At 37.1% G+C, this 70,256-nt stretch overlaps 7 protein-coding genes and 1 non-coding gene across 26 annotated transcripts; 5 read left to right on the forward strand and 3 right to left on the reverse strand.

Annotated features, from left to right (window-relative positions):
* Positions 1-11,858: 11,858 nt before the first annotated feature.
* LOC107795592 (frataxin, mitochondrial) lies at positions 11,859-17,194 on the forward strand. The gene is made up of 5 exons (XM_075223374.1): positions 11,859-12,161; positions 13,794-13,866; positions 15,111-15,158; positions 15,238-15,332; positions 16,889-17,194. The coding sequence occupies exons 1-5, from the start codon at positions 11,899-11,901 to the stop codon at positions 17,016-17,018; spliced, it is 609 nt and encodes a 202-aa protein (XP_075079475.1). The 5' UTR covers positions 11,859-11,898; the 3' UTR covers positions 17,019-17,194.
* A 6,651-nt stretch (positions 17,195-23,845) lies between these two features.
* LOC142165426 (uncharacterized) lies at positions 23,846-24,289 on the reverse strand. The gene has a single exon (XM_075223984.1). The coding sequence runs from the start codon at positions 24,287-24,289 to the stop codon at positions 23,846-23,848; it is 444 nt and encodes a 147-aa protein (XP_075080085.1).
* Positions 24,290-28,536: 4,247 nt separating this feature from the next.
* On the reverse strand, positions 28,537-29,879 carry LOC107795590 (uncharacterized). The gene is made up of 2 exons (XM_016618260.2): positions 29,188-29,879; positions 28,537-29,085 (listed from the first exon to the last, which is right to left on the reverse strand). Exons 1-2 carry the CDS (start codon positions 29,692-29,694, stop codon positions 28,786-28,788), a joined length of 807 nt encoding a protein of 268 aa, XP_016473746.1. The 5' UTR covers positions 29,695-29,879; the 3' UTR covers positions 28,537-28,785.
* Positions 29,880-32,970: 3,091 nt separating this feature from the next.
* On the reverse strand, positions 32,971-33,052 carry TRNAS-UGA (transfer RNA serine (anticodon UGA)). The gene has a single exon. It is a non-coding gene; the product is annotated as a tRNA-Ser (tRNA).
* Positions 33,053-37,225: 4,173 nt separating this feature from the next.
* Positions 37,226-39,077, forward strand: LOC107795589 (5'-3' exoribonuclease 3). Of its 2 annotated transcripts, none has more exons than XM_016618259.2 (5): positions 37,226-37,488; positions 37,974-38,140; positions 38,236-38,355; positions 38,503-38,563; positions 38,681-39,077. In XM_016618259.2, exons 2-5 carry the CDS (start codon positions 38,063-38,065, stop codon positions 38,695-38,697), a joined length of 276 nt encoding a protein of 91 aa, XP_016473745.1. In that variant the 5' UTR covers positions 37,226-37,488; positions 37,974-38,062; the 3' UTR covers positions 38,698-39,077. The 2 variants fall into 2 exon arrangements, with proteins under 2 accessions (XP_016473745.1, XP_016473744.1); XM_016618258.2 differs by having other exon boundaries at positions 37,227-37,488; positions 37,961-38,140.
* Positions 39,078-40,362: 1,285 nt separating this feature from the next.
* On the forward strand, positions 40,363-44,787 carry LOC107795587 (uncharacterized). Of its 14 annotated transcripts, none has more exons than XR_012695797.1 (4): positions 40,483-41,327; positions 42,299-42,449; positions 42,918-43,221; positions 44,544-44,787. XR_012695797.1 is itself a non-coding variant. In XM_016618257.2 (3 exons), the coding sequence occupies exons 1-3, from the start codon at positions 41,295-41,297 to the stop codon at positions 44,550-44,552; spliced, it is 243 nt and encodes an 80-aa protein (XP_016473743.1). In that variant the 5' UTR covers positions 40,492-41,294; the 3' UTR covers positions 44,553-44,787. The 14 variants fall into 14 exon arrangements, 2 of the variants coding, with proteins under 2 accessions (XP_016473743.1, XP_016473742.1); XR_001650154.2 differs by lacking the exon at positions 42,299-42,449 and adding an exon at positions 41,369-41,487 and having other exon boundaries at positions 40,504-41,285; XR_012695796.1 differs by lacking the exon at positions 42,299-42,449 and adding an exon at positions 41,372-41,487 and having other exon boundaries at positions 40,446-41,285; positions 42,918-44,787.
* A 4,165-nt stretch (positions 44,788-48,952) lies between these two features.
* Positions 48,953-53,049, forward strand: LOC107795585 (G-type lectin S-receptor-like serine/threonine-protein kinase At4g03230). Its single transcript, XM_016618249.2, is given in 9 exon segments — positions 48,953-49,726; positions 49,728-50,352; positions 50,447-50,968; positions 51,075-51,230; positions 51,323-51,519; positions 51,623-51,833; positions 51,938-52,175; positions 52,345-52,486; positions 52,564-53,049. Coding segments are annotated over 9 exon segments (3,039 nt in total). The 5' UTR covers positions 48,953-49,090; the 3' UTR covers positions 52,876-53,049.
* An 11,157-nt stretch (positions 53,050-64,206) lies between these two features.
* Positions 64,207-67,679, forward strand: LOC107795586 (G-type lectin S-receptor-like serine/threonine-protein kinase At4g03230). Of its 5 annotated transcripts, none has more exons than XM_075223375.1 (7): positions 64,207-65,578; positions 65,670-65,795; positions 65,931-66,121; positions 66,204-66,414; positions 66,513-66,753; positions 66,887-67,037; positions 67,132-67,679. In XM_075223375.1, the coding sequence occupies exons 1-7, from the start codon at positions 64,306-64,308 to the stop codon at positions 67,441-67,443; spliced, it is 2,505 nt and encodes an 834-aa protein (XP_075079476.1). In that variant the 5' UTR covers positions 64,207-64,305; the 3' UTR covers positions 67,444-67,679. The 5 variants fall into 5 exon arrangements, with proteins under 5 accessions (XP_075079476.1, XP_016473738.1, XP_016473739.1 ...); XM_016618252.2 differs by having other exon boundaries at positions 66,516-66,753; XM_016618253.2 differs by having other exon boundaries at positions 66,570-66,753.
* The last annotated feature ends 2,577 nt before the right edge of the window (positions 67,680-70,256 follow it).

Consider the following 70,256-nt stretch of genomic DNA (forward strand, 5'->3'; position numbering starts at 1 on the left):
AATGAAGAGGCTGCTGAAACGAGGAAAGGCTCTCACCCCCATCGGGGTATCTTATGTCAGTCTGTTTGAAAGGCTAAGGCATGCTGGCTCGATTGAGCCACTCCCCGCATGTACTCCAAATCCACTTGCAAGGAGCTTTGATCCGGCAGCGCGATGCGCCTACCACTCCAATGTCATAGGGCACAACATTGAGAGCTGTCATAGTTGGAGAAGGGAAGTAGAGAAAATGATCCAAGAAGGGCGGGTTGTGATTAATAACAGTGACATGGTGCACTCGAGCCCCCTCGAACTTGCCGACGGATGTTGATGATATTAAAGCTGGTAATGGTCTTGGCAGTATCGATGCAAAGCTCAGTGGCTAAGATGCCAGTCATGATAAAGTGGAAGGACGCTCTGTTCCTTGGTTAACAAGAAAGAAGCTTGTGGTGGCTTATTTTGTTGACATTTATGTTGTTCGGATTATTAGGTCGCCCACCAGTAAAATGCGGGAATACATTTCAGTTCTAGGTCGCCCACCAGTAAAATGCGGGAATACATTTCAGTTCTAGGTCGCCCACCAGTAAAATGCAGGAATACATTTCAGTTCTAGGTCGCCCACCAGTAAAATGCAGGAATACATTTCAGTTCTAGGTCGCCCACCAGTAGAATGCGGGAATACATTTCAGTTTTCGGTCGCCCACCAGTAAAATGCGGGAATACATTTCAGTTCTAGGTCGCCCACCAGTAGAATGCGGGAATACATTTCAGTTCTAGGTCGCCCACCAGTAAAATGCGGGAATACATTTCAGTTCTAGGTCGCCCACCAGTAAAATGCGGGAATACATTTCAGTTCTAGGTCGCCCACCAGTAAAATGCGGGAATACATTTCAGTTCTAGGTCGCCCACCAGTAGAATGCGGGAATACATTTCAGTTCTAGGTCGCCCACCAGTAAAATGCGGGAATACTTTCTGTTCTAGGTCGCCCACCAGTAAAATGCGGGAATACATTTCAGTTCTAGGTCGCCCACCAGTAAAATGCGGGAATACTTTCTGTTCTAGGTCGCCCACCAGTAAAATGCGGGAATACATTTCAGTTCTAGGTCGCCCACCAGTAGAATGCGGGAATACTTTTTAAGTTCTAGGTCGCCCACCAGTAAAATGTGGGAATACATTTCAGTTCTAGGTCGCCCACCAGTAAAATGCGGGAATACATTCATGTTCTAGGTCGCCCACCAGTAAAATGCGGGAATACTTTCAGCTCTAGGTCGCCCACCAGTATAATGCGGGCATACATTTCATAATTTTGCATTGAAGCAACTTTTTAGTCTTGTATTACAGAGTTTGGAATCAGTAACCCCACCAGAAGGCGGAAGGTTACAACAGGAATCCCCAGCAGTAAACAATAAAATCCCCAGCACCGGGAAGCAGAAGGTTGCAACAAGAGGTCCCAGCATAAACTCAAGTCCATGTGTCAAAAGGAAGAAAAGCATCGGAAGAAAAGCACCGGAGGAAACACAAGCCGACAAGAAAGCAAGGCAACAAGAACAAATTTTAGTCTAGCCTAGCTTCTTGTTTTCTTTTAAGCACGGTGTAACAAGGAGATCGGTAAGCAGTGATAACAACATGCAACAACAGTAACATCGCAGTCCCACGGTAGTCCCAGCTACCAAAAACTTCCCGAACTACATTGACCTGATTCCTGTTTAGCCCAGGATATGTAGGAAACCTTTGAAGCAAAGGTTCGGTCAAATCTTTTTCAAAAAATGCTTCACACGGAGTACTCGGATGGGCAAAAATCGCTCGCTTTATCTTTGCACGAAAACCCTTCGTGTATCCGGGCAAAGAGGGGCAGCTGTAAGCACGTGATTTTTGCCCTATATGAGAATTACTCCCAAAAAATCCAAAAATAAAATGATTTTTCTTTGGTGTGCAATTTTGTGATATTTTGTGATATTTTGAATAATTATTTGTATTTGTCTGTGCGTGTTTATTTGATAAATTAATAAAAAATACAAAAATATGTCGTATTTTGCATGTAGGATTTAATTCTATAGTTGTTAGTAATTAAATTTGTTTTACAAAAATTAAAAAATTACAAAAATAAGCATCGTTTGCATTTTTAGCATTTAATGTCCAAATATACAATTTTATGCTTAATTAATACTTAATTGTGCGTTAATTGTTATTGGGAGTTAATTTGCGCTTTTATAACTTAATTTAATTCTTAATAATAGTTTAAGTATTTTTATAATTTAGTTTTAGAGAAATAAAAGAAGAAAAGAAAGCAAAAATATAAAGAAAGTCGGAATTAGGTCTTTTCTTCAATTTCAAGCCACAGGCCCAAATATTGGCCCAATCTTCCCTACGACCCAGTCCATTTCGAACTGGGTCGACCCAGTCCATAACCCAAAAGACTCAAACCCCATTTGTCTTTCATTTTTACAAAACAAAAACAAAACAAAAAAAAATAAGAGAAGAAAACCCTAAAAATCTAAACCATCCCCCCCCTCTCCTATCTTCTTCTTCTTCCTCAAGCTCACATCCCTTCCTCCCATGGCAGACCTTCCCCCCTCACACCCCTGCCCCCCTCACATCAACACACACACAACACAACCACTCTCACCCCCACGACATCCCCTCGCTGCCATGGCTGCGTTTTTCAAGTTCGTCGAGCAACTTCTACGCCACCATTGTTGCCCGTAGTTGCTTCTCCTCCTGCTGTTGCGTTTTCTTCTTCTCCAACACTGCTGCTGCTGCGTTTTTCATCCTTCATGTTGCTGCTGTGTCGTCCAAACAAACCACCACAACTGCTGCCCGCCGCGTCCAGCCATGGACGAGCTTCATCGAGCTCGAACTCGAGCTCCCATGGCTGCCGTTGCATCTTCTCCGACACCGCTGCTGCTACTGTTTCGTGCTGCTGCTCCAGCAGTGTTGCTGCTGCTGCCTTCTGCTTGTGGCGGGCTGCCATTCTTCGTTTTAAACAATGCCAAACGACCACCTTCTTTGGTCGTCCGTTCGTAGTCGTCAACCACTCTCACCCCCACGACATCCCCTCGCTGCCATGGCTGCGTTTTTCAAGTTCGTCGAGCAACTTCTACGCCACCATTGTTGCCCGTAGTTGCTTCTCCTCCTGCTGTTGCGTTTTCTTCTTCTCCAACACTGCTGCTGCTGCGTTTTTCATCCTTCATGTTGCTGCTGTGTCGTCCAAACAAACCACCACAACTGCTGCCCGCCGCGTCCAGCCATGGACGAGCTTCATCGAGCTCGAACTCGAGCTCCCATGGCTGCCGTTGCATCTTCTCCGACACCGCTGCTGCTACTGTTTCGTGCTGCTGCTCCAGCAGTGTTGCTGCTGCTGCCTTCTGCTTGTGGCGGGCTGCCATTCTTCGTTTTAAACGATGCCAAACGACCACCTTCTTTGGTCGTCCGTTCGTAGTCGTCTTCGACGTCAAGTTATCTTGGTGCGAGATTCGTTCTCGGACATATTTGTTTACAATCAAAGTTCGTCGTTGATTCATCTCCGGTTAGTTGTTTTTGAGTTTTATTTTTGTCCATATTTTTGTTTGATATTTTCCGGATCCAAAATCGTTAAAGAATTCAATTCTTGTTTTGTTCGTTGTTCATCGTTGAAATTATTTTTCTAGTTTGTTCATGTTCATGTGCTTTGTTAAAATTAATTTTCAGATTTCAAAATAGAAGTTTAATTAGTTGTTTTCATGTTTATTTCATGTTTGTATTATTGTTTAAGTAAGTATTTGTTAGTTTGATGTTTGTTAGATTCAAATTGAAATTTAATCAACTATTTCTTCAATTTGTTTCATGTGTTTATGTATTGTTAGAAATTGTTAATATTGTTAAGTTCAAGTTTAAGTTCATAATTGTTTCTTCGTCGATCTTATTATTTGTTTAAAGAATTTAGTTGTATTAAAGGAATATATTGTTTTAATCGTTTAATCCGTCATGTTTGTTGTCTTAAAATAGATTCATTCATGTTCATACTTTGTTTGGATGATCTTGAATCCGAATTTTGTATAGTTTGATTTCTTGTTTACCATTTATGATTATTGCTTGAATTGTTATCATAATCTTGTTTAAAGTTTAATATAAGAATTGTTTGTTGTAATGTTGTTAGAGTTGATTTTAAGTTCAATATGATTGAATTTAGAAATCTTCATACTTTGTTTGTTGTTGTTGTTGAATCCGAAAATAGGATTGTTTGTTGCTAAAATATTGTTCAATCAAATTTTAGTTGTTCTTGGTTGTTCAATTTGTGTTCATGTGATTTGTTGTTGAAATGTTGTTAAAATCATGTTCATGTGATATTGTTGTTATGATGTTCATCCGTGTTCATATTGTTGTTTGAACATTGTTAGAAATTGATCATATTGTCTATATTTTGGTTAAGTTTGATTAATTGATGTGTTATAGTTGATGGGTAGTTTGGTAAATTTGTAATACATTCAGGGGTAGTTTGGTAATTTCAGTAAGGTCGGAAGGGGTAGTTTAAGAATTGTACATTTTGTAATTGTTTATTTGAAGCATGGGGGACAAAATGAAATGGGGTGGGTTGTGATATGATTATTTAATATAAAGGGGGGACAAGATTTAATTTAAAGGGGAATCTTGCATTATTTTAAATAAAGCATGGGGGACAAAATGAAATGGGGTGGTGTGATATGTTATTTAATGTAATGGGAATGAGTGGGAAGATAATGGGTTTGGTAGAGAAAATGGGTTGATTTTAATTAATGGAAAGATTTTATGAGAGGGGTTATAAGAAGTCTTGAAATCAGAATAAAAAGGGAGGACAAGAGAAATACACAGACAGGAAAGATACGAGAGAGAGAAACAAATCTGAAAATAAGAGAGAGAAAAGGGCTGAACATTTAAGAGATAGAAAATTCCGAAAAATATTTAAGCTTTCAAATAAAAAAAAAACTAAAAAAATATTCTGCTTTCTTTTGTTGTTTGAAATCAGAATTAATTGTTGTTTCATCAAAGCTGGAAGCTTTTGTTTTTTTTGATTACTACTCCACCGGTCCGTTACTGGGTTGTTACTGTTGCTGGGCTATTGTTGCTGTGTTGTACTGATTTTACTGCTGCTGCTGATTCTCATATTCATTTTCTTTTGCTTCCAATATCAGGTACACAACTGAAAAGCTGGTTATTGTAATCCGAAATATGAAGCGTGAATACATATGAAGAATGAAAATTTGAAGTTTTAATTTCGTTTTTTTTCTTTGTTCCTTTTGTTGATTGTATTTAAGCTATTTCATGAATTACTAAATAATAATTGGAATAAGAAAATAATATCATAAGTTAGTCTGTAATAAATCGGTTCGGCAAAATAGGTTAATTCACTAGTTATGAAGGCTTCAAGATTATAGGTTGATCATGAACAAGTAGCTAAATTTAGCTAAGACACGAATTTAAATTAAACATCGTAAATTAGGCATTAAGGCATGACTTGAGCTTAAGCAAGATTAGAAGAACGTTTAAGTCTAATAAACTTTCTAATAAGCTTTAGTAATTATGGTTAAATTTAGTTTCAAATGATTGTGAATAATTAATCTCAATAATATTTTTTAAAAAAATAACAATGCTAAGTTTTAATCTAGCTATATTTGTTTATTTTGAATATTAGTTGTTGAATTTTTATTTAATTTATAATTTTCGAAATTAAGAATAAAATCCCTTTTTCATCAATATTTGTATGAATCAAGCAATTAGCGTGTCATGTTTTCTTAAATAATAATAATAAAAAAAACGTAATTAATTAGGATTTTCTTTATTCATTTTAGAGACTAATTTTAAATAGCAAAATGTAGTCGCTTTAAGATTTATCCATTTAGGAAAATAAATGAGATGAGCCTCGCTTAATAAAATGTATAGATTGCGGGGCCCTCAATAAATGTACATTTAATTGCTTAGAATTAAGGAGGAGTCGTTTTAGCAAATTTCACGGTCCTACCCCAAAGTAATAAATCGCTAATTGCTTTAGGCGCGATATAATAATAATACATTCTTAAACACGGGTATGTATTTATGTGACCCAAATCCAAATCCCAAAACATTGAATAAAAATACGTTCCGGATCGTGGATGCATTTTATGTGACCCAATCCAAAGACATATTTTTTTTAACAATGTTCACATTCTTTAAAAAATATAATAATGAAAGCGGTAAAAAGATAAAACTTTCACATGAGTCCATATTTGTATAAAATCAGATAATCAAGCCAAATATAACAGTTGAGTGACCATGCTAGAACCACGGAACTCGGGAATGCCTAACACCTTCTCCCGGGTTAACAGAATTCCTTATCCGGATTTCTGGTTCGCGGACTGTAATACAGAGTCATTTTTCCTCGGTTCGGGATTAAAATAGGTGACTTGGGACACCCTAAATCTCCCAAGTGGCGACTCTGAAATAAAGAAATAAATCCCGTTTCGACTGTCCTTTAATTGGAAAAAACTCCCTACGCCCTTCGCGGGGTCGGAAAAAGGAGGTGTGACATGACCCTTACAAGAAATCCTAATATTCAAGCCTTGGCTTTAGATGTTGAATAGGAGTGTCGTCTAAATTTTTGAACTTAGGTCTTCGGTTCTTGACTCAGGTGTGAAAATCCCCTAGTATTCGAGACTGAATTTTGAGGGCTCGAATACTATTGATCTATTACGGACGAACCGCAGTCCCCTTCAAAACTAGGGTAGCACACTTACTGTTTCCTCATTAAAAACCTTGCCGTAAAACCCACTTCAGAAAAAAATCGGTCAAAGCAAAAAAAGAGTGCAACATATGCTTTTAGACATAATCCTTAGATTTGACTTCGATTGAGTACCTGCATGCATTAGTTCAAAGCGTAATAAATATAAAAAGATTTATGTGTTTATACCTTAGCAATAGTACCGCCTTAAGTGTGCCACATTCTAGTTATTTGGTAGTTGTACACCATTTCCAGACTAGAGCAAGTACGAGCCTTTCCCGAATATACAAGCGACTTTGGACGGTCCCTCCCAATTCGGGCCCAGTTTTTCGTTATTTGGGTTCTTGGTATGTAGTGTGACTTTCCTCAATACCAAGTCCTCGACTTGGAAGTGTCGAAGGTTTGCCCTTCAGTTATAGTATCTTCCCATTCGCTGCTTTTGAGTTGCTAACTGGACTAGGGCGGCTTCTCACCTTTCGTTTGCTGAATTTAGACTTGTGGCCATAGCCTCGTCATTCAATGTCTCTATAACATATTGGAACCTTAATCTTGATTCTCCCACCTCTACCGAAATCAAAGCCTCTGCACCATAGACTATAGAGAACGGTGTTTCACCAATACTCGACCTCAAAGTTGTTCGATATGCCCATAGGACCCCGGGCAAAATTTCTTTCCACTTCCATTTTGAGTTGGTCAATCTCTTCTTCAGGTTCTGTAGTATAGTTTTGTTTGTTGACTCCGCTTGACCGTTCACACTCGAGTTATAAGGGGTAGATAGAATCTTTTTAATTTTGTGGTCTTCGAAGAACTTATTTACCTTGTTGCCAATGAACTGTCTTCCATTATCACACGTGATCTCGGTCGGTATCCCAAACTACCATGTAACATGATCCTAGATGAAGTCGATGACCTCATTTTCTCTAACTTTCTCAAATGCCTTTGCTTCAACCTACTTAGAGAAGTAATCGGTCATAAGCAAGATGTACTACGCCTTACCAGGTGCCCATGGTAAATGACCTAAAATGTCCATTCCCCATTTCATGAACGACCAAGGGAAAAGGATCGGGTGAAGCAACTCTCTCGGTTGGTAGATAATCAGGTCATGCCTTTGACATTCGTTACACTTTTGAACAAAGTCTTTCGTATCCTTTTCCATTTTGTTCCAGTAATATTCGACCTTGATCAACTTCTAAACCAACGATTCCGCTCACGAATGGTTTCTACAAGTACCCCATGGACTTTCCTCATCACGTAATCGGTCTCCCCAGGCCCCAAGCACCTTGCTAACGGTCCAAAAAACAATCTTGTGTACAGCTTTCCTTCAACTAAGCTAAACCTGACAGCCTTAGTTCGAAGGGCCCTTGATTCTTTGGGATCCTATGGAAATTTCCCCTTCTGAAGGTAGTCCATGTACTTGTTTCTCCAATCTCATGTCAAACTCGTTGAGTTTACCTTGTAATCATCTATCACTAAACTCTTTAATTGCACCACTGTTCCGAGTTAAATTCATTGGAGTCGACTGACGATCCCAAGTTAGCCAAAGCATCGACCTCGCTATTCTGATCTCGAGGCACATGTTTTAATGTCCATTCTCTGAACCGATCCGCATCTGGTCTTCTTTGACTTCGAACATCCCGTTAACTTGGTTAACGATAAAGAGGGAGTCTCACTTGGTTTCAATTACCTTATCCCCCAAGTTTTAGCCAACTCTAGACTTGCAATCATCACCTCATATTTGACTTCATTGTTAGTCAATTTTATAGTTCTTATAGATTGTCTTATTATATTACCCGTGGGTAGTTTTGATATGATTCCTAATCCAGACCATTTTGCGTTGGAAGTGCTATTCGTGAATAGGGTCCAGATCCCCAAGCTAGTCCTCGAGGCAAGAAATAAATCTTTATCGACCTCGAGGATCAAGTCCAGTATGAAATCGGCCACGAAGTTTGCCAAAATCCAAGACTTTATAGTTGTTCGGGGTTTGTACTCAATATCACACTCGCTAACCTCTACGACCCATTTTTCTAGCCGTCCTAAGAGCTCGAGTTTATGCATAACATTCCTTAGCAGATACGAGGTCACGACATATATATGGTGACATTGGAAAGTATGGTTTTAGTTTCCTAGATGCACTTAACAAGAAAAGCGCTAATTTCTCTAGGGTTATACTAACATAATAGATAGGAAACTGCATACCTTCTTCTTCCTGAACCAGGACACCACTTACCGCTACTTCAGAGACTGCCAAGTAAAGGTATAACTGCTCGTTCGCTTTCAAGGTATGCAACAAAGGAGGACTTGATATGTATCGTTTGAGTTCTTCTAAAGCCTTTTGGCATTTCGGGGTCTAAGAAAGTCGTTCTTTTTCTTTAGTAACGAGAAAAATCGGTGGCTCTTATCTGATGACATAGAAATAAATCAGCCCAATGCGACCGATGGCTAACACTATACTTGTTGCATCCACGTTGAAGTTGTATTCTGATATCTCGGGGAATCTCCGACCCCCAGTGATCTGTCGAAACCATTTTTATTCACCAAACCTGGGTTGCTTGGATCCTAGTCACCTCACCTATCATTTTTGGCCGGGTAGCGATTGGACCTGTTTCCCCTTGTATCCGAGTTGTATGGCTGGTATCAGTCTCGGGGTGGCCTCGACTCCTGATCCATAATTCTTTTAGACTTGTCGTTTACTATATTTGGATAAACTGACCTCGACGAAGCTCCTAATTGGTCGTCCTTGACTTTGATCTTTGACTGGTACCTGTTGTGGATATCAGCCAGGTAGCCGCAGGGTACTCTACCAAGTTTTACTTTAATTGTTGAGAATCAACCGAACTTCAGGGGTTGATTCTTTGAGTAAATGCCTGAATGATCCAATCGTCTGCAATCGGGTGCAGGTCCATCCATTCCATCTGGAACCTCAACACGAATTCCCTAGCCATCTTGTTGTCCCTTTGCTTGACTTTGAACAAGTCCTATTTCCTCGTTTCAACTTTAATAGTTCCAGCATGGGCTTTAACAAAGGCATCTGCTAGCATAGCAAATGAATCAATAGAATTTGGAGGTAAGTTATGGTCCCATATCATTGATCCTTTGGACAAGGGTTTCCCGAATTCCTTTAGCAATACCGACTTGATCTCATCATCCTCGAGGTCGTTGCCTTTTATCGCACACCTATAGGAGGTCACATGCTCGTTTGGTTCTGTGGTTCCGTTGTACTTAGGAATATCGGGCATTTGAAACCTTTTTGGAACTGGATTTGATTTCGCACTTGGGGGGAAAGGTTTCTGAATTAACTTTTTAGAATCTGGTCCCTTCAATATCGGAAGCGCTCTCAGAATCTGATCGCCCCTTGAATTGTAGGTTTCCACCTTCTTGTCATTTGCCTCTATCTTCTTTTCACCGGATTCCTCGTGTTGTCAATGCTTCAAGCATTTCCATCACCTCGGAAGTTTCCCCGGGCCTGGACCTATTAGGTTCTGTGACCATCCGTTCTTCTCTCCGATTATCTTCTCCAACCCGTTCAGTTCGGCCGCGTTGTGTGCATGATTTTAACTCTGCAATTGAGCAATAGCAACTTGCTGAGCTTGCAACATCTCAAAAATCAAATGTAATCTAACTTCATCACCTCACCCTTCAGGTGCCTCTCGAATTGATAGTCGGGGTGCTCCGTAAATGCTGTTATTGGGATCAGTCGGTAGGTTGATGTTGATAGAAACTAGTGAATTGGTATCGACTGGATCAACAACTGAAACATCATTAGAGTCGACATGGGGTATGCCATTGCTTGGCACCACGTTGTTATTTTCACTGGTGGTGGCTTGACTCGGTATCAACACTCAAGTGAGTAGATTGGGAATTTGGCATATTGAACAATCCTGAAACCAAACTTCAAAGAACAAGCGTAAAATAGATTGTGTTACAAAGATTTGTAGTAAATCACCATTATTATCCTTTTCCCCACGGTGGGCGCCAAACTGTTTTCCCTTAAAATGAGTAACAATTAAATTTATACACGGTTTAAAGGATTCATAATTTAATTTAACATGATTAATCAATGAACAACAAGTAATCCAATTAAAGGAAAATAAAACGATTAAACCAAGTGTGACGAAGCAATTAAGCCTGCCAACAATGACCCAAAAAATAAAAGGTTCTCCCTTTTATATAGTAGGGGAATTTCAACCCTAGTACAAGTTTAGATAAGGTAAAAATTATCTCTTTCCTTTTCCCCCAAGAAAACGTGATTGTAGTTAATATCGAGCATGATCCGTACAGCAAAATTCGGCTGATGGAGGATATTTCGGCTCCTCATTCGTCTTCTTTAACCGTATTTCCTTAACCTCAATTCTTCGTTCCACTCGAGCTTGATCCAATGTTTGGCCATGCTCGATTCCCGACATATCATTCATCCGCCCCCGGGCTCTGATCAGTGGGCACCCTCGGCCTTACCTGAGCTAGTGTCGAATCACGTTATCCATCATTTTTTCATCCGGAAATTGGGGGTAACTTTATCCCCGATTTACCCGTACATATTAATGCAATATATTCTCACATTAATTTCTAACTTAATCATGATAAAATTATAATTATTTGGTGTAAATATTAGAAGCGAGTATAATACTGATACTATAACTAAGAGATTTTGAATTCAAGTTTTATTGTAGAATGAGTTCATGTCCAACAAGAAATAACGTTGGATGGACTTTTTTTAAATTACTGTTATATTTTGGCCCCGTTAAGAAATTTTTTGTAAGAACAGCCCCATTTCAAAATTTTAAATCATGCTGGTTAGAATTTCAAAGCACCTATGATCACAAGCATTTCAACCATAATATAAAATTCTGGTGATCGATCAAAATTTTGTAGCCAATTATAAAAATATATGGCAATCGTCAAAATTGTATGACGATCACCATAACTTGCAAAATTATGGCAACCGCCAGGATTATGACGAATTACCATAAGACTTGCTCAAAGATCTCTAACTAACATGCTTCAAAATTCTGACCTTATTCTCACAAGACTTGTTTTACTGGGGCCAAAATTTAAATAGTGGCACCAAATGATCATATTCGTGTCATTCTACCCATGTCCAATTCGAACATGGAAGGGTTTTTATTATGATGGGCTTAATGTATGAGTTTGGCCCAGTTGGCAGCCTCTCTAAAATAACTCGAACGGCGAAGTCGAAACTGTCCTAAGGTGCAAAAATGGCTTCTTCTTCTTCTTCCAAAAAGCTGCTTCTACTTCGAAAACCGCTTTGCAGAGCTCTCAAGCCTAATTCCTCACCATCTCCCTCTTCTTCAATAATACGAAGATCGTTTCTTTCTTCTTCTTCTACTCATAATAAATATCTTCTAGAACCTTCGGTTACTATTTCCAAATCGTTTCTCTCAGAACTTTCTAGAAGCTATTGCTCGCGCTCGTCTCCTCTCCCAGATGCAACTCAAGGTCCTGCCGCTATCGATTACCGGTATGTTTGCTATATTTGTAACAATTTTAGTTCCAGTTACTTGCTTCCAACTTCCATGTTTGGGATTTTTTGTTCATTTTGCTGAGTGATTATAGAAATTGCTTGAATAAATGCAGAGCGGAGATTGAGTATTGATAAGTAGAGTTTTTTTTTTTTAATTTCCAATTAGTTTGAAACTAGTTTGATCTTAATGCCTTTTGTTGCAAAAATTGGGAATACCTTAAGATGTTACTTCCTCTGTTTCGGTTTATGTAAACCTTTTCGGAGTATGAGGGTTAAAATGTACTAATTTTCGGTGTGAACTCGGACATTGTATTTTCAATTTTTGAAATAAATTTACATATTTAGTAACTACATAAATAGTACTATATAAGTCACAGTAGTTAGCAATTCAATTTTTTTTTAAAAGTATTTGCAAAAAACATGGTCAAAGAAAACCTTGTTTGATTCCTCAAATAGTAATAGGTTCACATAAACTGAAACCAGGGGAGTACTATACTTGAAAATTTTGAAATGATCAATGTCTAAACATTGTTTGGAATAAGCGCAACTGAATGAAAGTTTGGATTTTTGTAAACAAAATGACTTAAGTGGCATAAGTTGCGTAAATCACTTTTTTCCATATTCATTGAGAACAACTTCATTGAGGAAAACATTTCCAGTCATACCAAACACACAAGGTCTTTTTGATTTCCTTCCCTCTGCCTCCGTCGTGTAATTGGTAATCATCACTATAATGGGTTAATTGCTCAAAGATGGAATTTTTTCTTATTTTGATTAAGCAGCTTAGTGTCCTCATTTTATACCTTATCTCAAAGAATCTTTGACTTTAGGGAAAATGTGATTGACTGGCTATGTAATTGAGGAGAGAATTGATCTGCAGGTTAATATACTGATTTGTGGAAGCTGTAGTTCAGTGCTAGAAGTGTCTGTGGTAATAGATGAGTCTTAATGTTGGTTTACACTTGCATCTGATAAAGGAGTGGCTATTTTGGGTCTTGTTTCTACTGATGATGCGTTGCATGGTTGATGTTCAATTGTTGATGTGAGGTAAAATTAAGGTGGATGTAAAATCAAAAGTCTTATACAAAAAGTAGAGAAAGAAGTCACAAGAAACTTCTAATAATTGCACATAAGTATGAAACTGTTTTACCTGGCTCTTATAGATCTTATATGGAGGAATACTAAATTGTCCGGAAAGCTAATACTGAATTACTGGAAAGTAAGAAAAGCATGACAGAAAAGAAGTAAATTGGGAAAGATTGAAATTTGATGGTACTCCTTTTTTCTAAGTGTTAGGGTAGAGTATTTTAAAACATTTGCACTATGGATTGTCCTCCAATGGATTCATAACTTATTGCTAAAGCTCCCATCTTGCTGCATATCAATTAGTCCCACATAATCAGTGCTTGGCACTTAGATTTGTGTCTTATGTACAGTACTGTTGATTCCCCCCCCCGGGGGGGGGGGGGGGAGCCTCTGTGTGTGCGCCTGTGTCCCCGTCTCTATTGAATCTACAGAGGAGGTTGTCTCCTCTATACCATTCTTAGAATGTCCTTCCATAGTTGGAACTTTGTTGATGTAGAGGAAAATGTGTTTGTATCTAGCATCTAAATTTATAAAAATCTACAGTTCTCTGCTGCAGGAAGATGAGTATCACAGACTGGCTAATGCTACTATCCATGACTTGCTAGAGAAGTTGGAGGTATCCTGATGTATTTTGATATACTTAGTTCAAGTATTTCCTTTATTTGTATTTATATTTTAGTTAGGCTTCCCCGTATATGTACCTTTATCTTAATGGCTGCACTTTGATATTGAATGTGATTGCTGATGCTTATTTTGTCAGTCTAATTGTTGAGTTTGTTTGTCATTATGGATTCTTAACTTATAGGACAAGATTGATATTTGTGGATTGTAGGCAGTAGGCACTACATTTGAAAGCTTTAATGGCCATCAGCTGGCATTCTGAAACTTCCACGTGCAAATTTATGTTTAAGAGGGTCTTAGGGAACATTTCTGATTTGGGGCATGGGCCAGTATCTTAAACCTACATTTGTGTTTCCTGGTTATCTGTAGTTTTTGTCTCAAATTTGGTTTTTGATACATTTTAGATCGTTATGTACTGTAATTTGACGTCAAATCTTCTTTTTCTGTTTTTAAAAGTTTAGATAGTATCAGGAACATCTCTTAAATCTAATGCATTTTAAGTACGGGGCTTCACAAAACTTAAAAGTATAATGGACTTTTAACTGTCATGGGTGGGGCTAGAAGTTTCATCTTGGGGGGCTGCAAAAAAAGGTAACAATTTTTTTTTTTTTTTTTGAGAATGGTAACAGTAAATACAAAAAGGTTACAATTGGTTTACTATAAACTGGCACCAACTTCAAATATAATATCAGTAATTTGTGCTGAATTCACAACCGGTAATTAAAAACTTTAGATTGGATTCCTCTTTACCTTCAGTATAAAAAAGATACCACAGAGAGCTTATCTCTTGTGCATGGGCTATTTATCAATACCAATGCCTAAGTTGACTTTTGGAGGCCTAAACAAAGAAAAGATGCGGTTAAATTTTGAAAGGTGTTTCTAACATTGAAATCCATCTTTGTTAAGTTGACCAAGTGAACTCAGCTTTCGAGTGTAAATCAGATTGAACTCCACTAATAACAGAACTCTCTATGCATGTCATTTGGATTGAATTTCCCAAGTGGCTGGTTGAAGATGCTTATTTTTTCTTTGGGGTGTTGAGGAGCACGTTGCTCCAAACATGGGTTATGCATCTGTGGAGAGGCTATGGCTCCATCCAGCTCCGCTTCCTTCCTTCTCTTGTTAAAATTGTTCATCAATCTCCTAATGTCAAAATTGAGTTGGGTCATATTGTACGTATGATAGCATTCTGCATTATTTGGTTGTTTGTTAACAGTTATCTCTTGTTCTACTTGACAGGAATATGGAGACTCAGTTGATATTGATGGTTTCGATGTGGATTATGGGGTGAGAAGGATAAAATTCATTAAAATGTATTTCTTTCGATTTCCTGTATTTGTCTTGATGGTTTGCATTTTGTTCTCAGAATGAGGTATTAACGCTGAAGCTTGGGGGCTTGGGAACCTATGTGATAAACAAACAAACGCCCAATAGGCAGATTTGGATGTCTTCGCCAGTGAGGTAGCAATGTCCCCCCCCCCCCCCCCCGTCCCCCCGTGATTGCTTTCCGTGTATTGTTGGTGGACTATACAAAAAATCAACCTGCTCCACAATGTAGACAAATATCCATCCCCTGTGCCACCTACATCAATCGTTTCTTTGTGCTCTCCTTTTGTCAATTTGGAAACACGTCTTGTACATCATGTACAGTATTCTATAACACTTTAGCATGCTCAGGGAAAAAGAATCTGTGATGCAAAGTCAACGTTAATGGAACTCTGTGATGCAAAGTCAACGTTAATGGAACAACCATGAGTAGTCCAATATTTACACACACATTATTTTGGAGCAGCAAGCGATCATTGTAGTACCAGTGTATGGGTCTTAGGAGCATGTATAGGCTCATCTCGAAAGAGCGTGCGGATCATGGAGGGGCTTTCCCTGTACTCTCCCTGGATATGGTCGAAATGAAATCGGATTCCCAGTGTTCCACATTCTTCATTAAAGACTGCATATGGCCGTAGGATGTTGCAGTTGTGAAACTAATGGTTGGTCGCGAAGAACGTTAGAATTACCTAAATATGAATTCTTACCAAAATTTGAAGATTGTCTTTAACTTTTCGTGAAAACTACCACTAGGTTGTGATTGTCAAACAGCATGTTGATTGCATCTAAATATTATACTCTTAGAAATAGTTCTAGAACTGGATTCTTGAGGAGAAATTCAAAACCTTTATTTTGTTTGAGACACTGCACTAACATCTTGACTGGATTTGCTGGTTTAACCAATGCGGCTGGTTGTCCATTGTGAGTTCCTCCACAGGTACTTTAAACTTGTGATATAGCTAACTAAACCCAGTGTCCTCATTTCAATCTGATTTCACGATTTAGCATTTCCATCAGCATCTAGGCTTCATAACATTCCCTTATTGATTGATCTTAGTATTATTCTTCATGTAATTTTCCAGTTCTCTACTTGTGCTAAAAGCATCAACTGAGTACAAGCAGTTGTCTCTTTCATGTAGAGCTTGACCTCTTCTGAATTCTTTAACTGATTGATATTCGAAGTAAGATCGAAGTGCTTTTCTTTTGATGAAGCGTTTGTTCATTACCACATTTCCCTAGTTTATTAACCAAAAGAAGTACGAGTCACCCTGGCAGTGGGTTCTAGCTGATGGAAGAAAAGTGAAGGAACTGTTTGATACTTGTTTTCGTAAAGGGTCGACTGTTTTGCTATTTCTGTATTTTTCATTTTCTTTTAATAATTCTGATTCAGGTGTAGAAAGTGAAGCTAAAGGGACTCCAAAACAAAAAAGGTTTTACGTACTGTCTAAATTTTCCTAGTTTTATTAACCAAAAATAGTACGAGTCTACCTGGCAGTGGGCGCTGCATATTTGTAGCAGTATCACTTCTATGCATTGTGATTTTTTAATTGTCTTTGAGCTTTTACTGATGAAGTCGGCATACCATACTATAATCATTTGCTCTTTCTGATTTGTGTTAAAAGTTTGGGTGTTCAGATATGCACCCATCCATTCTCCGGTGTGTTCTTCATGAAACATTTTTTTTTTTGCAGCGGCCCGTCAAGGTTTGACTGGGACCAGAACTCTCAAGGTTGGATCTATAGGCGAACCAAGGCTAGCCTGCGAACTGTTTTGGAAGACGAATTAGAAAAACTATGCGGAAGCGCCATTAATCTTTCTTGAATCATTGCAGATTCTTTTATGTTTAATGTACTCTTTCTAGTAGGATTTACATGTCTTGAATAATAAGCTCTTTTCCCCATACCTATAGCTCCTACAATCATTCTCTTGTAAGTTGTAAATCTTTGCTTTTTAACTATTAATATGGTATGATTTTTGGAGAATGGCAAAAACGATTTTATGGTTGCTTGGGACATTATGGAGCTAGATTGTAAAATAGCTACACTCGTGAAAAGCTACGGATCTTATAAAATAAGCTCGCAAAATGATATTTGGATCAATTCACCTATTGCCTTACGATTTTGGGTTAGATGCTAAGATTTTTTCATATGATATTAGATAAATTTTGGTGAGCCTACTTTCCCGATTGATCTACAGCAACAATAATTCAGTAAAATCTTACCAGTGGGGTCTGGGGAGGATAGACTGTATGCAGACCTTATCCCTACTCAGAGGGGTAGGGAAGCTATTTTCGGGAGACCCTCGGCTCAGAAACAATAGATTTGTGACAACAAAACTCAAAAAATAATATCAGCAATATGAGAGACAGCAAATAAATGGAAAAGCAGCAATACAATTATTGTGCAAAAGTGTGAAACACAACATAAATCGCTAGCACTGCTAGACAAAACACTATCATACTCATCGGAATTGCTAGACAAAACAATATCATACTCATCGGTACAAAGAGGGAAATCGGGGCAAAGAGGAAAACCGCTCGACTACCCTTTAACCAACAACCCTAATGCTTGACCTCCACACCTTCCTATCAAGAGTCATCTTCTCAGAAATCTGGAGCCGCGCCATGTCCTGTCTGATCACCTCGCCCCAATACTTCTTGGGCCGCCCTCTACCTCTTCTCGTACCTGTCAGAGCCAACACCTCCTAACCATAGCATCTAGGCTTCTCCTCTGCACATGTCCGAACCATCTAAGTCGCACCTCCCGCATCTTGTCGTCACCGGAGCCACGCTCCCCCCTCCCCCTCGAATATCTTCATTCCTAATCTTATTTAGCCTAGAGTGCCCACACTTCCATCTCAACATCCTTATTTCTGCTACTTTCATCTTCTGGATATGTGAATTCTTGACTGGCCAACACTCAGCCCATACAATATGGCTGGTCTAACCCCGCTATATAGAACTTATTGATCTATCTTTTCAAAATCTGTTACTCTCGGGTTTTTTTATCGGCCGTGTGTAGTTTTTCCACAGAAGTTTGAAATGTTTTGAATCAATTTACTCATTGTCTTAAGGTATTCAATGATATTTCACAGAAAATTGCATTTTTAATAAGGAGTTCTTATTTGGCATAACATGTGTCAACTTTATTCACCATATATATGCAGAGATAAATATATTTGAAACAAATTAAATATTCACATCAATCGCTATACAATGTGTCAACTTCACCAAAAAGAAAACCGTTTCAGTGTTGACTCTCTGACAGAAGCGGATCCAAACTTTTAAGCTTATAGGTTTCTATAATAATCTCGAGTTAATCTACGTGATAATTGGACCAACGAACTGGGTTCCAAACCAAATATTCTTATATTTTTAATGAATTTTTTAGCATAAATACATGATCTATGCAAAAGTTACTAGGTTCACGGGAACTCGTACCGTTTGCTTTATATCCGCCCCAGCTCTGTAAGAGAAGTATCTTGTGGTTATGTCCTTCTCCCAGGGCTATAGCATAAATGCTTTAAGCTTTAGAATCAATTCCTATGTACAGGTTATTGGCATTGCATAGAGAGAACTCTTTTGCTTTCCCACCTTTTCCACATTTTTCTTGGATAAAAATGGTAAAGTAGGTTCAAAATTAAGTTGCAATGAAATGAATTATAATTTCAGTTGTCTCTTGACTATTGCCGTCAATTGAACGTTCAATATTCTCGGGTATCTCACATCGATTGAGGGAATAAGTTATTGTATCCATATATGATATTGAGCAATTTTTACATTATGAGCTAGCTTTTAGGGTTGTTTTAAACTTATATTTCAGAGTTATTGTTGTTTGACCCAAAAGATATTGAAACCTTTTTGATTAAATCAATTAATGAAGATGAAGAGGTAAATCTCAACTAAGTATAATAAAATCTAGATTAAATTGTGTAAGAGACAGACAAGGTGAACGATACTTCCCACTATGTCGGAACCAAATGATTATTCATAAATGCGAGAATTTCAAATGTAAGAGAATATAACAATGAATGCAATTAGTCGAGACCAAGGATGATGTAAGGATTTTTGATCTGTAATAAGCAAAGTTGTTCCTGATTTTTCTCCCCCTTTTACATAATGCTCTCCCTCTCTTTTTATAGGGGACAATCCCCCTTTTTACCCTAGAAAAGGTACAATACAAGGAATATTCGAAAGGCATATTCTCATTGTTCCCTATCATGCTAACACTACTACAGACGTCGTGTATTCTCTAGCCATTGTTAGTTGTCGCCCTTCATAACGATCGCAGGGCGCTGCATCGTAAGGACCTCGTTCTTTGCTACACTCGTTAACGGTCGTGGTCATCCAAATTTCGACCAATACAGTTAGTCCCTCCGTTTGTTGAGGTCACGGCCTGGGGCGTCCTTGATAAGCGGACGTCACCCGTACTTAGATCTGCAAACCATAACGATTTTGGCCGATGACGGAAGACCGGTGCACTTCGCTATACCCTGGGCGGTGTGTTCTATTTGGGAAATGACATCACTTCCACATGCGTCATCATTGTGCATCTTCCCGAGGTAGAGATTGATGGCATGTCGCTTTGGTTTCGCTCCCATGGGAAGTCTTTCGCTTCGATTCTGGTGCCACCCAATCCTATAAATAAGGGAAGGGTTTGTTTTTTCAAAAACTATTGGCCATTTCTCTTCTGATCATGCCCTTTCGTGTTTTTAGCTTTGCTTCTGCGATTTCTTCATTTCCTCTTTCCTGTTCATTGTTCTTGGTCTTTTTCGTTCATTAACACATCTTCCTCCATAGACATGCCTAGAACACACCTATCACGTGAGGGGATTTCTGACGCCACTTAGTTATCCGTGGCACTTCCTACTGGTGGTGAGGACGCGACGGCTGGGGAAAAGGATAGTTTTCCCACTGTAGACGAGTTGTTACCGAGACACCCCATGTCTCGAAGTGACTTTCTTAAGGACCCTGCTCCTACTCCCACCCCGGTAATATCTGAAACCGAGCAGGCCCATATAAATGCCTTACGTACCAAGTATAGCATTTCCCCTCACATCGAGATGGTTCCGGCAGGGAGGGACCTCGTGGAGGTCCATAGGTTTGGGTACTGTACTTTTTATAAATACCCTTTTGTAATTGGTCATTCCTTCTCCCTTCTTCCGTTAGCGGAAAAATTATGTCCGTTTTATCGAGTTTGCCCAGTACAGCTCTCTCCGTACACGTATAAAATAATTTTTGTGTTGACAAAATATGCAAAGTTGGCAGGATGCGAAGTCAATATTTACCATCTCTTGCACTTGTTTTCCCCTAATTTTCACAGAGGTACTATGGTATACGAGGCACCGTGGAACCAAAGGGCTGGTGGTCGGAACTTACGACCGGGCGAGCCGTAAGTTTTGGCATAAGTATTTCTTTGTCATAACTGAATATATTATGTCGGACCCCGCTGGATTCCCGGAGCGGTGGAATAATAATCGTAGGTGTCGTAACTTTTTTACTCTTTTTTTTTTGTTTTCTGTTCGACTTAGTACTTATCTGCGACTTTCTTTTGCAGTTGTGGGGCGTACACCCCATCCTATTGCCGGTATAAAGGACTAGGTATCCCGTTTACTGGTTTACACAGTGGAGACTCGGGACTTTCCCGCTTTCATGAAATGTTTTGGGTCGAAGGTCTCGTCTGGTAAGTGTTTTCCTCTACACCGCTTTTCAAATGTTTGCCATTATCTATTGATACGACTTTTTATGAGGACAGGTCATGGAGCTTCTAGGCGGAGGGACCCTGTTCCTGTATTTCCCCAAGCCGTTGCCTCGGCGGGGATGCAATTCGCTTTAGAGGAGTCTGTCCGAGAGGGTCGTGCTCCACCAGTACAGGTGAGAGATTCCTCTCTGGATATGTTAGTGAGGGAGGAGATTTCTTCTTTACCGGCCTATCACCTCTTGGACGAGTCTTCTAATAGGGACGAACCTTTGCTGAGAAAAAAGAGGAGGGTAGAGCTCAGGAAAGACATGGACGTTGAGACTGATAAGAGTAGGACGGGTGAGTCGGGGACGACACCTGTACCTATATTTATGGTGGACGTTATCTTGGCGGGGAGGTCTCCTCGGACGGAAGGAGTTTACCAAGGAGGGGGGCATGTGCACTCCGCTGAGGGTGGCGCGTCATCTACTATTGGAGGGGGCTTACGTGTTAAGGATGACGGCTTAGGTTCGGACGTCGACCCAGGGGATGTTCGGGAGTTTAGAGAGCCATACTCGCGTAGAGTTAGAACGGAGGGTTCTGATCGACACATAGTCTTCCCCGGGGACTATGACTTGCTGTCAAACTGTGATCAGGTTCCATCCGTTTTTGCCCCTTTGTGTGCTGCTCCTAAGTGTGAGGCACTTAGAGAGATGAGTGATACAGAGTTGTCACAGAGCGTTTCTAGCATGGCTCTGCGGGTAAATGTCTTTCTTTTATTTTCCTCGTTGGATCTGTTTTACTATTTTTGGCCTATCATTTTGTTTTAACTTTACTTTTTGTGTTAGACCCTCATCATGGAGATCGAGTGTGAGTGTAGGGAAAGGAGGAGGACGACCGCCTATGGAAAGATGTCTTCCAAGTATCAAGAATATTGCACCAAGAATCGTGCGATGCCCGACATCTACAATCAGGATCGTGACTTCCAACTGTTCCGCGAAGGGCTTAAGCAGAAGGAGGATCAATTGGTACGTAAGGTCGAGGAGTTGAAGGAACGAGACGAGGACCTCATGAAGGTTGTTGCCCATAGTAGTGAGCTCGAGGCAGCCCTTAAGGTCAGGGAAGATGAGCTTGAGCTAAGTAGGGGAGTAGTGGCTGAAAATGCCGACCTCCAAGCAAAGGTGGCCAGTTTAACTGTCGAACTGGATATGAAGATGGCGGAGGTCGATGAGCTTAAGGGTGAATTGAGCGTCAATGCTGATAGATTGGCCCACGCCGAGAGGGAGAGGGCGACTGCCATCTCTGAGGCAACAGTTTTAGAATATGCCCTCCGTGTTTGTATGTTGGAACGGGCCAAGGAGATGGAGGCGTCTGCGCTTAAGATAGCGAGACTTGAGGGGCGTATTCAAGGGTTGGAAGTGGAACTGTCCGCGTTAAATGATCAAGTGGCTTCTTTGAAAATGGAGGACGTACGACGACGGTCGCAGCCTTCTACATCTCATGCTTCAGTTGATCCTGTCGTACCTCGACATTTGTATGAGTTGTGGGTTCACGTTAAAGCCCAGCTCAATGTGTATAAGGCTCTTTATGTTGACGGGAGGGTGTCCGAAGTAGAGCTTCGAAATGTGCATGCCAAGGCCCGTGCAGCTCGTGAGGCATGCAGATACGATCCTCTCATGCCTGACGGGGATGATATTAATTATGATGATGCGAACAGACTTGCCTCCGACTCTTGGTACGAAGACGTGTATGCCACCGGAAATGATGTGTAATATTTGGTTTGTATTTACTTTTACTTCGCAATTTTTGTAAGGGCGTCTTTGAGCCCTTTGTAAATACAGGTACTTGTAATATATTTGCTATAATAAAAAATCATTTTGTCGATTCGGTGGTAACCTTTGCTGAAATATTAAACCCGTTGTGTTTAGAGTGAATTCGAACTAATATTTTTTTACGATGGCCTTAGCCATCAGGATGTTACTTTCGAGCTGGTGCCGAAGTAGTATCACGTCATCGTTCGAATGATGTCAAACTCATTTTTTTTCTTTGACGATGGCCTTATCCATTGGGATGTTACTTTTGAGCTGGTGCCGAAGTAGTATCTCGTCGTGGTCCGAACTATGTCGAACTCATCCTTTAATGATGGCCTTAGCCATTGGGATGTTACTTTCGAGCTGGTGCTGAAGTAGTATCCCGTCGTGGTTCGAATGATGTCGAACTCATTTTTTTTATGATGGTCTTAGCCATTGGGATGTTACTTTCGAGCTGGTGCCGAAGTAATATCCTGTCGTGATTCGAATGATGTCTAACTCATTTTTTGACGATGGCCTTAGCCATTGGGATGTTACTTTCGAGCTGGTGCCGAAGTAGTATCTCGTCGTGGTCCGAACTATGTCGAACTCATCTTTTGACGATGACCTTAGCCATTGGGAGGTTACTTTTGAGCTGGTGCCGAAGTAGTATCTCGTTATGGTCCGAACTATGTCGAACTCATCTTTTGACGATGGCCTTAGCCATTGGGATGTTACTTTTGAGCTGGTGCCGAAGTAGTATCCCGTTGTGAGGATGGCGTTCTATTGTATTCGCTGGAGTGTCGCATATGCCGATTTTATTTATACGTTGGAAATGCGTGTTGATTTCGTATACATAATGGAGTGACTATATTCATGTCGGAAATATATGTTGACTTCGTGCGTACAATGGCGAGATATGTCGATTTCGTGCATACAATGGAGATTCTTTATATCTACAATGGAGATACATATGGACTTCGTACATACAATGGAGATACTTTATACCTAGTCCCTTCATTGCCCGGCCTGGAGATGACGTCAACAGGTGGGGCAATGAACAATACTTCAAACCTCGAGACGTCTCCCTCGTCGCCTCATTAAAAACCTCCTCGAGAAAACCCGATTGAGACAAAACCCGGGTGAGAGAAAAAGAGTACGACTTAGGCGATGTCTCTTTTTAGAAGTGGAAGTATTTGAGGTGGGTGACATTCCAATTATTTTGTAGTAGTTTTCCTTCCATTGTCTCTAATTGGAATGCTCCTTTGTTTGCTGTTGCTGTGATTTTATATGGCCCGTCCCAGTTTGTTCCCAATTTTCCTTCATTCGGGTTTTTCGCTGCTTGTGTTTTGGCTTTGAGAACATAGTCACCGACTCTGAGTGGTCGTACTTTGGCCTTCTTGTTATAGTACCTTTCTACCTTTTGTTTTTGGGCTACCATTCTTATGTGACCCATATCCCTTCGCTCTTCGACTCCATCCAGGTCTTGTAATCTGCTTTCGTCGTTGCTTGGTCCACTCTCATTGGAGTATCTTAGGCTAGGTTCTCCGACTTCGATGGGTATAACTGCGTCAGTCCCGTAGTCTAACGAATACGGCGTCTCGCCTGTGCTAGTTTTCGACATGGTACGTTATGCCCATAATACCTCTGATAGCACTTCTGGCCATAGCCCATTGACGTCCTCGAGCTTCTTCTTCAATATATTTAATATTGTTTTGTTGGAGGATTCAGCTTGACCATTACTGGCGGGATGGTATGGCGTGGAGAGTATCCGTTTAATGCGCCATTTTTTAAAAAACTCGGTCGTTTTCTTCCCGACGAACTGAGGCCCGTTATCGCAGCTGATTTCTTTGGGAATGTCGAAGCAGCATATTATATTTTTCCATATGAATGCGATGAATTTTTGCTCGCGTATTTGGGTGTACGCACCTGCTTCCATCCATTTGGAAATATAATTAGTTAAAACCAAAAGGAAGCGTACCTTAACTCGGCCTGCTGGGAGGGGTTCGACGATATCCATTCCCCACTTTATAAATGACCATGGCGAAGTGATAGAATGCAGGAGTTCTCTTGCTTGGTGTATCATAGGGATATATTTTTGGCATTGCTCACATTTCTTGACGTAATTTATGGCTTCGTTTTTCGTGGTAGGTCAGTAGTCTCCTGCCCGGATGAGGCATCTGACTAGGGCTCGGTTCTCGGTATGGGCACCGCAGTGACCCTCGTGTACTTCCCCTACCATCCGCCTTGTTTGATCTGGCCCAAGGCATTTGGCCAGTGGGCCGCCGAATGTCTTTTTGTAAAGGTCATGGTTTACGAGGCTGTACCTGGCCGCCTGTATTCGAAGTTTTTTGGCTTCTTTCTTATCTTGTGGTAGCGTCCCTTCCTGAAAATATGTTATGATGCGGTTGCGCCAGTTCCAAGTTAAATTTATAGAATGTACCTTGACCTGGTCTATTGAGGAATGGAGGAGGGTGACCACATTTTTTTTGCTGATATTTTTGGTAGCTGCCGCTAGTTTGGCGAAACCATCTGCTTCGATGTTCTGCGCCCGGGGTATCTGGTCGAGGCGGCATTCGTCGAATTCTGGTAGTAGTTTGTGAATTTCTGTCTGGTACTTCTGCAGTCTCTGTTCCTTGATTTGAAAAGTCCTAGTGACTTGATTTACCATGAGTTGGGAGTCACAGTTAAGGACGAGTCGTCGAGCGTCATACTTGAGGGCTAATTTCAATCGTGCAATTACGGCCCCATACTTGGCCTCGTTATTAGTCATTTGAGGACACTGTATGGATTAACGAATCACTTCACCCGTAGGGACCATTCTTTGGATGAGTCTTATAGCCCGTTTGGCTAAGCTGCAAAAATCAGCTTATCTTGAGAAGTATTTTTTTTACAAAAGTACTTCTGGTGAGAAGCGGTTTGTGTTTGGCTAATTAGTTTGAAAAGCACTTCTGAGCAGCAATTAGTGTTTGACCAAGCTTTAAAAAACTGCTTCTAAGTGTATTTTTCTCAAAAGTGTTTCTCAAAAAAGTGCTTTTGAAGAGAAGCTACTTTTTTCTGCTTCTCCAAAACTGCTTCTGCTTCTCCTCAAAATCACTTTTTTCCTTCCAGAAGCTTGGCCAAGCACCTCAAATTGAGGCCAAAAGTGCTTTTGACCATAAAAAACACTTTTGACCAAAAATAAGCTTGGCCAAATAGGCTATTAATCACATATCATAAAATATGGAGTATAAATGATGGTCACAATTTAAAGATGGATTTACATGGTAAGGCGACCTCTCATAATATCTTGCACAGTAATTTAAATCATAGCCACATATTGATAAAAGCCATTTCAAATAAACTGTTTTTATGTGTCAGATGAATTCTATACCACAAGATATATAGAAGAAGTCTACCTTATTCTCCTTTTTCTTTTCTTCTGAATTAATCAAATTATTTTACTATATCCCACAAGTGGTCTTTATTTATTCTTCTTGTTGGAATGGCTTTATTTTCATATTTCACAATTGCGTCTAGTAAAACGACAACCAACGCTTGTAGGACACAAGAAACCCCTACTTTCACGGTTTCACCTACAAGTTTCGTGGCGTTTGATTTAAAAACTCAAAACTGTGTATATTTATTCTTGGTTTAGTCGTAAATTAATCACAATTAAATAATTTACAACCTCAAACGATGTTCACCCAATATAATTGACAAATTCCGTACTCTCTTCGTTCCATTGTACGTGAATATGTTTGGCGTGAACACTAAATTTAAAAAATAAATAATTTTTTTTGAAACTTATAGTCTTAAATACGTCATAACTTTATTAAGGATAAAACAAAAAGTTTAAAATTAACTTATTTTTACTAATGAATACGTAACATTATATTGTCGTGCGATCAATAATCTATTTTAGCATGCAAAGTAGGGTTTTTTCGGTTATTGTCAAATTTGTCTAGTAAGTTATTCATATTCAATCGGCTTGTCAAGCGTCTGGAAAAGGAAATGTTTATGCAAAAAGAAAAAGAAACAGAGAATTTTATATCTGCAGGAAACAATTAAGCTAGTTCTTATTTCTAACACGTACGACATGGTTGAAAGGTGAGGTAGATGCAATATAATGTCTTTTTGTTGATAGCTTTTTTGTAGTTTTAATAACAAGTGAGCGATAATTCATGAGAAAGCTATACAACAAAATTGATTTTTAACTTATATATATATATATATTGTTGGTATAAAATATAGTTTAAATCTTAGCGGAGGCAAAAAACACTAGGTGATTTCTTCCCATCTATCCAAGTCTTGGTGGATAGAGTTACCTGATACTTGTTGGCTGTTGCTGGTGGGAAGTGGCAGGTATCTCGTGAAATTAGTCGAGGTGCGCGCAAGCTGACCCAAACACTATGGTTATAAAAAAAAATATAATTTTCATTATCAATATATCTTAACTTGTCGTAAAAGATAACGTGCTTTATTTTTAAGTTATTAATTTTACTTTTAAAAAATATCTATTCGTAAATGATCTGATAATATAAATGTATTAACATTTTTACATCATGAGTACACAGAAGCTAAGCTCAAAAGAAAAATGGTTTACAGACATAGACGTGAGGAAGTGGCAAGATAGAAATATGAAAGCATTTGTAGTATAAATTAGGAAAAAAGAGCATAGATTGGACGATATAAGAAAACCATGGGCTTTGTTCTATAATATTTCTTAGCAGTTTTCTCCAAATTTGAGAGGGTGATGCCTACATGAAAAGCTTTGTCCAAGCTGATGTGATTGCCGGCCACAAATATAGTTTGCTTAATAATTCAAAAGGATGAGAGGTGGGACACTAATCCTCAAATTATGGCCACTATCAAAGTCTTATCAACCTCCAGATATTTACAAACTATAATAAAATAACTTGAAAATATCTTGTGAACAAATCCCGAATAAAATAATGGACAAAATAAAAGGAGAATAAATTAGGTTCACTAATCTCATGAAAACGAGTCATCATTGTGATTTATAATAAAAGTAAAAGAAAAGAAATGAATGAGTGGTGTTTGGCAAACGCAGACAATTTTGAATATATATATATTCTGTTTAATTACCAAAGTTTTCAGCCATTCGTCTATCTTGTTGAATTTGAACCACTCCATACTTTTTTTTGGAAGAGAAAAACTACTCCATACAATTTCCCACACTTAAAATAACCTCAAATTGCTGTAGTCTGCAGTGTTCTGTACCATTTCTAAATTAGAGGTGCTAAAAACGAGTGGTGCAACCAACATCTCTAACAAACCACTCACCATGGGTTTCTACTTTCTCGTGAGAGGCTTAAGGTTCCTTAGAAATCATTACATTCGGCTGGTTTTCACGATAATAACAACAAATTAACTATAATCTCACACAACAAATTAAGTATGATCTCACGGGAGTCTAAGGAGGACAACAAATCAAATATAATCTCACCAGTAGAGTATGAAAAAAGTAGTATATATGCGGATCTTATCCGTACCTTAAGAAGGTAAAAATGAATATTTTCGATAGACTATCAACTCAAGAAAAGACGAAAAAAAGCCACTAGCAATAAACAATAATAACAACAAAATAACAAAAATCTAAAAAAAGGACATAATTTGTTCAAACGAGTTATATTAATCTGATATTGTAAAAATTACTTATTAGAATATAAATGAAACCCTCATATAAATTGCAAACGAGTAATGATGTTCGCTAACTTCTACTAAACTTAATTAAAATCTTGAATTCGTTGTAGTATGAGAGAACGCTGGGACCAAATGGCAGTATACGTGCACGGTTATTTCGTTAGTGAACTAAACAATAACTCAAAGAGAAAGGAAAAAGAAGTAATGCGTTGTGGCAAGATATTGTTAGAAATGTGTTTAAAACATTCCTCTTCTTAATATTAGTAGTAATTATCCTAAATAAATTACATACAGTACATAAAAATAACATATACTAGCAAATGGTCCTAACTCTAAAAAGATTAGTACTTAGAACAAATCCACTCTTATCCTATAACTATCATCTCAAATCCACCGACTACAAGTTTGGGTAAAGGGTAAGTAACCAAAGTAGAAATGACGTAATGTAAGTGAAACGAATGGTCAAGCCGACGGTTACGACGTCTCCGAGCTTTCCAGATCAACGGTCGTTGAGTCAGCACCGAGTCTACAGAGCTCGGCGATCGCCGTCCTGGAGCTTATCCTCTGCCGATTATTTCTCCTGATATACTCCATTATCCCCGTGCATCCAGGCGCCGTCAGCCGATCCGCTCGGCTCGCTTCCGTTCTTTGTATCTTAGCCGGCGTTCTCATTTTCGTTGAAACAACAACAGCCGCTACCTCGTCACCGCCGTGTACTGCCGCCGACGGCGTTGTGTGGATTCTCCGGTGACATAATGAACGTCCGCTATCATCCTATAACCATAAACACTAAGTCTTTCAGTATTCAACCTCACGAAAAATGAAAGAGAAATATATATAAAAAACTAAAATATCAAAATCTAGAAAATCTCATACATCTGAATGAAGATCCGCATCATTTTCACGCCTTCGCTTCAACGTAACATTCCGACGGCCTTCAGATGAATCTTCGCTGCTGGATGAACTAGCCGGCGGTGGAGGCGGCGTAGATGACCCCGGTACAACTTGATCAATATCCTCCGAATCAATTTCGTCTTCATCGTCAATTTCCTCGTCATCTTCATCCTCATCATCTTCATCCTCATCATCTTCATCCTCCGTGGCACTTCCTTCATCGTTCACGCTTTCACTCTCCTCTACCTCCTCCCTGTGGTAGTATCCATCCACGCACCTCTCACATACGGAGACCGTCGGTCCAAGCTTTGGTCCGTCCGCCGACCAAGCCGTCGGCGATTGACACACATGGCAGAGCAAAGACCTAGAATGCCTCGCCGCCAGAAAATTAGCCGAGTGAACCTTCGCATCACAGTCCCAACACAAACTCGCGTTGTCCGATTCACAGTACATCCTAGCCAATCCCTTACAAAGCTCACAGTTTTTCATCCTTTTCTATATTCTCTTAGACAAAGAATTTAGGGGAGAGAAAAGAGGAAGCTAGTTGCAGCTGGAAATGAGTGAAACCACTTTTAGTTTAAACAAAAATCACAGAAACACCAATTCTTCCTTAGGAACTACGGCGAGGGGTATAAATGTAATGTGATAAAAAAAGAGAATTTGTGAAACGAGGAAGACCTAGGGATGCGGGCGGGGGTATGTATATAAAACGACAGCGTAAGGGGGAGAAGTGAATGGTGAGAAGGAGTGACAGGTGGTAGGTACGTAAGGGAACAAAAGCTTTTTTCTTGTGGCTCGGGAAGAGATGTTTCCTTTGGTTTGTCCAGGATATTTTTTGTTGACGTGGAGATTTAGAGTTGGAGGAAGATTCTGATTTGTTGACGTGGAGTCATGGGGCCACGTGAAATGCGCCTGGAGAGGAATTTGAATTGGTTGGGTGCTCTTTGGGCCCCACCTCAAATCACATCTTGAATTAATTATGTGCTAAGGAAATGAAATCGTACAAGTTAAAATTTTGCCACGTGTCGATTTGTTGTCGACTTTTCATACGCCCAGATACTCAGAATTTTAAATTTGTATGAAAGAAATTACTATTTGTAAGGGTCATATGGTATTTTTGGTTCATTGATGAAGGTTCAAATAAATTTTTTGAAAGAAATTAAATTTGTTGAATGCTTTTTTTAACATTAATAGTATATTTTTCTCGTATTTGCTTATTTTTTGGTGTATATTATTACCTTTTATTTCTTTTGCTTTAATTTTCTTATTATCTTGATATTGATATTGTTTTTTTCTTGAGCCGAGGTTTTATCAGAAAAAAACTTCTGTATTTAGAGGTAAAATCTACATACACACTATGCTTCTCATATCCAGCGGCGAAGCCACTCATTAGCAAGGGGAGTTAATTGACAACCCTTCTTCAAAAATTTACATGCGGAGATAGATTAAATATTTATTTTATGTATATATACTATATGTTGACTCTCCTTAATTTCTTTGCATGCTTACTTATTTATATTTTGAGTCCTCTAGTAAAAATTTTGGCTCTTCCACTGCTCATATTCCACGGGGTTTGTTGTTGTTAGTTATTGATAAGTGAAATTATCATTTGGATACGTTGGAACTAAGCTAATCCAATCCAATTGTTACATTAATTTATGGTTTCGCGTATAGCCCTGGTTTGACTTGAAATGTAAACGATAGACAACATCGTTTTCCCATATTACACTATTTTTCATATTATAGTTTTAATAAATCAAACAAAAGAATCAAAAAATAGACTCTCTATCCTCACAAAGTAGGGGTAAGGTTTGCGTACACACTACTCTCCCCAAATCTCACGATGTGGGATAATACTAAGTATGTTGTTGTAAACAAAAGAATCAAAATAAAGATAGTGTTAAGAGTATGCTAAAAATAATAATGATAAATGTACTTTCGCGTGGAGTAGGGGTGTATATAGGTCGGATTGGTTCGGATTTTATAATTACCAAATCAAACTAATTGTGTCGGGTTATTAAATCTAAACACCAAACCAAATCAATAAAACTCGGGTTTTTCACTCTCGGATATTCTCGGGCTTTCGGGTTATTCGGGTTTTTTCGGGGGGGGTTTTTTTCCGGTAAAATCTTCGTAGAACAAAACATATAAATTGTGCTCAAAATATTTCTTTAATTCTAGTAAGATACAACTATATAAAGTATTTTCCAAGAAAATAATAGAAAATATGAGATATGTCTTGGTATTATCCTTAATATTCAACAATAAAGATAATAGAATTATGTAATATAAATATTGCTAATTAAATAGTCATAATAAATATAATCTAAAAGTACTAAGTCATGCTAAAATAAGTAGACTAATAAGAGAGTATTAATTACATGAGTAAACGCTAAAGAAAAAAATAAAAATAGGCTATGCATTTTTATCTAAATTGTCGCAAAACAAAAATAGATATTCAATACATTCTCGTTCGTAGTATTGAATTGAATGTCTTGTATTAGCATTAGTATTGATTTGATTTTGATTTGGGCTTTGTTAGCACTATTTAATTTACTAGTGTTAATGACTATAAAACTTATTGGAACATTCAAAAGTTCTAAGTCTAACCTTGAAATAATACCTAAAAAGATGAAATTATGAAAAAGTTTAAGAAATGTTTATAAATTACATCACAATAAGTATATTTATATATTAAATATATCTAAAATTTCTATATATGTAATTGTCGGGTTGGTTTGGTTTCGGTTTGACTTCTTTAGTTAAAACGAAACCAAATCAATTATGGTCGGATTTTTTTTCCAACACCAAACCATAATTGGATTTTTTTCCGATTTGATTTGAATTATCGAATTGGTGCGATTTGTCGGTTTTCTTGGTACACCCCTAATGTGAAGTAACAGTGTGAAGTGGGAGGAATAATAATGTATTGGGGGTATTTTGAGCGTAGTCTTATATGAGCATCCGATATTTTACATGGAAAAACATCGCAAAGTCTACCTTTACCAACTATGATACGACTCGTACATAAATAAAAGTTAAACTTTCTATTGATTTTTTTTGTTGATGATATTGTATCTTAAAGATGATATTTAATTTTATCATCGAACAAAAGAGTTTGACTATAGAACCCTGCTTAACTCAAGTTTAATAGTCTCAAATTTATTATTGACTAGCTACACAATTGCATAAACTAAAAGAATTTATCAAAAATCATCTTTACTTGCTAAATCTTTTATTAACAGTTTCTCCCCACTAACTCATGAATAAATTTCCAAACAATAATGTCTCACAGGTCACAATTAGGATTGATCTTTCTTCCATGATCTTTTCAAGGGTTGATTCTTTTTCTATTTATAAGTTTCACGACTATATAAATTGTCCTGTTACTAGAGAATTCTTTTTTAATGTGTTGACATTTTAAGATCAAAAGAAAATAACTGAGGCACCTCGAATATTTCATCTGATTGTGAACCATATTACCAGAAAGTCAGATTAAGTTGAGTATCAACATGAAAAGACCAAAAGAAATAACAATAAAGTTTTGACAAAAACGCAGAATATTTTATAGAATGCAAATTGTTTCGGTTTGTGTTCAAAACTCTCTGAATATATAATCAAATTCTGTCATAATAGTCCAACTGTTTTAGAGTACAATTGCAATGGGCAAATTTCAGAAATAGTAATTTAGTGTCTGCGTATACTTTACCTTCCCCAAACTCAACTTGTGGGATTTTAAAAAAATTACTTAATAACACGTATTAACGTCGACAGCAGGGTTCGAACCTGCGCGGGCGAAGCCCAACAGATTTCAAGTCTGTCTCCTTAACCACTCGGACATATCGACTTTACCTTTGATCCGTGTACATTATACGGTGTTTTGCCCGAAACCGCAGGCTTGCTTCTCTCATGGAAAACTAAACAAAGGGCAGAGAAGAAACTACTGAATGTTCCTTTCCTTTTTTAATCACCATTCTGTTGTTTGGTCTAAGAAAAGAAGTGGATTGAATGTTTAAAGAGAAATAAATTTTCCTCTAAGTTTTCCTTCCAATTACTTATTCAAGCAGTAGTATTCACTGCAACGAAGGTGGAGCAAATTTACCATAGGCACCTTCATTTGGCTATGAATTCAAAAAGGTAATAGTCGAAGTACACGTTTTTTCCTTTTTCAAGGTTTGCAGAAGATTCATTGGTGAGTTCTCTTCTTTTATGAAATCCAATGTCGATCAAAATTCAAAAGCTTATTTACTTGTGGTTCAGAATTTGCAGTTTATGCAATCATTGGCAAAATACTCATGGAGATGGGCCTGCTAATACGTCCAATGTTTCCTGCTGCACTATGATTTTGACTTTTGAGTATTCGTTGTGCACTTGTGCCTCTCCCGTAATAATTGATTTTGGAAACTTCCGAAGACATCTATTCTACTTCTACATTTGTTTATGTAAAATTATTTTGGGAATGTTGTATACTAGCATGTGAATTTTTTTTAGAATGTTGGAGGGACCAGTACAGACGGATCAATGTGCATAGCTTTGTGACAATATTAACGGAGTACTATAAAATACATGGCAAAAGGGTGGAACGAATTCAACCGAGGTAATTTATATTCAGGTAAAAATTGTTCTTAATGCTGATATGGAAAAGCCACTTCACATTTTTAATGTTGTGGCTTGCCAAACAGAAAAACAGATGCGGTATGGTAACAATTCTGGACAAAATGATATTATGTGAAAGATGGATAAAATTGAGTTGAATTTAGTAATACACAAATAGGGGTGTACAAAGGAAACCGACAAACCGCACCAACCCGATAATCCGAGTCAAACCGAGAAAAAAAATCGACTATGGTTTGATTTGATTTGGTTTGGTGTTGGAAAAAAGCCCGACCATAATTGGTTTGGTTTGGTGTAACTAAAGAAAATCAATCCGAAACCAAACCAACCCGACATTATGTATATAAATTTTTTATATATATTTAATATATAATTGTGATGTAATTTATAAATATTTCTTAAAATTTTCATAATTTTATTTTTTAAGGTATTATTTTAAGGTAGGACTTAGAACTTTTGACTGTTCCAATAAGTTTTATAGCCATCAATATTAGTAAATTAAATAACGCTAACAAAAGCCCAAACCAAAATCAAATCAATACTAATGCTAACAAAAGACATTCAATTCAATAGTCAATACTACGAACGTGAATGTATTGAATATCTATTTTTTGTTGTGCAATAATTTAGATTTAAATGTATAACCTATTTTTATCTTTTCTTTAACGTTTAGTCATGTAATTAATACTCCCTTATTAGTCTACTTACTTTAGCATGACTTAGTACTTTTAGATTATGTTTATTTTTATTATGGCTTTTTAATTAGCAATATTTATATTACATAATTTTATTGTCTTTATTGTTGAATATTTTAGGATAATGTCATGACACATCTCATATTTTGTATTATTTTCTTGGAAAATACTTTATATAGTTGTATCTTACTAGGATTAAAGAAATATTTTGAGCACAAGTTATATGTTTTGTTCTACGAAGATTTTACCAGAAAAAACCCGAAAATCCGAAAAAATCCGAGATTGAAAAACTCGAGTTTTATTGGTATGGTTTGGTCTTTAGATTTAATAACCCGACACAATTGATTTGGTTTGGTAATCGTAAAATCCGAACCAACCCGACCTATGTACACCCCTATACACAATTAAGTTTATTGATTTTAACAACAACAACAACAACAACAACAACAACCCAGTATAATCCAACTTAGTGGGGTCTGGGGAGGGTAGTGTGTACGCAGACCTTACCCCTACCCTAGGGTAGAGAGACTGTTTCCAAATAGACCTCCGGCATCCTTCCCTCCAAGATCTTCCCACCTTGCTCTTGGGGAGACTCGAACTCACAACCTCTCGGTTGATTTTACTTGGCAAAATATATAAAGACCTCATTAGACTTGTTCAGAAAACTTGTTTGAACACTTAAATTAAACGTGCGTTTATTTACCCCCTTATTCTTATTTTTTGAACAAGTTTAATTGGGTCTTTATTTCTCTTTTAAATCCAATAATTTCATAAGTTGGATGATCATACATACTGGTAAAAATTGTGTGGGGTAGCCACTTTTTAAAGTGGTATTTACTTTTTATCCAGCATTTTTAATGTTTCGCAATAATAGCCACTAGTATATTAAAATTAATATGAAAAGACTGTGTTACCCTTTCTTCTATCTCTTTCATATTAGGGAGAAGAACTGTGCCTCCGTTTGTGAGACGGCGACGGCCGTGGACTCCATTGGATTCTCTTTTTGTAAGGTGTCTCCGACTCTAGATGATAATTTCTCATATAATTAGTGGGTTTACAGAGGATATCCATTGATGACAAACATCTTCGTTTTGCATACTGCTACATGATAGTGTGTGCATAAGACACTTGATAGAAAAGATTCATTAGCAGAAGGTGGTACCTTTCTAGGACTGATTAGAACTATTTCCTCTTAAGATAGTTTGAACGAAGCACCTGCATGAGAAATACACTTGGCAACTAATTTAAAGGATAAACTAGAAGTTTTTATTTTGTAGATGGTGATAACTGTCTGTCCCGCATATAGCAGGTAATAGTTTCTCTACTTTTGAACTTTTCATTACAAGTTCAAAAGTTAAGGACACCTGGTCCTGAACTTCGAGTTCTAAGTTCAAAAGTTAAGGACACTTGGTCCTGAACTTAGAATTACAAGTTCAAAAGTTTAGGACACTTGGTCCTAAACTTTGACTAACAAGCTCAAAAGTTAAGGACAATAGGTCCCGAACTTAGGCTAAGAAGCCCAAAAGTTAAGGACAATAGGTCATGAACTTAGACTAACAAGCTCAAAAGTTAAGGACAATAGGTCCTGAACTTAGACTAACAAGCTCAAAAGTTAAGGACACTTGGTCCTGAACTTACAGTTACAAGTTCAAAAGTTAAGGACACTTGGTCCTGAACTTAGACTAACAAGCTCAAAAGTTACGGTCAATAGGTCCTGAACTTAGACTTACAAGTTCAAAAGTTAAGGATAAGTAGTCCTTAACTTAGAGTTACAAGCTTAGAAATTAAGGACAGGTGGTCTTGAACTTCGAGTTCCAAGTTCAAAAGTTAAGGACATGTAGTCCTGAACTTAGAGTTGCAAGATTAAAAGTCAAGGACATGTAGTCTTGAAGTCCTGAACTTAGAGTTGCAAGTTCAAAAGTTAAGGACACTTGGTCCTGAACTTTATGAGTAGAAAGGTGTTTTCGTCCGGGCAGGTAAAGTTTATTAAAGTAGTGGCTAAAGACTAAAGACATTTTAAACAGTGGCTTAAAAGTAAATACATGTGTTATTAGTGGTTAACCGTGCACTTCTCCCTACATACTGTGTGGCGATGATGGGCCACTTATCGCCGAGAAGGCTAGAGGAAACCCATGATTTTGAGGGGGCAAGTGCATAGATGGCCGATTTTGGCATAATCGACATTATAAATTTGGGATTTTTCCTTTCTATACAATATTTAATTTTTTTTTTTTTTGCTAAAATTATCCTAATTTTATATATTACCCGCTCTAAATAAGGATTATTTACAAATTCAGCTAAAATCAAGTATATCTTCACCAAACACCCTCAAAATTGAGATATGAACTCCAAACAATATTCTCAATTGTTTGCAACAACACCAATCCAAACAAATAATAGTTTTTGAAATCCAAACTCAAATTCAAAGCTTCAAAACTTTTTAATGGCTATCAATGGTGGAGAGTCAAACACCTTCAAAATTTATTGATTGGCAATTTCAATTTGAACACCAATTGTGCAACATGCACTACAAGTAAAAGCCTTATTAGGGACCAGCATTTAGCGACAAGTTTTAAATATGGTCCTTAAAAGTGTACTTATAGGGATGAGAATTTTTTTTGGTCTTTAAAAATCAATTTTATCTTTTAAATACACAACCAAACTTATTCTGGTCTATACAAAAGTTAATGCCTGGTCTTTAATATTGATTTCATCGGGATAAGGGCGTGAAACTGACGAAAACTAAAGTTTAAAAAAAAAGGAAAGCTCCAAAAATTTCACGGTAATCCCTCCAAATTCTCTTTCACCCTAAAATCCCTCCAAATTACTATTAGGCTAAAATCCCTAAGAGGTCGCCACAAAACTTCATCAAAATGCAGAAAGTTGCAAAGAACTCAGAATGGTAGTGTCTAAAATTCATCTCTCCAAGAGACTTTACACAAATTATACCATTGGATTATCCGCCTAAACAAGAGTAAGTTTAATTTCTTTCTCTTTAATTTGTTCTGTTTCTTTTTTCTTCTTCGTAATTTTTTTTCCCGATTGAATCAGAAATCGAAAAAAGGGTTCTGCAATTTTTTGGTTTCTTTAGTTGTTTTCTGCAATTGATTATTTTGAATATTGATTGTTCTTGTGTGAGTAATAAAAGTGAGATTATTGGGTTTAAAATTATTTGGTAAAAGGGAAACCTAAAAGTTTTGAATATCCAATTTGGGAATTTACGAGTTCAACATACAAAAAGCAGGAATAGACATATAGGCTACAAACGAACAATATAGAAGTGCATTCTAGAAGTGGAATTTGGAAGTTTTGACAGTTTAGGGATTTCCCCCTTTCTTTCCTTTTTTTCTTTTCTATAATTTGGAAGTTTTGACAGTTTAGGGATTTCTCCCTTTATTTCCTTTTTTCCTTTTCTACGAAAGCAGATTGAACTTTATTGTTTTTAGGCCTCTGATGCAGGGAGAATAAGAGAGAATGATGAAATAGAACAGGAAGATTTAAGTACTAAAAAGTTGGATTCAAATGTTATTACACCTGGAACGAAATTCATGGAATTATTGTCATCTGCACTTCAATACTATGTAAGTTTGAAAGTGAATGTAGACTCTGGTTGGCAGGGAATCAAGGTAAGTGTACTTCTGCTGGACACTTGCTCTCATGCTCTATGAGATATGCTTTTTCCGTCATACATTATGCTTCTTCTACATCGTGATCTTTTTAGGTTATTCTCTCTGATGCTAGTGTGCCTGGTAAAGGGGAGCATAAGATAATATCTTATATTCGGTTGCAAAGGAATCTTCCAGGATTTGATCCTAATACACGGCATTGCTTGTATGGTTTGGTAATTTGTGGCACCCTACTTTTCTTTCCTTCTCTTTTCTGTTATACTCTACAGTAGCCTACCTTGCCCTTTTTTGCTTTATGCTGAAGTGCTCTTTCATGACGTCTTTCAAGTGTTTTTTTACAATATTTCCTGGTGCTTCCACAGGACGCAAACTTGATAATGATGGAATTGGCGTCACATGAAGTTCACTTTTCTTTTAAGGGAGGTCAGTGTGATTTTGGATGTGTTGTTTTAGGTCTTTTTTTCACGTTCTTCTGATTATGTCATCACAACGGGGAAACAAGTTATGCTGATTATGTAATGAATTTGTCCTTGATTGCAGGATGTCCGCAAAGATAAATCAAAGTGTAGAGGTCAACAGAATAGGCAAGATATATATATAGACAACAAGCAGGTATGCACTCAAAAAAGGGGAAGGATGCAGCAAAGACTTGGAGAACTTATTATCAGAATAGAAGTTTTAGGTTAGAAATTTGATTTAGTATGACGATGTTGTACCATTGTGTTATCAAGCTCCGCCGCTGCAGTAAGTTGTAGGAATTTGATGTGGTTGTCTTGCTCTGAAAGCTGAAACTTTAAGAACTGCTCGATATAGTTCTATACTTCTATTATGCTGTTACGAAAAATTCTTATCATTTCACGAACTATGGGAAATTATTCTGTGTTTGTGAATCCAAATAACTGAATATATGTTGGTTCCAAGAAGGAAATTTTTCTCACTCAAAGTAACTTTTATTTGAATGCTGAGGCTCCATCTGTTTCTGCAAAAATATTTTCTTTCTGTTTCCTTTCATAAATTTATCTACAACATTTATCTCTTCCTGATTATATGTTCACAATCCAAACTGGTTCTAGTTTCTTGTGATTGTAAATTAAGAAAAACCAACAAATACATATGATAGAAAGAATAGAAGAGGATATGAAATCTTGGATTTCTGAAGTTATGATCTCATACTGGCATCTTATCTGCCATCAGTAAATTATTCTCTATCTCTTTGGCCTAATCATAATCAGTTAAGAAAATATTTGGAGAAAGCCGTCAAAAGTTGGCTTACTGAATTAACAAGAAACAATTGGAAGGTACTCGCTCTATGTATGATGTACCAATTTCAAGGGAATAAAAATAGTTTCTTTGGTTTAAATTAGTTTGCCATCTGAAATTAATCTGATAGAACAAATTGACAATTTCTCCATTTGTATTAATTTAGATGAACTGTTTTAGTTTTGTTACAATTGATGTCAAAGTTAATCATCTATGATTTTCACTCTCCTTTAGATCTAATAAGTAAAACCTAGACAGAGAAAACGAGATAAATAAATTTAGGAAAGAGGGTTTGGGTTGACGAATACCCTGTAATTGTTAAGTAGAGAGAATTTATTGGAGGACATTGTTACTGAGGGTGAAAAATTGGCAAAAGAATGTTGATATCTCCAGCATGGTTCTTTCAATCCCTCATTCTGGTTTTCCTGCTACTTTTCTCATATGGAGTAGATGAAATAAAATTTATATATGTCCAGTGTCTTACTTTTGTCGGTAAGGAGAATTGAGAACGGATTGCATAATCTTTATTATTTCTTTTAGGTTCCAATTGTTTCCTTGTTATATGACGGTATAATCTGTTAATAGCTATCAGTTCAATAACTCAAGTAATGGGATTAGCAAGCAAGTATGCGTCCTGGACAAGGATACAACTAGGTTACAAGAGAAAATAAAAAATTGGTTGGCACGAGCTTGGAAGAGGAAGGATACATAGGAAAAACATGGCAGTTTTAAGTTACAAGTTTGAATTTTCAATGTTCAAGTACAACCATATTAAGTATGAAATGCACGTCTTACTGTCCATCACATTTATATCTATGAAGAACTAATTATTTTGAAAAGGTTATGGTTAAAAAGCGTGTAAGTTTGATTTAAATTGAAAATGTAAAAGACAAAAAATAGACAGCTAACTATAACCATGTGTGTCTATATTATGTGTTTCTATAACTTAATATAGTGATACATAGAAACTGTCCTGTGGTCACAGTCCACCTGTGTGATAATGTGGTCAATTTTTCTCTCTTTTTTCCATGTTGATAAAGATATAGTTGTATGTAAATTATGTGAACTACCATATTTCCCTTTCTGTTAACCTAATCAAATTATTTAAGTATCTGGTATTATCTATTTCCTTCTTCACTACTAGAAATTGGACCTATAGGAACGGTATTTTCCCCAACGGTTATATAACTGTTACTAAAGACCTCTATAACAATGGTTATAACCGTTCCAATAGGATATCAAATCAACCGGCACATTTTTGCAAGTAAACCGTTACATAAATGAAATAACCGTCGCCATAGGGTGTTCTCCTGCTACAGTTGTTGTAACCGTAATAGTAGGACAATATGTGGATACGGTTCTTTGCAAAATGGGTCTATGGAGACAGTTCAATTTCCCTCCTAACTTTATCCAATTTTATTTTTATTTTCATTTTTCCCTCCTTTAACCAAACCCTAAACTGTTTTTTTTTTAAAATTTCTAATAGCAAAATAGATTAAGCCCACTCAGATGAACTATTTCCTAGAGCACATCGAACAAGAACAACTCTTTCCACTCATAAATACTCTCTCAACTATCAAACTATCAAAGAATACTCCCCCAAGCAAATCTGAAGATACCCAAATTGCAAGGACTCGACAAGTAGATCGACGGTCTCTTAATTCCAGCAAATAAATTGTAAGGACTCAGCAAATAGAGGACTCAGCAAGTAGTCGCCGCCGAGACTCCCATCCAGATATTCCGGTGCCTTAGCTCCTGGGTACCATAATGGTCTGGCCGGGATTTGCTTTTTCGGAGCCTTTTTAGGTGCGGCTTTTTTGGTACCGAACCGAATCTGGCTTGGACTCTGCCGGCAGAGACTCTTAATTTTTCAGTAGCTGCAAAGGTTATACTCATGGTGACTCTTAATTTTTTCTATAAGTTTATGGTAAGATACACTGATTCCCTTTGTGTTTTGATAAAAATTAGTAGGTGAAGCAATTTTGGTAGTAGTAGGGGTTGGAGAAGCTACAAATGGTGCGATAAGGGTAGAGACTTTAGCTCCTCATCTTAAAGTTATTATTAAAAAAGCCAAATTTTTGTCAAAGGTTAGTATTGTTGTCTGCTTTTCTAAGTAGAAACACTAGAAACTTTCTTCATTTTCATTAGTAAATGTATTTAAATGGTTTGGATCCGAATAAATTTTAATGATTTACTGCTGTTTTATTTTGGTTTTTCTGTGGGTTTCTTCTTGTTTGTTTAATTTTATGTCTCTAAATAGTAATACAATTGCTGGGTTAATACCTAATTTATGGATATTCCTATGTGGTAAAAGTATTTTGGATGCCTAATTACTCTCCATATTTTTTAATGGCTGAGATATATTGTTAACAAGGACCAAATCTAAGATCATGTTATAGCAAATTACAAAATGTAAAGAAGCGCATGAGTGTTTGTGACTGAAAGCAAGTATATTCTAGCACCATTAAGTCTATCACAGGAGCCACTTATTGTGCGGCAGATTTTTTTTTTCAATCTTGCCTCTCTGTTAAAAGTTTTGGTTTATCCTAATGAATAACCAGTTGGTTAGAATACTCCTCTTGCAATCATGTTAATTATAAAACTTCAACTTCCTTTACTAAACAGATTATAGATTAAATAAGTAAAAAAAGAAAAGAAAAATAGATTATAGTACTGCTTTGACTATTTATTCTTTATGTTTTTCTCTAACTTCAGTGTTTGTATTGTGGACCATCTCTTCATAAGTGATTTGTGGACCTGATTATGTTAAAGATATGTAATATGTGTAGTCAAATTTCCTGTGTTACTGGACTTCATCTCTTAGTTAAATCCTTGGACTTCATCTCTTAGTTCCAGATATTCCATCTCATGCACAAAATTCACATGATACAATTGTAGAAACATCGGAAGAGGAGGAAGGGTTTGATGATACGGATTGGGACTGGATGGAAGCAGATGATTAAATAACAAAATTATGAAATTCTTTTAAGTATATTCTTTTTTGGGATCTCCAACGTCCTCTTCTGGTTTAGCCGTTCTACATTTTGAGGTAGAATATCAAATTTGTGATTCAACCATACTACATTATTGATTTTGTAATTTATTTATCCTGATAGGTTTTGATGATTTTTTCTCCACGTAGATGCACATAAATCTCTTTTTGTTGATGTGTAGTGTAACTCTTCTTCTGTTTTCTTTCTGTGCAAATCTCAAGGTAAGCTGTTAAAAATACTTGAAGTGGTGTCAAGTTTGTATGAAGAGGAGGGAGTTGTTCTTGACATTCATATTTGCAGACTTATTTGACTCTGAAAGTTGCTAAGTTAACAAATAAAACAACCTTGATCCCATCTTTTATTGGTTGTGATAGTTTCCATGTTAGGAGTTGATGCTCTTTTGACCGTCATTCTTCCAGATTTTCCCACTGTTTCTGCCTTAGATTGCTAGATATGCCTATATTCAAAATCATGTGCTCATATTTTCCTGCTTCTTCATCCTCTATTATCTTAACTGCTTTTAGCATCTGTCGGAAGAGAGGATGCAACAAAGAATACATGAAAAGTTGAACGAACAAAAGGATGCTATGGAACAAAATATTACAATGAACGTCATCGCACGACTTCAGCGTCAGAACCCAGATTTGCGACTTGATCTTGACATGTTAAGGTTCAGTGCACGTTCATCTGTAGAAGCTTCCTCTGCACAACAAGTTGTTGTTCAAGTAAACAGTCAACTACCAAATGTTATACATCTTCTTCTATTTCTTCTTCTTCTCCTCTTTCCTTGGTTGGGATTTTGCTTTTGTTCAAGGCAGAGTGGATATGGTAATATCCTTTTTTCTTCCTATAAATGTGCTTATTTCGGTATTATTGGTATCCAACTTCTTTTATAACAGCTTCCGTTTCAGTGTTGGTTAATTTTATGCTATATAATGCCTTCTTTAGATTCTTGGTCATTTTTATGCTATATACACTCCAAATATCATAATGCATGAACGTGGTGGCTGCCACAAATATATGTGAGCCAAATCCGATGGTTAAATATCAAAAGTTGTTCTAGATCTTTTCCTTCTTCATGAAAATGGAAGGTTATGTGGCTGTCACTGTCAGTCATTTTTTCCTGCTAATGTGCAGCAGTGAACAACAACTGACTGATTTTGTGCATATCAAGAGCCTTATTTTAAATAAAAATGTTCATTCTTTATGAGTAGCATATGATATGTCTTTATGTTCGAGTGCTCCTGGTTCCCCCCCCCTTCTCCCTTTGGTACGATTTTGTGCATTTCCATATGGGACCAAGTGAATACTAAATGCATGAGTAGTTAATTGACTCTCTTCTGGAGAGCTCATATAAGTTGGGTAACTATCTGAGGTGTTATCAAGTTCTAGGTGATAAATAATTTTGAAATTTGACTAACTAACCAGATACACAAATAGTTGTGCTCTGTTTTCCAGTGCTACAAATTCTAGGATATGGTACCAAGGTTATGGATACCCTATTTCTTTGATTGCAAGGGAGAGTAGAAGCCCACTCATGCCATGCTATATTTTGAAATGATTATGCCAGTTTATCTGTAGCGTAAAAGAGAGAAAAAAAGTTGTAGTGTCAAATGTTCCAACCTATTTTCCTTGACCAATAAAAGGAACTTAACTAATTATAGACCAAATGAATAAAAGTTTGTACTCTAAAATTAATTTATAAATGGCTTTTGAAAATGATAAAGATGGTGAGATATAATATTGTTGAGTAGGTGAAGAACATATGATATACATATCTGCACTAACATGGACAAGCCAGATCTAACTAATTTTAGCACAGAGATGGTTGTTCAGTTGTTCTCCTGATTATATTGATATAATATAAATGTAGCATATACTTTAAAGCATATATTAGCATCATTCTTTATAGGCTATAAGGAAAACAAAATAAAATATACTAGTTCAAAAGGTACTACTGTCATGGCTTGGCATCTTATGGCCAACTTGGAAGACTTGAACTTCTTTTGTAGTTTCTTTTTGTTTTGCAACTACTATTGTTAGTTCTGGAGTTTTCATGTTCTTTTCTTTTTTTATGGCAATTTGTGCTATGAGTATTCTTAGATCGGATTCTTTTGAAGGGTAATAACTTTATTTACTCTCTTTTGTAGGTGGAGTAGATCAAGAAATAGATGATGAAGACAACGAAGAACTAGACCTTACTTGAGATGAATCTTGAATTGTTACAGAAGAATATTCTAGGAATTTTTTGTTACCAACATTTTTGAAACTTATTTACTCTCTTGAAATATACTAAACTTATGTACTAAGGAGTAGAACATTTGCTTTTTGGATATTATTTGCTTGATGGATAATTTTATATTATTAATAGTTTAATTTTGTGATGTATTTAAATTTTAGTGTTATTATAATTTATTATATAAATATAAATATTTATTTATAACAGGTGCTATATTTTAGTTTTAACCGAACTGATACAATAACCTACCATAACCGTTGTAATAGGACACAAATGGCATTCCAGTAGACAATATAAACCATTGCAATAGGTCCTATAAACTGTTCCAGAATGATCTATAAACCGTTCCAAAAACAATATAATCGTTACGATAGCTTAAAGAAACCGTTGCTATATCCAACATAACCATAGCAATAGCTTACATAAGTGTTGCTTTAAATAATATGGTAACAGTTAAGAACCGTTGTATAAACCATATAGTAACGGTTTCAAATCGTTCCGATTGAAAAAAAAATCGTTCCAACAGACAAAGGGAAAACCGTTGTGATAGACGTATCTATAGTAACGATGATGCAAACCGTTGCAAGAACTGTTCCAATAGACCTATGGGCACGCGGGCTGATGTAACGGGTTGTAAACCGTTCCAATATCCCTATGGCAACGGTTTGATAGTCTGTGGGAACGGTTTTTCAACCATTACCGTAGACCAATTTTTTAGTAGTGGTTGTATCGTACCAAATAAATGCATTTCCAGCAAATACTTCATAAGATTGCTACTTACAGTATATCCAATCTTATCTATACTGAACATTATATTATATTATACTATACTATATTATACCATACTATATCTTTCTAAATTTCTGCTGCTAGATCTTTTCAGTTTCTTAAAGTATGGGTACTCAGAGATTATTTGGGATACGAACTTCAAATTCCAGATCCAACTGTCAAACTAGACCTGGAGCGACCGATAGATGATTTTGTTTTCATGTATTTATTTGTTGGAAATGATTTTCTTCCCCATGTGCCATCTTTGGAGATATCAGATGTTTGTATTCTTTGGATGTTAATTAGTGCTTTTCTCATTTAGCCTACAGTACTAGTTGCCCTTTGGTTTTTGGAGCTAGAATTTTGTTGGTAAAGAGTTATATATTGGTTTTCATATTGAATGTATCTCCTTTGTCCCATCCGCTTCTATTCTGAATGTTCTTTTAATTGTGAACCTCTAGGGAGCCATTGACTTACTGATTGGTGTCTACAAGAAGGAATTTGTCAATATAGATGGCTATCTTACTAATTCTTGCCAGGTACAGAATAGTCTGCTTCTTTGTGTTGCTCCATTTTCATTTCCGACCTATGCCACATTTTCATATGTACTTTCTATCTTACCATTTGCTCGTTCGTATAACAATTGTGAAGGTTATTGTGATGATTTATTGTATGAAGGCTGTGACAAAATTATGACAAACCAATGAAAAGGAACAATAGTGTCTAGCCATTAACTTTCTGTTGCTTCTTTTTTCTTTGTTTTTTATAATCTTCTGTCTACTCCTGATTTTGTTCCGTCTACACTGTTATATATATTTTTTCTAACTGAAATTTCTTATTTCTTCTATAGGTTTTGGATAAAGCAAATTTTTGATGACATACATATTAACCATCATTTTGCTGGGAGTTTCAAGAAAATTTTACATTACAATCGAGGGATATTAGTGATATGTAATTTTTTGCTAAATTTTTATGAACACAATATTGGGACTAGCTTACATCATTGATGTACGGTGCAACTAAATGATGTTGATCATTTTTGGCATTATTTCATGAGAGCAACATCATCTATATATTAATATTCCAGATTTTTTAGTTGCAAATTGAATGTGATTTAGGGACTTGTGACTTATTTCTTTAGGGACTAGACTGTTAGTCCTTAAATTCTTTTTAGGAGTGGAAAATTTGGTTGCTAAATCTGTAGCTTTGTAGTTCGGAACTGTTCGACTTAGGGGCAGCTTTAAATTTCTCCGAAAAGATATAACGGCCAGCTTCTAACTGGTCACGAAACGTTTTAATGACCACATTTAAACTAGTCCCGAAAACATTTTAAGGACCACGAATTTAATCCCTAAAATATGCAAATAGGCACCAGAAACATGGTCCTTAAAAACCATTCTAGTTTTAAACTGGTCGCGAAATAGTTTTAGCGACTAGCACTGTATCTCGTCCTTAATGACCTTTAGCGGCGGAAGCTATAAGGACCAGATTAGCTGGTCGCTATTGACCATTTGGGACCAATTTCTTACTTTTAGGAACCAGTTTTCCCTTCGCTATTGAGCATTTTTCTTGTAGTGATGAAAGGAAATTGCCAAGTTAAAACTCTATAGTAAAACGATTAAAATCCATTGATAAATTCCATTAAAAATATATATAACATGAAAGGATAAAAAATAGAGGACATCAAAGGAAGAAAAATTGGGGGAAAAACACAGAACGAGAGACTGAGAGAGGGAGAGAGAGAGAGAGAGAGAATAAGGATGAAAAATAATTGATTCATTTTTCAATTCCTAATATAAAGGGATACTCATTTAATTCCTAAAGTGTATATAATTGGTAAATTGTATATGTCTATGGAATTAAATTGAAACTTGAGTAGGAAAGGTAATAAAGTTTCATATAATGTATAAGAAGGTAAAAATCCCTATAAATTTTAACCACTTTTGAATCTAACTTCAGCTTTAAGTCCACTGAAGTTACAAAAATTCGCGTATGAAATAATAAACTTTATGTGATGTTTGACGTATTGTTTGTGCAAGAAATCTTCAGACATACGCGTCAAATAGTTTAGCTTTGCTGTCCCCAACTTCATATATGTATGTCCGATCGAGACATATTGTCATGCTACAATTGTGTTTAGTAGACTTGGTAAAATTCACTCTGTACTGAAACAAGAAACTGAGAGATGCCAACTCTAAGAACTTAAATAATGTCTGGTAAGAAGCTGAGTATTTAACTGGTGAATAATTGTTTTCTCAAATTTCAGTTTGACTTTGTAAGAATTCACCAATTTTCACTATGTGAAACTCAGCATAAACTTGATATATGATCAGGCAGTTTCCTAATGTTGACATTCAAATGGTATCATTCTACTATATTTGCCTATGGTATGCTATACTTTCTATCATTTTCAATAAATAACATTTAACAAAAGAAAACTAAAAATATAAAGAAAACAGAAGGAACAAAGCAAAGGGAAATTTGGAAAAATATAGGTGGCCATTGACCCAGGTTTTCTTGTCGTTTATTATAGCGTAAGGAAAGGTCTACAACACTATTGATAGGATTCATGTTAATATTTTTACATTAAACAAAAATCTTGAGTTCGAGTCCTGAGAATAAAAACCTGAGCTAGAAAATACTCGCCACGAATTTGCCTTACTCGGTCATGAGTGGATTTCGGATATCAATTTACCTGAAGCAAAAGATGAGAAAAGTCTACAACATCTTTGGACTTATTATTATCTAGCTAAAGGAAATTTTTAAAGCGCCAAACTAGTTCTTACTAATTTTAAGGTTTAACAATTAATATGTTAAAAGTATTTATTGACTATACCTATCTTCACTTTTATTTTAGTCTATGACACATTTCAAATTGCTTTTAATTCCGGAAATAATTTATGATTCAGAAAATATGTGTTCAATGGAGAAAATAAAGGAAGAGATAATAATAAATTAAAAGGAAGTGTTGGAGAAAATTCTGTATTTGAAAGTTGACTAGACCCAGATTTTTCCTCGTGTCAATTTCTCCATTTTGAAAATAAAAACATTGTATGTGGCTTATATTTTTTCAGTCAATAAATAGTACCACATTAATATAAATTTTGACATATCTTTTAGTTTTTCTGCGAAAGTCAGTCCAAACTGTAAATACAAAAAATAAGGAAGTAATATCTTCAAACAAATTACTGATATTTTATGGTAGTACTCCCTCCATTCACTTTTACTTGTCTACTGTATTAATAATATAATTTTATTTTTACTTGTCCACATACTTTATTTATTTTTTCTCAAAAAGCGTGGAAAGTCAAAAGTGTGACAACTAAAAATGAACATAGAGAATAATTTTTTAGTAGTATTTAAATGACTTATTAATAGACTCATACTATGAAATACTCAAATTAAATTTCATTATTGAAGAATTAGTTTACCTTTACCCCCAAAAACACGTAGCTAAAAGCTTTTGGGATGGAATAGTCGGGCTAGTGAAGTTTGGAAGAAAAAAAAGAAAAATAAAAGAAGGATCGTTGACTTGGTCAATTTGGCAAAGATTTGTCAATGGAAAGCGCTGGCGGAATTAACGCGGAACTGTCTCAGTTAAACATTCAGTCATGTAGGCTATTCCAAGTGAAGTAAAATAGAGCCCACCCCTTTGAATATTTTCCAGTTTACTAAAATACCATAAAAAAAATGCTCTTGGCTCAATTACAATTAAGTAATTTTCTCCTATTGCTGTTTACACTCTTGATTATTTCGTGCCACTTAAAATGTGATGCGAGGAACACCATCAATGGAAGCAGTAAGTTAGTTGACAATGGAGAAACTCTCATATCTGCTGGAAAAAAGTTCGAAATGGGATTCTATTCTAATGACGGAGATGAGTTTAATAAATATGTTGGAATATGGTATTACAATTTGAGTCCCAGAACCATTGTATGGGTTGCAAATTTGAGTAATCCAATTCCAGTTTCAAGAATCAAGAATGAGGATATTTCAGTTGCTGTTGCCGAAGATGGTAACCTCAAAGTCTGGAATTCATCTAATGCACACACTTATTTCTCCACAGAAGTAGAAATTAGTGCTTCAAAAAGGAGAGTAGAGCTCTTGGATACAGGGAACTTGGTTTTAGTTGATGAATCAGGAGCTAAACTATGGCAAAGTTTTTTGAATCCAACTGATACTTTCCTTCCTGGAATGAAAATGGATAGGGGTTTGAAGTTGACTGACTTCAGAAGTGGGAACTATACATTCCAAATTGATCAAACAAATAACAAGAAATATGTCATACTTAAAGAAGGTAGCATTCACTGGAAAGGGTCTGTAAATTATGTCATCTTTCAATTTCAGTGAAATGCCCGCGTATATCGCCTACATGTTATCCAACTTCACAGAGAATAACATTGTCAATTCCAGTTATGCCAATAGCAGTTTCAGAGATTCATTTTTCGAATGTACTAGACTACTAATGAACTCTTCTGGAGAAATACAATTCTATAGTTGGGATAAGGAGAGTAGTCGATGGTCTTTGATGTGGTTAGCGCCAAAAGATACATGTAATGTGTTTAGAATATGTGGGGAATTTGGTATTTGTAATAGCAACCATGGATGCAAATGTTTGCCTGGAGATGAGCCTAATTCTCCAGAAAACTTAAGAGCAGGAGAATCTTCAGGTGGTTGTTCGAGGATGTCAGTTAACTCTTGCGAAGAAGACAGTGTAGACAAACTCGACACGTTCTTGGATCTGAGGTCAATGAAATTTGATAGGCCAGACCGGTTCTCTACTATTAATACTAGTGACGACTGCAGGAGACGTTGTCTACGCGACTGCAAGTGCCAGGCCTATACTTATGATAAATCTGTATGTGGGATTTGGTTGTCTAAGCTCAAGAATCTCCAGGAGAACTATAGTGGTGGCTTCAACCTCTCTATCCGCGTTGCTGCGTCCAATATTGGTATTTCCTTTTTCGATTTAACGTGTAAATAAGAAGCTGATGTTGACCACAAGTTGTACTGTAATTTTTTTTTCTTTCTATTTTTGGCATGCAGAGGCAACAAGGAAAGATTGCAAGCCTTGTGGCACAAACCTAATACCATATCCATTAAGCAGTGGATCAGATTGTGGAGATCCTTTGTATTATAGTTTCTCATGTGATGATTTAGCTGGTCAGGTAAGTTTCCAGACATTGAATGGCAACTATACCGTCGTTAACTTTGATAAGAGAAACAGAACGTTTGTAATAGAAGCTGCACATAATGAGTCTGTTGGTAATTGTGATGACAAAGGGCCAGTAACAGAAATTTTTCGGCTCAACCAGTCGTCGCCTTTTAAGGCGATAGACTGGTGTTACAATGCCAAAAAGCATCTTACTTCAGAACCTTTAAGTCGAGGGAATGATTTAATACTGATCAGCTGGAAACCACCATTGGAGCCAGTTTGTACTACTTCAGAAGACTGCATTGATTGGCCAGATTCAACTTGCAGTATAACAGAAAAAGGAGATAGAAGATGTATATGCAAACCTGATTACAAATGGGATGGTTTGAGCTTAAATTGTACCTTAGGCTCAGGTGTGTGTCACTATTTTGCTCCTTATTAGTTACTACCAATGGTTTTTCTTCTTTTCATTTTTTTTGGGCAAAATATTTCATGTTTCATTTCTTTGATTTGCTTCAGAACTTGCAACACAAGTACTATCGAACAGAAAGCTGGCACCCTCGCGGAATCATGAGAGAGCCCTTGTTATTTCCATCTCTGTAATTCTCGGAGTTATAATTTTGTGTGGCACTAGTTATATAATTTACCTGAACAAAAGAGCAGCAAGAAGTAGAGGTAATTAACGATCGAGAAATCTCATCTGGCTTTTCTCAAGTTCAGGTGTTGGAGATATATTATGACTAATTGCTTGATTGGTTTGATTTTAGAAGCCAGAGAAATTGTTTTGGGAAATCCTATGGAGTACTTGACTCGTAGAGGAAGTTTCGATGAAGATTTGATTACTGAAGACGATAAGAAACGGATTGATGTCCCATTTTTCAGCTTGAATAGCATACTAGTTGCTACAGACAACTTCTCGAATGCAACTAAGCTCGGACGAGGTGGATTTGGACCTGTTTATAAGGTTTTCTCTTACTTCTTCTGCCTTTTTTGCTCTTTAGTTGTTTTACTATTCAAATTTATTTATTTTCGTTATACAACAATTCTGAGAAAAATTATACATACAGGGTAAGTTTCCCGAAGGTGCAGATATGGCAGTGAAAAGGTTGTCATGTCATTCCGGACAAGGTGTTGAAGAATTTAAAACTGAAGTAATGTTAATTGCCAAACTGCAGCACAGAAATCTAGTCAGGCTTTTAGGCTATTGTGTTGAGGCAAATGAAAAGATTTTACTATATGAATATATGCCCAACAAAAGCTTAGATACGTTTATATTCGGTTAGTGTACTCACCTCCCTACCTCAAAACTCCTTTTAATGTATTATGCAAGTAATTTTTGGATTGTTTCTCTGTTAAGTTAACCTAATAAACTTTGCAAATAGATCATACATTCTGCCGATTATTGGACTGGAGGATTCGTTTTGAAATTATATTGGATATTGCTCGAGGGCTTCTTTATCTTCACCAAGACTCAAGGCTAAGGATCATTCATAGAGATTTAAAGACAAGCAACATATTGTTGGATGAAGAAATGAATGCCAAAATTTCAGATTTTGGCTTGGCAAGGATTATTGAAGGCAAAAGTACAGAAGCTAATACTAACAGAGTTGTTGGAACTTAGTAAGTCTCCGAGTACTATTTTCAGCTTCAATTTGGATAGCAAAAGACCTAAAACATGGTTTTAAACCTTAGATTTGGGTACCTTTTAGGTGAAAAAAAGAATGAAAATTGCTGTTATGGTTTACATAAATTAGAAACTAAATTTCCTATTTTGGAACATTAAAAACAGTGGCTACATGTCACCGGAGTATGCATTGGAGGGACTCTTTTCAATCAAATCGGATGTATTTGCCTTTGGAGTTGTTGTACTCGAAATCATAAGTGGCAAGAGAAACATGGAATTTTTTGAAGATGTAAACCTCACTGGTTATGTAAGTACCAAAACCTTTTCCTCAATAATCGGTTATTCTGTTTAAAGTGTGCACTGAGTAAAAAATATTAATCACAGGTATGGAGACTCTGGATGAAAGACAAGACATTAGACATGATGGATCAAACCATTGTAGAGACGTGCGATGACAAGGAAGTGATTAAGTGCGTAAATGTTGCACTTCTATGTGTGCAAGAAGATCAAGGTGATCGTCCCACAATGTCAAATGTAGTCCTTATGCTTGGAGGTGAAAGCATGACTCTCCCGAGACCGAATCAACCAGCTTTTATCACACGACGAAATGCTGCTACTACATCTTCTTCCTCTTCTAAGATGTACGCCACTTCCAACAAAGAGTTGACGATAACTCATGAAGAAGAAGGCCGATGACATACATGTAAATGCTAAGTCAACACTATTTTAAGAAATCATCTGCTACATCTTTTAGTTTAACTCAATGTGAATCTTTCATTTAACTGTTTTGGCGCGCAGAATTAACAACTAATTGTATTTGTTCCCACAAGTGACAAGTTGTCACTAGAATTTATGCTGATCTTCTTTGCAGATCCAGCGCTTTTTTTTTCTTTTTCTTAATTCTGCTGGTGTAGGATTTGCCTAGCTAGGATATTACATACCAATATACCATCTTTTAGGGACTTACTGTCCTTACTGAGGTTTGCCCTTCTGTCCTTAATGAGGTTTGCCCTATAGTCATCCAAGCCTGCACACATAGTTGCTTTATACCAAATGCTATAGTCCAACAAAGTAGTGATGTTATCTGCTTTGAGTCTAGACCCACCTGCTTTAAAAACACGGTACTAAAGTCTAAAATGCTTTCAGTATGACTAGCATGCTTTGTCAATATGAAATTTGTCTAAGGTGTTACACGAAGTTTACACAACAAGTTAGTATATACTTCCCTTTTTTCTTAAAGAAAATGATCGACTGCATAAATATGTGACGGACTTTGGCCCTAGTTATAAGTTGAACGAGTACTAAGATATTACTTTCTCTCTTAAAACTCAAAGTAAGCGACCTCCATTCCTTGAGCTATGAACTAGAAAGTAAAGGACTCTTCCTTTTTTTTTTTTTTGGTTTGTTAATAAGCTTTAAATAAGATCTAAATCTGGCCAAGACTTGGGCCTCTTCATGTTGGACTTTACTGGCAACAATGTGTGAAAATGACACCAAGTAGCGACTTTTAAGCATGTTGCTTAAAATATATCCACAGTTTACAATGTATTCAAAGATTAGCCAATTTCGTTCAAACTTTAAGCCATGACGTCTTAGAATTTAAACCTCATAGTTCAAACTTCAGCACATCCTGTCCTAAAGTTCAAAAATTGTGTCCAGAAGTTCGAATCTTATGTCCTAAATTTTAAATTACTAGTTCAGAAATTCAGGACACTTAGTCCTGAATTTAAAATTAGCAGCTTAAAAATTCAGGACGCTAAGTCCTGAATTTCCAAATCCAGGATACTTATAGGCTGTTTGGCCAAGCTGCAAAAATCAGCTTATTTTGAGAAGTGTTTTTTTGTTCAAAAACGCTTTTCTCAAAAGTACTTTTGGTGAGAAGCAGTTTGTGGTTGGCTAATTAGTTTGAAAAACACTTCTGAGCAGCAATTAGTGTTTAGCCAAGCTTTAAAAAACTGCTTCTAACTGTATTTTTCTCAAAAAAGTGCTTTTGGAGAGAAGCTACTTTTTTCTGCTTCTCCAAAACTGCTTCTCCTCAAAAACACTTTTTTTCCTTCCAGAAGCTTGGCCAAACACCTCAATTTTTTTGGCCCCAAAAAAACACTTTGGCCAAAAATAAGCTTGGCCAAATAGGCTATTAGTCTTGAAGTTTGGATGAATTGGCTAAGCTTTAAATACATTGTAAATTGTGGATATATTTTAAATAGTGGGTTTAAAAGTGACTATTGCTGCACTTCCCCCGACAATGTTGTTTCCGCACCTTAATATTTTTAAGAATAAAAAAGGGCAGCCAAAGAGGTGTAATGTAGACAGCCTACCCTGTACCATGACGCAAGCTAGTTGATTTTATTGCTCGAACCTATAATCTATAGGTCATACGGAAACAACTTTACCATTGTTCTAAGGCTCCCCTTTAGAAGAAAATCTATTTAATCAAATTGATCAATGTAAAACTGTGGATTTTCCCTCTTTTTTCTTATCAAATAGAGAGTAAATTCTTCCCCCTTCCTCTAAATCCAATGATGATGTTCCCGACATTACATTCTAAGCGACATAAATAACCAATAGTGCAAACAACAACAGAAAACTTAATTGCATATAGCTATGCAATGGTGCAGTAATATTTAAATTTCCAGCAACTTGAGCCAAGTGCATTACAATAACAACAACAATAAAAACCCAGTGAAATCTTACAAGTAGAGTCTGAGGAGGATAGTGTATACGCAAACAATACCCCTACCTTATGAAGTTAGAGATGCTGTTTCCGAAAGACCCTCGGCTCAAAAACAATAAAAATGAAGCAATAGAGAAACAATAGCAACAACACAATAATAAGACAATGGAAGTAAATAATACAACAAGTAATAACAGAGATACAAGGATACACCATTACAAGAATAGTGCCAATCCTACTGATAATAATGACATAAAAACAAGAGGCTAGGAAATAAAAAATACACGACTAATACTACTACAAGGCGAGCCAAGAGCTAGGGGCGGCTCAATAGATCTCGTGACCTAAGGCGAAACCATATTGAGAGCCCCTCAAATTTATTTTATAAAATATTTACAGTAACAACAAATTTTACTTTCTAAACAATAAATTAATCATTTAAGACAAAAATAAGCGAATTTCAAATAAAAGAAGGAAGAAGAGCACAAAAAATAAAGTGGTGGACTACCAGGTGTTGAGGTCCACAAATTTTTAATTGGCTATCATCACAAATAAGAAAAAGAAATAAACGTACATAGCGCAATGACTTAAGTTTTGAGCATTAACAGTGTCAAAAATATTTATTCCTTATGATCAATTTAAACGATAATTGTAGCTTATTCTATTAGGCAACACTTATTTGTAAATATCTAAAATAAATTATAAATAACCTAATAATATGTCGAATTACACTAAAAGAAAACTGGTGCATGAATACTTTTGTGTTCATGCAGTTTGGAGAATATTGTAAAAGAAATTCATTATGTTGTCGATATATATAAATTAATTCCTATATAAAAAGGATAAAATTAAAATTGAAGATTGAAGCAAATATACTAATTAATTAGTAAAGAAAATTATCATAATTTGTGAATTTATTGATATAAACTAACCTCAATCAAATAACAAAAAAATATATTGTAATACTTTTCTTTATGCTAATTAATTATATAATATATAATAATAATAATAATAATAATAATAATAATAATAATAATAATAATAATAATAAGAATTTAAAATAAATTTGGGGCCTTCAAAATTTAGGAGCCTAAGGCGACTGCCTCACTGCCCAAGCTTTTAGAGCCGCCCTGCCAAGAGCATTGTTTGTGGTATTTTGATAGTCTGATAGAACATTAATTCAAAGTGTAGCTCTAGTTTAGTGAGCGCCTAACATAATGTTTTTATAGAGAGTATAGGTCCTGTATGAGTCAAATCTGATCAAAAGAATTATACTTAAGGAAGAGCAACCAAGAAGCAACCAAGCCGAAGTCGTGTATAGGAAGTGATATGCCCGCGAGTGATTTAGCTACGGTCGAGGTCGAGCACTCAATTCAGTCCGAACGGCCAATTCAACACTTAGATATTTTAGAGGAATATTCTTTGAGATATTCCAAGAACTTAAGTACTTTGGTCAAGGACCGCTAGATAAGAAAAGTGTTTGGTATAAATATCATGAGAAAGTGTGACAAAATAAAAAAAGACACACACACATACAACAACATATACATCCCTGAAAAGATAAAGAGGCCCCCTAACTTCAGGCTCCTTACCGAGAGGGAGAGAAAAGCTTAGAATTTTGATATGCATCTATAATCAGATGGACGGAGGGCGGTCTTGTTTAGGCATGATGATTCTTTTTCCTTATGCATTCTTCATTATCATTTGATATTATTGGAGCAATTATCTATTTCTTACATTGTGAGATTCAATCGCTGTTGTAATCTAATTTTATGTTCAGTTATGCTTGTTCATTCCTACCATCTATCTCAGATCTAGAATTAATTTTATCTGGCTAGGATTTACCTCAAATCTTTTTATTTAATTAGTTTAACAAAAAGGCCTAGTACTTTTTAGTCAAACAATTTGGCGTCGTCTGTAGGGAATTTTCTAGCCAAGATTTTAGTTTCCTCTATATCTAATGTCAGTCAGAGTTCCACTTCCCGGCTGTCGCAGCCTCGCCCTCTCACTACAAATACCAACTTGAGAAATATTTAGGCAAACACTTGAAATAACCGAACCAACCAAGGTCAGATCTTTGCATGAAATCGAAATTGTGTTTGATATCTATACGAATGCCACGTCTTGCTGTAGTGATGGGTTTGGTACGTCGTGAGTATGAGTTGTCAAAGTAGGATTATGGACACTATGCACTGAGCACGTCCACAATCCTACTGGCTATATTTTCGTTAGATATTAATCTGTACTTTATGCACATTGCCCCCTCCCTCTTAGGAATGGACGATAGCCTATTGTGTAATTCTTTAAAATAACAAGTTTGTCCTACCCGTATGTACAGAGTATAACTTATGTTTCCCTTATTTTTGTGCACCTGGGAACAAATCCGACCGGGACTCGAACTCGAGATCCCAACGGGCAAAGTAAGTTGTCAGAACATAAGATGCCCAGACCCGACTAACGGCGAAGCTAAGCACGAGGTTGAGATCAAATCTAAAGCCAGCATTCGAGTACGGGGCGAAACGAGTCGTTCTACAATGCCCCTCTCCAACCAATCAGGTCAAGGTAACAAATGATTTCATTTGGGTTTAACTTGTTATTTTTCTTTTGGATGGGGATAGGAACATGAACATTCTCCCATATGTTCGAACAAGGAACAAACGCCATCAAAAGAACGCACCAGGAAAACGTTCCGTACCATACCATCCTGCAGGAAACGGTCGAGTAAACCCCCCCTCCAACGAGTTGGTGCTTAATGCCATAAAGGGAAAAACCTGTATAGACTGGGATTGGGTCACCGACCTGGAAAATATACGAATCTCTCCAACAAGTCGGTGCTTAACACCATAAAGGGAAAAACCTGTATAGACTAGAACTGGGTCACCGACCCGAAAAACATACGAATCTCTCCAGTATGTAGATAGAACACAAGTGCGTGAAACTCACCCACGAGCTCGCCAAAGCAACTATGCGATGGTACAACTAGCTAAAATTTGATCTCGTCCGTATATTAAGACATCACGAAGCTTAAGCAAGACATTCATCTCCCTGCCTATCGACTACTTCTCTCGACCGAGCGATAAAGGGACTAGATAGACTGGGACTCATCGAATGTACGCACGGATCGAACGGAAACATGTAATATTCTCCAATGAATAAATAAAGAAGTATGACATTCTTACACGATGCCAAATGTACACAACCACGCCAACGCAAAGGAGCTACACATTCAATCTCACTTGAATTAGTTTCTACGTCTACATTCGACCTTGTTCGAATTCATTAAGAGTTAAATTCGATCTCGCTCGAATTAACATACATTTGACCTCGCTCGAATTCATTAAGAGTTAAATTCGACCTCGCTTAAATTAGCAAGATAAAATTCGACCTCGCTCGAATTAGCAGGTCAAATCTGACCTCGCTCGAATTAGCAAGACAAAATTTGACCTCGCACGAATTAGCAGGTCAAATCCGACCCCGCTCGAACTAGCAAGTCAAAATTCGACCTCGCTCGAATTAGCAAGTCAAAATTCGACCTCGCTCGAATTAACATACATCCTACCTTGCTCGAATTCATTAAGAGTTAAATTCGATCTTGCTCGTATTAGCAAGACAAAATTCGACCTTGCTTGAATTAGCAGGTCAAATCTGACCTCACTCGAACTATCAAGACAAATTCAACCTCGCTCGAATTAGCAAGTCAAATTCGACCACGTTCGAATTAACAAATTAAATTCGACCTCGCCCGAATCAGCAGGTCAAATCCGACTCCGTTCAAGTTAACTACCAAAAGTCAGGGACTTATTACGAGAAAATCCAAGAAATTCGAAAAGAAAAAAGAAGAAAAGGACAAAGGCATACAATCAAGGAGAAACCAACTATTTTATTCGAAGAAAAAATGGCTACTTACAAAGGACCAAAAAGAGGCCCCCATCCAACCAACTAAGTACAAACAAAACTATGTACGGGAGGAAAAATTAAATACAAGAGCTTCATTCGACATTATCCCCGTCCACGCCGTCATCTCTCTCCCCGCTTGGATCAGCATCTTCACCTCCACCATCACCCTCTCCATCAGAATGTTCCTCATCAAAGGCAAGCCCATCCTCGGCCTCATCAACTCCACCGTCTTCCGGCGTCGCGGGGTTATAACTATAGGCAAGCCGGGCCTCACGCGCTTTAGCTCGAGCCTCTTCAAAAGTGACCTCAGAGACATTCCCTGCTTCCAACAAGCCCTTATATATATCCCGCTGAGCCTCAGCATGAACCCACATCTTGTATAAAGGGCGAGGAACGTCAACAGAGGCAGGTGCAGGAGGAGTCAAAGCCAACAATTGCGCCTTCTCCGCCTCAAGAGCAGTAACTTGATCACCCAGGCTCGAGACGTCCCTATCAAGCTCGCCAATCCTCTCATCAAGCCGCGTCTCCCTCAGAATGACTGTCTCCATCTCAGTGGCACGTTCGGACCTAAGAACGCGAATAGTACTTTCCAGCGCAGCAGCCTTCGCCAAGGCCGCAACTCGGGCTCTTTCAACCCTCTCCAGCTCGGTCGCCTTCCCTTCCAATTCAGTCACCTTCTCCGCCAATTCAACACTTAAACTGGCGAACCTAATGTCATTCTGCTCAAGCTCCGCCCGCATGGACACTACCTTCGCCTGAAGGCCGGCATCACTAATCTCCTGAAGGGACCCGCTTTCAGTAGCAGGCTCACCGTTTCCTCCAACAAGTCAGACTCCGGGGCAATCTCAATCACGCGGGAGGAATCATCCGTCCCCGCTTCCACCTGAGTGAATCCTGCCTCAAACATGATTATGTCCTTGTGTATTCGAACCAGATTCGTAGTAATCTACGACTATGCCCTTTGCCCTCTCGCTGGCCAAAGAGGGAGCACGAACCTGTTACGAAGTTGATAGACCACATAGAATGATCGCAGCGGCCTCCGAGTGATGCCCCCTACCATGGTAGATTATTCCATGCCAGAAACAGGCACCACCTCCATGACCGAGGGGGATACGGTCTCCTCACCTAAATTGGCATCACCAACAGACTCAGGCATTGCCAACACGGGTTCGCTCCTCGAAGGCCCCCTAGTCCTGGGTACCCCATTGGCCCTTATTCTCCGCCTCTTTAATGGAGCCTCTTCGTCGTCGTCCTGAGACGACTCATCCACCAAATAAATCACGGAAAGCAGAGCCTCAACCTGATGACCATCCTCACAACGGCCGAGCACGGGAGGGGCCGTAGTCTGTAAAGTAGCAGTGGTCTGAACACTCTCATGTGCAGCCACAATCGGTGCAGGTCCAGTCGAGAGACTCGACGGATGGAAAGCAGGTACGTGAGACCTCACCCTCCTCGTGCCGCGTAGACATACCAAAGAAGGAAGCTTAAACCAAAGAGGAAAACACAGAGCAAAGGGCAAAACAGCTAAATGTAAGACAAATTGACTCACCAACAGAAGGTCTACGCCCGAATCTCTCGTGGAATGGCGACCATTCACGAATCCTCATCGTATAGGGAAAAACTTGGTCACCCACTCGTGAATATCAACGACTAGCGGAGGTGCCTTCTCAGCTGTGAAATAGAAGAAAAAAGAACAATCAGTTCACCGAAAAGGGACAACGAGAAGCCGTTTTAAAATATATATATATATATATATATATATATATATATATATATATATATATATATATATAGACACACACAAATTCCACTCCTAAGGAAATCCGTTAGGATTCGACACCACATGCTCCGTCCTCACAAAGAAGAAGCTCTCCCAAAAGCGGCGATTGGTCTTGTCGTCCATCTTCATCACTAATCCCTTGGTCCCGTGATGACGAAAATGTATCATAGTACCCCTGTAAAAACTGGGTACGAAGAGGTGAAGCAAGTGACTAAGAGAAATCCCCCGGCTGGCCAGTTCTGCGTACTTGGTAAACATGAAGAAAAGTTTGTATATATATGGGTAAAGCTGATCCGGGCACACCCCATAATAACGACAAAAGTATTCCGCAACGTAAGGAAGGGGAAGTGTGTAACTGATGACAAACGGGTATGCATAAAATGCGCAGTACCCCGTGCGATGTATCTGCACGACGTCATTATCCGCAGGAACGAGTTCAACATGATCAGGAATCCTCCACTTAGCCTTAAGCATAGCAAGTGCCGCAGTGTCCATTACGGAAACAACGGGCTCAAGATCGGCATCAAGTAAATGCTTAAAATCAATCTTGGCTTTCCCCGAGCGTGGAATTATCTCATCCATGGTTGGAAAATTCTTATCTTCCACAAGGGCCATCTCCTCTTCATGGGAGGGCACATCCGTTTTCAATGCAACGGTACCGGCAACTCTATTGGAAGTAGAAAGTGCACTAGCCATGTCTTCTTCGGTGATGTAGGTGATAGGAGCTAGGATAGAGGGGGTAACAATGGTAAGGAACTTCGAAAGAAGAAAGATGGAAACGTAAGAATCTGAAGAAGGAGGAAAGAGAAGCATGGAGTCTTTTGAATAACATGTAGAAAAAAACAGCAACCCCAAATGAAGAGTTCTCTCCTCTATTTATAAGAATACGAACATCCTAAGCGAGAAAACCAAACGTCGACATGTTAATTCCAAAGCAGAGGAAGCACGGGAAACGACGTAATGTATAGGGAACGCCCGTCATAATGATGCATGACAGATTGGCGTCATTTCAAACCGACAGAACGGTCAAGTACGGCTCTAGAAGCATCGCATCGTCATCTCGCTATGAAGGGTTACTCTTCAGCCAATGTGCTTAGATTTCTCAAAAGGTGCAACTGGAGAAGTCCGCCCACCGAGCTCGCCCAAAGGCAACCCCGATTGGCGGAGGGACTAACTGTATTGGTCAAAATCTGATCAAAGAAATTCTATTTAAGGAAGAGCAACCAAGAAGCAACCAAGCTGATGTCGCGTATAGGAAACAATATGCCCGCGAGTGATTTAGCTACGGTCTAGGTCGAGCACTCAATTCGATCCGAACGACCAGTTCAACACTTAGATATTTAGAGGAATATTCTATAGGATATTCCAAGAACTTAGGTACTCCGGTTAAGGATCGTTGGGTAAGGAAAGTGTTTGGTATAAATATCATGAGAAATGTGACAAAAGAAAAAAAGACACACACACATATGCAACAACACATACATCCCTGAAAAGATAAAAAGGCTCCTTAACTTCAGGCTCCTCGCCGAGAAGAGGGAGAAGAACTTAGAATTTTGATATGCATCTATAATCAGATGGACGGAGGGCGGTCTTGTTTAAGCACGATGATTCTTTTCCCTTATGTATTCTTCATTATCATTTGATATTATTGGAGCAATTATCTATTTCTTACATTGTGAGATTCAATCGCTGTTGTTATTAAATTTTATGTTCAGTAATATTTGTTCATTCCTATCATCTATCTCAGATCTAGAATTAATTATCTCTGATTAGGATTTGTCCCAAATCTTTTTATTTAATTAGTTTAACGAAAAGACTACCCTTCCAACATCGCTTTCCGTTGCTAGTAGTTTTCCCACTGATTGACCAAGTCAATATTGGTACTTCTCTTGTCTATCACTGTTGGCTAGCGGATTTTTTTTTGGGTCATTTGGTTGACCACACTACAAAAATATTAAAAACCACGTCAAAATTTCGTCCAAAAGAATCGCATAGCTTAATAGTACATCGTTTTGTGGCCTTAATAAACTTTGCATTGTTAATACCCGTTTAAGTTATGCGGTAATCACACTCCCTTACTAAACATTATATGAAACTATATTACCCTCCTTACTCAAGTTTTACTATAATTAGATTTTATATACCCAATTACCATTTATGTACGTTTTAAGGGAATTAATGATAATAATTAGTGTCCTAAAATCACTCTAACGTATCTTCCATTCCCCCACGTTTCTCTCTCCACATCCCATCCCCCTCCCCCACGTATCATGCACAAGAGAACAACAATTTCACCATTGACAACCATTAAAAAGTTTTGAAGCTTTGAATTCGAATTTGAGTTTCCGAAAAACATTATTTGTTTGAATTTGGTGTTGTTGCAAAGAATTGAGAATTCTCTCTACATCTCTCTCTATCTCTCAATTCCTAATTTCATTAATGTAAAGCAAAGGAAAAGAGAGTAGCAATTCCACCATTGACAGCCATTAAAAAGCTTTGAATTTGAATTTGAATTTGGGTTTTCAAAAACCATTATTTGTTTGGATTGAGTGTTGTTGCAAACAATTAAGAATATGATTTGGAGTTTATATTTCAATTTTGAGAGTGTTTTAGTGAAGATTAGACTTGATTTTGGCTGCATTTCAGATTGAAACTCGAAAAAGAAGAAGAAGACATGATATACATTATATTTACGAAATTGTAGTAAAATTGTAGAAAAATTATATTCTGTTTATATATATATATATATATATATATATATATATATATATATATATATATATATATATATATATATATATATGTTATTTAACTAACTATATATATATGTTATTTAACTATTGCATGAACGTTGAACAATATTGTATAAAAATTATATTTAAATTTTATGATATTGTAGTTGTATATAATTGAGTGAAAATAATGTAAGCAAATTATAGATAAGTTGATATATGAACCAAATGACCCTTAAGTGTAGATTATTAATAGAAAATGCTAATCCCCTGTTTTGTCCCTTTACAGAATATGGGTCGAGGGACCAGAAATATCAGTGCTTAAGAAAAAAAACCAGTCCATAGAACTAGGCGTGTTCATAAAAACCAAAAAAATCAGCTAAACCTAAAATCGAACCAAATTGATCGAAAAAACCAATACTTTTTGGTTTGGTTTGGTTTTGGTTTAGAATTTTAAAAATCGATTAAATTTAGTTTGGTTTTGGTTTTAATAAAAAAAAATTAGCGAAAAAAACCCGAACCAAACCGACTATAAAAGTAGATATTTAAAATTTAATATTATACCTATATATACGTATATTTTTATACAAAGTTTCTAAAATTTTATCATCAATCTGATATAATTTCTCAAAGAGCTATTAGTTGACTAGTTCTACGCTGAAATGTAGTCGGCATAATATGTGTTTGGTAGTGTATGTTTCATATTTAAAAAAACCGACATAAACTGAATCAATAAAATCGACTTAATTGGTTTGGTTTGGTTCCAATATTTGAAAAACCTACTTACTTGGTTTGATTTCTTTTTAGGGAAAAAACCGATTCAAACCGAACCAAACACCCAACATAGAAGAGTGGTGGCAGCCTTATTTGATAATTATTACTATTTGTTAAGCAAAGTCCAGATAAATTACTTACTAAGCGCGTACGTGCTTATTGACTTAGACAAGTTCCCTTTGATAAAGAGAGTCTTACATTAACATAAGAGTCATGACTTTAATATAAGAATTAGTACTGTATATTCTATGTAGAAATTTGGTGCAGCTATGCATTTTTTTGTCTTACTTTTTGTGATCCTTCTATGTATCCACCAGTCTCTTGGAATAGATATGATCTCCGTAAATCACTCCATTTTTGGAAACCAAACTATAATCTCTTCAGGTGAAAACTTCGAGCTAGGATTCTTCAAACCAGGTACGTCGAAAAAATATTATCTTGGTATATGGTACAGGAATGTAATTCCACAAACCGTAGTTTGGGTAGCAAACAGGGAGAAGCCACTTTCTGCTACTGATATGATGTCCGCCGAGTTGAAAGTTTTAGATGGCAATTTAGTGCTTATTACTGAATCCAAAAGCTTGTTTTGGTCCACAAATATCAGCTCCACCAGCTCAAATTCACTAGTAGCAACTATTTCTGATGATGGTAATTTGATTTTTAGTGATGGATTAAACTCAACTCCTCCACTTTGGCAAAGCTTTGATCACCCGACTGACACATGGTTGCCAAATGCTAAAACGAAATATGACAAGCGTTCTAATACTACAAAAAAAATTATTTCTTGGAAGAATTCAGAGGATCCTTCTCCGGGATTTTTTTCCGTAGAGATGGATCAGAGCAATAGACAGTTCCTCTTAAAGTGGAACAGGACTGAAATGTACTCAGCTACTGGACCTTGGAACGGGCGAATTTTCAGCTTGATGCCTGAAATGAGTTTGAATTCTCAGAGATACAATTTTAGTTATGTTGATAATGAAAATGAGAGCTATTTTATGTATTCTGTAAGCAATTCTCACAAAATTAGATTAACACTAGATGTCTCAGGGCAAATCAGGCATCTGATTTGGGTGGAAACTTTGATGGAATGGCAACTTTTTACAACTCAACCAAGACAACCTTGCGAGGTTTATGCTAGTTGTGGTGCCTTTAGCATTTGCAATAAGGAGTCCGCGTCCTTTTGTAATTGCTTGACCGGTTTCACACCTAGATCTGATGCAGAATGGGACTTGAATGATCATTCCGGTGGTTGTGTAAGGAGGTTAAGCTTGCAGTGTGTTGCTGGTAAAACAAAGGGCGGTTTTTTGAGGAATTCCAAGGTGACATTACCTGAACATTCTCAAACTGTTACAGCTTCTAGTGCTGAGGAATGCCATTCTATTTGCTTGAATGATTGTTCCTGTAATGCCTATGCTTATGATACCAGTGTGTGTTCAATTTGGAACGATGAATTGTTGAATCTAAGGAAACTCTCACCAGAAGATGGCGGTGGAAGTGTAATCTATACCAGACTTAACGCCTTGGATCAAGCACTCGGTGAAGGTAAGTCAGGAGTTGTATGCGAATTGAATCTCTTTGCAGTCTCTTAGTTGACATCCTAATAAATCTCAAGTTTTCTCTTTTATGTCATCAGTTTCGAAATCAGGCCAATTGTCCGTGAAGCTTAAAGTTATCATTTCTGTTGTGGTAGTCCTTGCAGTTGTAGCTTTATGCAGCTTTAGTTACATATATTATAGGAGAAAGATGGCAAAGAGAAAAGGTACATGTGTTGTTGATGTATTCTCTGGATTGATTGTCTTACCACTAGCTACTGGAAAAATTTCTCCTTCCGTTTTCCTTTTTTGTTTGAATCAGATCAAGAGAGACATCTCAAATTCTTGTTTTCTGATCTTAGCAAACCAACAAAGCACAGAAGGGAATCCAGTGCCGCATTGGACAGAAAGAGAAGCACAAAACTTGATTTACGAAAATGATAAGCAAGATATCGCTGTTCCATTCTTTCGTTTGGAAAAAATATTAGCAGCCACAGATAATTTCTCAGATGCACAAAAGCTTGGACAAGGAGGATTTGGTCCTGTTTATAAGGTTAGGGTTGGTTTTCTCAACAGTTCTACTTTATATAGTAATTCCATAATATCCTACTTTCCACATCAAAATTTTCTTCCAGGGTATATTCTCAGGTGGACAAGAAATTGCTGTAAAAAGGTTATCAAGTCAATCTAGACAGGGCATTGGCGAATTCAGGAACGAAGTCATACTGATTTCCAAACTTCAACATAGAAATCTAGTCAGACTTTTAGGCTACTGTATCACAGGGTATGAACAGATTCTACTTTACGAGTATATGCCAAACAAAAGTCTAGACACCTTCATATTCGGTTAGTATCTGAATCTATCTATTTATGTTTGTTCACTGGTGATTTCTTAATCTTTCTATTTGCTTGATGTTGGTAAATTTACCCCATGGTTACCTAAGAAGATCAAACGCTTAGCAAGTCATTGAAATGGAAAAAGCGATTTGATATCATATCAGGAATTTCTCGAGGGCTTCTCTATCTTCATGAAGACTCGAGACTGAGAATTATTCATAGAGATCTGAAAACAAGTAACATTCTGTTGGATCAAGAAATGAACCCAAAAATATCAGACTTTGGCTTGGCAAGGATTGTTGAAGAAAAAACAACAGAAGCAAATACCAAGAAAGTGGTTGGAACTTAGTAAGTATTACATTGCACATCACAATGCACATGCTGAAGGAATTGCTAGTTTCTTATAATTCCATTATGAACTTGCTTCGTTGCATTCGTACAGCTGACTCGTGGTATATTCATTATTTGGTAATTAATTTAGTGGATATATGTCTCCTGAATACGCATTGGAGGGGTTATTCTCGATCAAGTCAGATGTATTCAGCTTAGGAGTAGTTATACTGGAGATAATAACAGGAAGGAGAAACACCGGGTTTTATCAATCTAAAGAGGCTTCAAACCTTTTAGGCTATGTGAGTTACTATTCTGAAGCTAAAAACACTTCCAGTAGTTTGTTCCAATCTGTTGGCCTGATATTCATTATTCTAAATGATCATCATATCACAGGCATGGAATTTCTGGAAAGAAGAACGGGCACTACATTTGCTGGATCATTCATTGCTCGAATCATGCAACCCGAAAGAGGCAATGAAGTGCATAAACGTTGGACTGTTATGCGTGCAAGAAGATCCAGGTGATCGTCCTACTATGTCAAATGTAGTAATGATGCTTCGCAGTGAAAGTATGCCTATTCCAAAACCTAATCAACCAGCTTTCGTATCAAGGAAATATGTTTCTAATGTATCTCCGGCTTTATCAGCTAAGCCACACAGCTCCTCTAAAGTTGAGTTGACAATCACAATGGAAGAAGGCCGATAGTGTGATGAATTTATTAGTTTTTAAAATGAGTTAATCTCTTATCTTCTTCCACTGTCAAACAAGTGAAGAACAAGTAGATGAAATATTATTTTCACCTTAGACCAAAATACAGAAGTGAGAACCATGTCTTTTTCTTTTACCATTTTGTTGTAGTTAAGGCAGTAGCAGACCAGGAGCACAAGCAATGTTTATAGTTACAGTTACAAATAGTAGATGCTTAGTATTGTCCAGTAGCATATATTTCTAAATTCTTGATAAAAAAAGTATATTATTCGTGTCATGCAACAAACTATTTGTTGGGCTAAACCAACACGAAGATACTCATAATATAGTGTGATATTGTTCACTTTAAGCCAAGATCGCACGATTTTCTCCAAAAGGCCTCACACCATTACGAGATACGTACACCTCAAATGTTGGCTCCCAATCTTTTCAGCTATTAATGTGGGACTTTTCTCGCACACCCAACAATCTCCTCTTCGAACTAAGTTATGCGTGGCCCATTACCACGATCCACAGGTCAATTTTCGAGATTCATTGTGTGCCACCCATATCGTCAGAGTACGTATGACAACTGAAGCCTGCAACTAGCTTCTTCGTGTGTGCACATCTCCAAGCTCATAAGGGTAAACAAATCAAGCACCATGCCATCACTCAGCCATCACCATACTCGTCCTGCTGAACATTGGCTCTGATACCAGTTGTTGGGCTAAGCCAGCCCAAAGATACTCTTAACATGGTGTGATTTTGTCCGCTTTGGTCCAAGCTCGCACGGTTTCCCCAAAAGCCCTCACACCAGAGATAACTACACCTTATATGTAGGCTATCAATCTTTTCAACTACTAATATTAAATTTTGTTTGCACACTCAACACTATTTATATGCATCAAGGCATTATGTCAACCGCTAGCTTTCAGCAAGAGACATTATCAATCAGTTCACCTTCCTACGGATTTGGAGGCGTAGAAGTAATAAGAAAATTGTAGGGTGGACGTCTTACTTAATTAATTTCTTCACAAATAGTTAATAGCTATATCTGAGGAGCAACAAGTTGATCATTTCCTTCTTCCTAGTCATTTACCTTCAAGCCTAGAGGAAATTTTTAAGCAACTTTGTTATGAATTAACGGATGACGGGACAATGAGTGATGAACCTGTAGAAGTGGTAGCTGAAAACTCTACAAAATGCCTAAACAAGGTTATCTAGTGTTTAGATCTAAATTTCACTTTTCAGTCTCATTCATCTAAGGCAAATTTATTTAATTAATTTCTTCACAAATAGTTAATAGCTATATTTGAGGAGCAACAAGTTGATCATTTCCTTCTTCCTAGTCATTTACCTTCAAGAAAACTCTACAAAATGCCTAAACAAGGTTATCTAGTGTTTAAATCTAAATTTCACTTTTCAGTCTCATTCATCTAAGGCAAATTTTTACTTCCATCTAATTGGTGACCAGACACTCGAATTATTAACATCAACATTGAATGAAAACAACTCATAAACATAAAAAAAAAGAGAAGACAAGAATAGTAGTGAAAAACACAAATTATACATCAAACTATATTCAATCCAATAATACATTATTTAAGACATAGGTTATTAGAATGTTCTTCACTTGTCTTATTGATATAATAGAGAATATACTCTAGGGGTCAGTTTGTAAATACAGAAAGTTAGAGGAGTTAGTAATGTTAGTTGGTTAAAAGTGGTTAATACTGTTCTATATTAGAACATTAGACGAGTGTATATATACTACTTGAAATGAAACCTTCTCTCTTTTATTCTCTCTAGAATCTTCCTCTCATTATTGATTCATTCTACTACATGCTTCAATTGCTAGGGTTATACACAGAATCTGTGTAAATTGACATGGTATCAGAGCGGCGAACCTGAGGAAGTCAGCTCTGACGAGGAGTTCTAGCAAGGCAGCTAAAATTTGGGGGAATTCATTGCCGACGAAGCACAATTCCGATTCGCCATGGCAGGAAACAAGGTAACCTCTCTCAAGCATAAATCTATTTCTTCAAGCAGCAGATGCGCCAGATATGGTTTTAGTTTTGATTAAGCTCACAAGGTCGGTAAATTATGCCCTGTGGAGTCGGCAATGAAACTAGCACCTAGGGGGAAAACAAGTTTGGATTTGTAGATGGAACGTGTGTAAAAATCTCGTATAGAGGAGAATTGGTAGCATAATGGAAAAAATGTGATGCGATTGTACTGTCATAGATTGGAAGCACAATTTCTAATGAATTGATTCCAAACATAGTTTTTGCACCTAATGCTAGGAAAATATGAAGTGACTTTAGGGAAAAATTTGATAGATGTAGTTTAACTAGGATATATCATCTTTGGACAGAGATTGCTAGTCTTAAATAGGGCACAAATTCTGTGACTGCTTACTATACAAAAATATCAGATTTACGAAATGAATTGGATGTGTTAATGCCTCTGCCTTCCTATGATTGTGAAGAATCGAGGCCTTTATTAGAACACTTGAGAAATCAGATACTTTTGTAGTTTCTCATGGGACTGAATGAGATCTATGTAAGAAGCAATGTTCTGCTCAAAAGGCCAGTGGTGACGGTAAATAAAGCATATGCTATAGTGATACAGGAGGAGAGTCAAAGGACATTGGGTATAGTAGATACAAATAGTGATTCATTGACTATGTTTGCAGAAAAAAGGACAAGGTTTTAAAACTAAGAAATTTGGACTGATTTGTGAACACAGTGGTTACAAGGGACATTAAAAGAAAACTGCTATAAAATTGTTGGCTATCCAGATTTTTAAAGCAAAAAGAAACCTCATGATAA

This window comes from Nicotiana tabacum, chromosome 10 (genome assembly GCF_000715075.1).
Source record: "Nicotiana tabacum cultivar K326 chromosome 10, ASM71507v2, whole genome shotgun sequence".
In the NCBI taxonomy this organism is placed as follows: Eukaryota; Viridiplantae; Streptophyta; class Magnoliopsida; order Solanales; family Solanaceae; genus Nicotiana; species Nicotiana tabacum.

Excerpts from the sequence above, each read along its gene's own strand:
- LOC107795592 (XM_075223374.1), top strand. The coding sequence starts at position 11,899 with ATGGCTTCTTCTTCTTCTTCCAAAAAGCTGCTTCTACTTCGAAAACCG. Across the intron at positions 13,867-15,110 it reads ACTTGCTAGAGAAGTTGGAG|GAATATGGAGACTCAGTTGA; the intron begins GTATCCTGATGT and ends TCTACTTGACAG. Across the intron at positions 15,159-15,237 it reads GTTTCGATGTGGATTATGGG|AATGAGGTATTAACGCTGAA; the intron begins GTGAGAAGGATA and ends TTTTGTTCTCAG.
- LOC142165426 (XM_075223984.1), bottom strand. The coding sequence starts at position 24,289 with ATGTCGAAAACTAGCACAGGCGAGACGCCGTATTCGTTAGACTACGGG.
- LOC107795590 (XM_016618260.2), bottom strand. The coding sequence starts at position 29,694 with ATGAAAAACTGTGAGCTTTGTAAGGGATTGGCTAGGATGTACTGTGAA. Across the intron at positions 29,086-29,187 it reads ATGCGGATCTTCATTCAGAT|GATGATAGCGGACGTTCATT; the intron begins GTATGAGATTTT and ends TTATGGTTATAG.
- LOC107795589 (XM_016618259.2), top strand. The coding sequence starts at position 38,063 with ATGGAATTATTGTCATCTGCACTTCAATACTATGTAAGTTTGAAAGTG. Across the intron at positions 38,141-38,235 it reads CTGGTTGGCAGGGAATCAAG|GTTATTCTCTCTGATGCTAG; the intron begins GTAAGTGTACTT and ends TGATCTTTTTAG. Across the intron at positions 38,356-38,502 it reads GGCATTGCTTGTATGGTTTG|GACGCAAACTTGATAATGAT; the intron begins GTAATTTGTGGC and ends GTGCTTCCACAG.
- LOC107795587 (XM_016618256.2), top strand. The coding sequence starts at position 41,295 with ATGGTGACTCTTAATTTTTTCTATAAGTTTATG. Across the intron at positions 41,328-42,917 it reads ATTTTTTCTATAAGTTTATG|CATCTGTCGGAAGAGAGGAT; the intron begins GTAAGATACACT and ends AACTGCTTTTAG. Across the intron at positions 43,222-44,543 it reads TTCAAGGCAGAGTGGATATG|GTGGAGTAGATCAAGAAATA; the intron begins GTAATATCCTTT and ends TCTCTTTTGTAG.
- LOC107795586 (XM_075223375.1), top strand. The coding sequence starts at position 64,306 with ATGCATTTTTTTGTCTTACTTTTTGTGATCCTTCTATGTATCCACCAG. Across the intron at positions 65,796-65,930 it reads AAAGATGGCAAAGAGAAAAG|CAAACCAACAAAGCACAGAA; the intron begins GTACATGTGTTG and ends TTCTGATCTTAG. Across the intron at positions 66,754-66,886 it reads AAGAAAGTGGTTGGAACTTA|TGGATATATGTCTCCTGAAT; the intron begins GTAAGTATTACA and ends TAATTAATTTAG.